Source organism: Neovison vison, chromosome 12 (assembly GCF_020171115.1).
Source record: "Neovison vison isolate M4711 chromosome 12, ASM_NN_V1, whole genome shotgun sequence".
Classification (NCBI taxonomy): domain Eukaryota; kingdom Metazoa; phylum Chordata; class Mammalia; order Carnivora; family Mustelidae; genus Neogale; species Neogale vison.
Window position 1 is genome coordinate 104,506,299 of NC_058102.1, and position 72,089 is coordinate 104,578,387.

General features: G+C 40.3%; 1 protein-coding gene across 5 annotated transcripts; it reads left to right on the top strand.

Annotated features, from left to right (window-relative positions):
* Window positions 1-5,922: 5,922 nt before the first annotated feature.
* Window positions 5,923-51,098, top strand: PARP11 (poly(ADP-ribose) polymerase family member 11). 5 transcript variants are annotated; one of them, XM_044229273.1, is made up of 9 exons: window positions 5,923-6,122; window positions 30,675-30,788; window positions 32,354-32,482; window positions 33,294-33,414; window positions 36,062-36,137; window positions 39,392-39,464; window positions 39,542-39,672; window positions 46,446-46,597; window positions 48,098-51,098. In XM_044229273.1, the coding sequence occupies exons 3-9, from the start codon at window positions 32,357-32,359 to the stop codon at window positions 48,412-48,414; spliced, it is 996 nt and encodes a 331-aa protein (XP_044085208.1). In that variant the 5' UTR covers window positions 5,923-6,122; window positions 30,675-30,788; window positions 32,354-32,356; the 3' UTR covers window positions 48,415-51,098. The 5 variants fall into 5 exon arrangements, with proteins under 5 accessions (XP_044085208.1, XP_044085206.1, XP_044085210.1 ...); XM_044229274.1 differs by lacking the exon at window positions 5,923-6,122 and adding an exon at window positions 9,457-9,475; XM_044229271.1 differs by lacking the exon at window positions 30,675-30,788.
* The last annotated feature ends 20,991 nt before the right edge of the window (window positions 51,099-72,089 follow it).

The following is a 72,089-nucleotide window of genomic DNA, read 5'->3' on the forward strand; positions in this document are numbered from 1 at the left end:
CCTTACATATAAAAAGGGGTAACCTACTTTATAGGTTTGTTGCGAGCATTCTATTTGTTAACATACAAAAAGAGCTTATAACAGTGTCAGACACATACTTTATCCCGTGTAAGTATATTGCTGATTATTATACCAGGCCCTGTTCAATCCGCACATCTTCTCTGCTCCCCACTCACCCACACACACTCCTTAGGAAGCTTGCACCCTGTTCCCTCTGTATGGAATACTCTCTGCCCAGATATCCCTTCTCACACTTATTCCCTTCCCTCTTCCAGACTTGTCCTCAAATGTTACTTTCTCAAGTAGGATCATTCTGATGATGCTCAATATCCCTTACCTTGATCTAGATTCCTTTTTTCTGTGGTTCTCATCACCCTATATCATACCATATAATGTACTTACTAATGACATTACATTGTGGGTTTCGCCAGAGCCCCAGGCTGAGCCCTGCCTGCCCCTATCTCCCCACTCCCCCCGCATGTAAATTCCACGTGGGCAGGGATTTTTCTCTATTTTGCTCCCTGACGTATCTTAAAAGGCTAGAGACAGTGCTGGGATGTGGAGGGAGGTTGGTAAATATTTGTTGAATGAAGAATTGAAGAGCAATTCATATTAGATAATCTGTTGTAATTTCTTGACCTCCCTGCTCATTAGGAACAGGCGTCAGCCCCACATGCCTGGAATGACCTCATGTGGGCAGGACACCCTCCGGCCCGCTCTTTCTACCACCAAAGGCTTTTCCTTGCCTCCCTCTCTCCGGATTTTTAAAAAATTATTTCTTATGGAAGTGTTTTCCTGCTTTCTGCTTTTAACCTCAAAGCTTCTCACACTCGTTTTCTAAGTCATTTCTGTTGCCCCTTTCCGGATAGGTCCTATTAAGTCCTTCTTTACAATGCGATGACCAAACCCTTAATGTGGCATTCCTGGAAGGAAAGCCCCAGCCAGGAATGTCACAGCTCCAGAGCCTTTTCAGACTCTCCATCCTCTAATTAGGATGGCCACACGTCTCAGCTGCTGCTTTTGACTGCTGCTGTGAGCTGCATGTTGATGCCCATCATTGTGCCTTAGATAATTTCCCTGAGCAGCTAAAACTAATAATCAGTGGTATTTTCAATAGAGCCTGGCCATTTAGTGGGTGAGTTCTTTAGCACTTCATTTTTTTTTTTCGGTTGAATTTAATTTCTGGTCATGTTTCCTAATTAGGAAGACTTATAGGATTCATTTTGATTTTTTGAAAAATTCCTTCCCAGGAATGCTTATCTCGGCTTCAGCAAATGTTTCATCTGCTTATTTTACCTCTTAATTCCTGCTGGGGTTGTTAACGCGTCAGACTTCAACAGCAGGGCTGATTCTGGGGCTGCCTCATTGTTGGCTCTTTTTCAGACCGAGGCTGGGTCTTTATATTCAAGGCCGATGGGCACAAATGCAGCTTTTTTCTCCTTCACTCCCTGTACCCTCTTGTGGCCCCTCAGCTCTCCTTTTGCGCCTTCTTCCGGTCTCCAGCTCCTCCTTTCTGTCAAATCCAAGCTTGCCTTCCATATGCATTTCTAGGGCTCCCCTATTTCTGGCCCTAAATGGGGCTTTTAATAATAAAAACAGCTAGAGAAAATGACATTAAAACGACAAGCGATGCCATATCTTGCCTCTCACCACTTGCCCGGTTTTCCGTCCTCTTCCTATTGTCTGTAGGTAAGATTGATCTGGTTTGCACAAATTCGCTTGGCCGCTCAGCTACTGGTTTTCCGATTATTTTCGTGCTTTCCAGTGATAGGTCTCCACTGCTCCTTTTCTACGCCTCCCTCCTTTCCCCTCAGGCATTTCCTCCCTCCTCTCCTGGCATTCAAAGAGCTAATAAACTCAACCAGGTGGAAGGGGGACCTCAATCGCTCAGAATCCTTGGGCTGGGGTTAGCCTGGCTCTAGACAGCTCCACCCAGAACACACAGAGAAAACACAAGAGATAAAGTAAATTGTCTTCCGTTTGTTTGGTCTTCCTGAGAAAACCGGTGACCGTGGTCAGTGTTCATAGTTTTTACTGCCGTGGCTCTGTGCCCAGAGTTGTGATGCAGAAGGGAGCATTCCCGGTGCTGGACTTGGTGTGACAGGGAAAATTTCAGACAGAGAGTCATCTGTTGAAAGACTATGAGAGGCTGAGCCCCCTGTGAGTGATTGAGCCCACCCTTGAGAGAGGTATGGGAGCGTACAGTCCAGTTGTTTTCTGTGAGGATATTTTATAAAGTCCCAGATCCTTTGGGTTTCCCAGCAAAATAAGAAGTGGATTATCAGTACAATTCCAAATACCCAGAGGGTCCCAGGAGGCAATTTAAGGATGAGAGATACTGGCTTGGCCACTGAGGCAACCTGAGAGGCCATTCCTAGTGGGAAGGGGTCAACAAGACTTTGGCCAGTTGTTGGCATAGGTGAAAATGCCGTGACTAAGGGGAGCTGAAGAGCCACAGTATTTCACGTGAAATTTCCCAGTTTTGAAGATGGCAGCCACTTACCGAAACAATTTCAGTACTCTTGTGTGTGCTTGAGATATGAGTTTACGACCCCAGGACTAAATGATCATCAAGGTTCCTTCCCACTCTTGCTCTCTCTGTGGTCATAACTCAGGCATGATAAGGAAAAAATTAATACTAAAATTTGCACAGCTATTTTCAGTTTACTAAATATGTTCCCTTCATATTACCTTGAGATATAGCAGTTTATATTTTAAGAGCTGATGCATATTCAAACCCGTTGTGTTTTCTCCATTCCATTCTCTGACCACCAGCCCAGGCAATCCCAAGACTTCAAGAAAATGATGGATAGTCCCAACGCCCTGAAAATTTGAGGACTTGGTCCTAATCTTTCCGGTTAAACTTGCTTTGTAAAAATCCCCACCTTTGAAGAAGAACTAAATAATTTAACCTACTGCTATTCACTTAACAAAACTTGTTAAATGCATGAAACAAAAAAAACCCCAGTAAACATGGACAAATTTTATTTAATCCTAAATAAAAGATTAACGAATTGAATCTGGCAGTGTATTCAAAGAATAATGAATATATGATAAAGCTGAGTTTATTTCAAGAATGTAAGGATGGATTGGACATTAGGAAATCTACTATAGTTCATTATATTAATAAATCAGAGTAAAAAGTGAATATGGTAATAGAACTTAAGAGACAGTTAATAAAATTTAACCTCCTTTCCTAATTAAAATTGCATGGTAAATTAGTAACAGAAAAGATGACAGTGTATTTTTTTAAGATTTTATTTTTAAGTAATCTATACCCGATGTGGCGCTCAAACACACAACCCTGAGATCAAGAGTCACATGCTCCACCAACTGAGCCAGCCAGGCACCCCAAAATAACAGCGTATTTAAAGGATATCAAGAATCAAGTAGGGGCCAATGCTTGCCTTATACATTATAGACTGAATGCCCATTATCTTGTCCTATATTTTTCAAAAGTTTTCTGAGGTTTTGGCCAATCCAACAGGAAAAGAGAAAACTGCATTATAGGTGAGATGATTGTTGACATAGAAATTCAGAGAGATCAGCTGGCAAATCATTGGAACTAATAAGACATTTTCAGTGTGTTAAGATACAAGATAAATAAATGATAAATAAGAACAAAGTTTTCCTAATTTACAGTAATGAAAAATATCTCATTTGCAATAATAGCAAAAAACCATAAAATCTCTAAGAACAAACTTCACAAAAATTGTGCAAATCTTTGTAAAGAGATTTTTATGTCTTTGAAATAAAAAATACCTAAATACATGAACAGATGTATTCCTGAATGAGCAGACTCATGAATTTGAAAATTTGGAAGAAGAGATTTAGGAGAGAACTTGCTTTATGAAACAGCAAATATATTATGAAGCTACAATGATATAAATGTGACATAGCACAAACCATGAGAGACTATAGACTCCGGGGAAGCAAACTAAGGGTTTCAGAGGGGAGGGGTGTAGGGGACTGGGTAGCCGGGATATGGGTATTAAGGAGGGCACATGTGGTGATGTGCACTGGGTGTGACATACAACTAATGAATCGTTGAACACTACATAAAAAACTAATAATGTTCTATATGATGGCTAACTGAACATAATAAAAAAAATTTTGAAAATAACTGTGACATAGCACAGAAATAAGCAGATAGCTGGTAGAAGAGACCAGAGTGTTCAGAAACAGATATGCACACAATCAATCAGTAAAGTGGGGGGAAAAAAATGAAGAAACCTCTCAATCCATTTACAAGAAAAAATCTGAGATTTCAAATTTACACATTCTTCTTGAGTATATAGTTTGGCAAAATATATTAAAATTTGAGATTTCTATAATCTCCTATTAAGTGATCCTATTTATTTATTTGTTTATTTATTAAGACAGAGAGGGAATGCGAGTATGTGCATGAGCAAGAGGGGGACGTAGGGGGACAAGCCCCAAGTAGGGCTTGATCTCAGGATGCTGAGACGATGACCTGCACTGAAACCAAGAGCCAGAAGTTTACCCAACTGAGCCACCCAGGCGCTTCCAATTCTTAATTGGAATTAGAAGAACTAATTCCAGTGAGGTAAATGGACAAATGCACAGAAACGTCTATACAATAAAGTTTTTTGCTGCACTTTCTAGAGTAGTAAAAAGTTGAAAACCACTTAAATGTCTGCCACAATGGATTATTTCAAGTGTGTGTGCAAGATATACATACAAACCTTGGGCTGTGATGAGTGTACTTCAAAATGATGAAATAGATTCACATATATTGGAGTGAAGGCTATCCACATGATAGTAAGTGAAAGAATCACGTTTTTTTTTTTTATTTTAATTTTAAAAAATATTTTATTTATTTATTTGACAGAGAGAGCGAGAGAGCACAGCAGGGGGAGCAGTAGGAGAGGGAGAAGCAGGCTCCTCCACCAAGCCGGCAGAGAGAGCCTACACAGGGCTCAATCCCACCACCCTGGGATCATGACCCCAGCAAAAGGCTGACACTTAACCATCTGAGCCACCCAGGTGCCCCAAGAATCGTATTTTAAATCTGTAGGTTTTCTTTAACTTTTTTTTTTTTTTTTTTTTTTAATGTGTGGAGCTGTGGAAAAGCCCAGTAGGATATATGACAAAGTGTTTCTTTTTCCTTTTCCCTGGGTAGATTTTTTTTTCTTTTTTTCCCCCCTAGAAGAGTCTCCTCATTTCTTAGAGCTCTTTATCCAGGTATGTTCAACAGTGCACCCTTGAGGTCTTGCTTAGACTCTGCAGGGGGGCGGCGGGAAAGCAGACACCCTAGCCTAGATAACCATGCTCTCACTGAACCCTGTACTTACCTTTGTACCTACAAACCATACTGTACTTCTTTATTTATCAAATTACCGAGTTTTAGTTTTTTGTTTTCCCCCTGGACTCTAAGCTCCGTGAGGGCCCGGACTGCGTAAGGGTCTAGCGTTCCAGAGCCTACTACGGTGTCCGGGAAATAACTGTCGCTTATTGCGCCCCTACTGCATGCCAAATACTGTGGCTGGTATTTTAAATGATCTCACCACACCGTTAGGTGGATGCCATTATTCCCTCCTTTCTGAAGATGAGGAAATTGAAAAATAGTCAAGTTTGTCCCAAAAGCCATTGGCCCCGCTGGAATTAATTCCCTGGCCCGACTCTTGGCCGCTACACTCACTATACAGTGATTAATAAACACCGGACGAAACTCAACCAGCCGCGGCTTGAGGATCAGTTGCCAGGGACGTTGCGGTGGGGACAGAGCACCGGAGGGGTAGAGCGGAGAAGAAGCCCTTTAAACTCCCTTACCATCAAGATACCCACAAGCCCCGCCCATTAGGACCCGCCCCCTCCCCCCAGCCCGGAAGGGAGTGGCTGGGGCGGAACGAGCTTCCGGGGGGCGGGGCGGGGCCAGCGCTGGTTGGCTAGCTTCGGGCGGAAGTCGGGAGGGTCGGTGGTCCGAAGACGCTGGCTTGTGACAGGGCGGGGTAGAAGGAAGGCCTACATAAAGGTTGCCTCTCCATCCCTTCGCTCCCGGGGACCCTCGGAAAAAACCCAACACCCTGACCCCGCGGCTAGCCCCTTCCCCCAGGCTCTCTCCGCTCGATTTCGCCACCGTTATGTGGGAAGCGAATCCGGTGAGTAGCCGGGCGGGACGGGGCGGACCCAATGGGCGGGGTTGAGGAGAGAGGGGCGGGAGGGGGTTCCCGGGAACTGCTCCCCCTCACCCGCTTCGGGCTGGGTGTTGAGTTCCGGGGCCCCGAAGATCCTGGCCCTTGCGGCTTCTGTCGTCTCTGGCTTTTGAGCGGCGGAGATGGCTCGGGGGGTTGTCCAACGCCTTCTCGCTCTGTGTTACAGTTACTGACTTGACGTGCTGTGGTTTCTCCGCCTCGGCCTCCCGCCCGCGTTCACCGTCTTTTTAAAACTCTGTGTTTTGCTTCCTCATCGGAGTTCCGGGGCTGGAGACCGGTTCCTCTGCCGGTGCCCCAGGGGTACCTGCCCAGTCCCAGCCACCTAAAGCGAGGGGTTCGCCCGCCGTGTCTCGAGGGGGCCTAAGAGGAGCCATCCCTGCTGCTTTTCCCTTCACGGGGGGCGGCCGTTTCAAACTTGGGGGTGGGGGGAACCGAGTGTAGGTTCTAAGCCTGTAGAGGGTGAAGTTCTTAGATTTTTTTTTCTCCCCAGTGGACGGCCCGGAGGACCTGGAACTTTCCAACTGCAAGTCTTGTCTCCCTGCTCCTCGTTTGACCCCCGGGTTGGCGGGGCGTCTGCCTGTATTCTCGTCCGCTTTGTTTTTTCTGCGTTCCTTCGGGTGCCGCTCTCGCCAGCGTGGAATCCGTTTGCCCAGAGCATTCCATTCATCTCTTGTTAGGGTTGACATCGCCTAGTAACATGGCCGGGGTGCAGCTCGGGAGCGGCCTGGGGAGGCGGCCGAGTCCCGGTTCGGCCAAACGGTCGGGCCGAGTGTGGGAAGCTGCCGTGTGCCGAGATCACTGCTCAGATGCGCTTGCCTCCCGGTTTTCGTGCTCGCAGTACGCTTTGGCTCTAATCGATACTTGTTTGTTTGTTTCCCATTTCTGGACTCTGTTTCCAGATGAGTTGGAGTGTTGATCAGTTCATTCTGTTACATGTTTTTGAGTTTCTACCCAGCGGGAACTGGTCTCTGGGTCCGCGCTCGTTGCTTGCACACTGTGGTCGCATCCTGGTCCTTCCTGTAACTGTCCTCCTCTAAGATCTTTTTTCTTTTTGGTTCATCCATGGAACCCTGCCATAGTATCAGGCCGCCTCGCAGGAAAGTCATCGCTGGTCCTTTTTTTTTAAATTTTTTTAATTTTAGCAGAAGTAGTGTGGAATTAATGGAAATGGGCTCTCTGCTTTGGTATTTCCTTTGGCTGTCTGTCACCAACAGGCTTCATTTTCTGTCCTTGTACATGTCCGTGTGTGTGCGAGCGCGCGCGCATCTGGCCCGCCTGTCTTGAGTTTTTATGAACACTCCCTTGCGTCTCGGTTTCTCCAGAACAAATTTTTTCCTCGCCTAAGTAGGTCTTGCTCGAAGTCGCATGTTTCAGATTCTTCACTATATTGTAAGCTCCCTGTGGGCAGAGATTTTTGTCCATTTTGTTTATTTTGATACCTTATTTTGGCACTTTGTAGGCACTCAGTAAATATTCGTTGAGTTAGCAAAAGTGACTGGATTAGTGCTAGAGGGAGTCCTTTTCTCCTGCTGTTCATTATCCCTCCTCCTTCACATGGACATTAGCAGTCGCTGTTGGATCATTTGTATGTTGGTAGAATTATAAAGACATTACTGAATGTCTTATAAATTTGGTTTGTTAAATAGCATTATATCATTTCTCTGTGAGGAATGCTGTTTCTTCTGACATCACCCTAATGATTTTGCTGGATTTCACTAGAGCACACTGACCTTTGTTAATAGACGAACCTTCCACATAGAATCCCACATTCTTCTTTCGACCCTATTGTGCCACCCTACTATGTCTTTTTTTTTTTTTTTAAAGATTTTATTTATTTATTTGACAGATAAAGATCACAAGTAGGCAGAGAGACAGGCAGAGAGAGAGAGGGGGAAGCAGGCTCCCGGCAGAGCAGAGAGCCCGATTCCGGGCTTGATCCCAGGACCCTGGGTTCATGACCTGAGCAGAAGGCAGAGGCTTTAACCCACTGAGCCACCCAGGCGCCCCCACCCTGCTATGTCTTAATGTGACTGTGTTTTCTTACTGATACTGGTTTCCTTCCTATGAGCATATTAATTCCGTCAAAAAGGGCAGTTTAGTTTTTAAAAATACAGTCAACATTCTGTGTGTGTTTCTAGTAATCTGTTAGTTTATATTAATAGAAGCGGCATCTGGACAGTTTGTCCAGCTGTGCTCATGGAATGAGAATTAATTTTAATGTTACTGTAAGCCAAACATACTGGGAATGAAAAACAAAACAAAACTACAACATATCCTAAAGATAAATGCAGATGACTTTTGCATTACCCATCAACTGAAATTACTATTTGCCATTTCTTACCATTGAATGAGATACTAATAAATTCTCCTTTGTGAAGCAAGACCACTGTGAGCTGAGTTAATTGAGGACTTCTGCCTATTTCTCCCTGTATATTTTGATAGCGTCTATGGCCTTAATGTACTACCCATGAGCTGCAGATAGACCTCCTCTTGCAAATATACCTTCTGTATGATACTGTATTCTTCTCACAAGTGGCTTTGAGAAAATGTTACACTGATGCTGGCCATGGTAATTCTCAGAATTACCTCTCCATGACATGGTTTGAGTGTGGAAAATGAGCACTGAGCTTCTGGAACATTTCCTTGGGGGAAAAACCTAAAACCGGATAACCAAGGAGTTATAAACTTTGTCTCAGTACAGAATTTTATTTTATCTTTCCACACAGTCATGAGGTCAGTGACATCTACTCAAGCTTTTCACTGACCAGGCAGCTTGAGGTAAATAAAGCATAATGTCCCTGCCAAGGCAGATCTGATTGACAGAAGCAGCAGGCACACTCAGTCCTGATATGAGCTCTTGGCAGTTTGCCATCCACCTGGGGGAGGTAGCCCTTGACTAATGTCCCCCAGCTTAGAAAAGTGGCAAAGTCTGGAGAAAGGAATCAAAGGGGTGTGAAAGTCATCAAAACAGTGATAACTGCTTTGACTGTATGTACCGTGCCTTTATCCTGCCTCTCTCTGCCCTCTTGTGTCATCATCTTATTCTTCTTTGCTGCGATTGGAGTAAATAATAACTATTACGTATGAGGGAGTTTCAGTTTCCTTTTCTCGCACTGATGAAGGAAACTGAAAAAATGACGAACATCTGTAAGATTACAAGCCCATGCATTACAGTGTTCAGACCTTACTTCCCGTGATGAACTCTTCCATACTTCCTTGCCACATGCGAACTCATATTATTAAAAGAATCTGAGGAGTTAGCTGAGGGAGGGGAGAACGATTTTCTCCAGATCACGCAGGTGAGTATGCAGCGTAATTACATGAGTGCCTGTGTCCCGTTTTACTGCCTGCTGTTGCTGGGTGACAGCGGTGATAATGTGTGTGTATTGCTGCAGTGCTTTGCCTGCTGAGCCATCTTTGTCTTTGTGATTTTTATATTCACAGCTGCTTCCAGACTCACTTGGCACTATGATTCTTACCTCTCCTTTTTCTGTCAAGCTTCTTGAAGGAATAGTCTTACACTTTTTGTCATTCTTATTCATACCTCTATGTCCAGCCCCACCTCTGCCCCTAACACCTTTACTTGGTAGGAGGTCAACGAGAACTTTTGAATCAACACATCGGTAGTGACTTTCATGCCTCCAGCCTCTTCTTTCTGCAACATGAATGCACTCGAAGTGTTCCTCAGGACCTTCCCCGCCCCCCCTCCCCGGGACTGTACTGCTTTGGATTTCTTCTTTTTATGATTTATCTTTGAATCATAATCTTAATTGCACTAATTTCTATCCCTGAAATATTCTACTGTTAACCTTTGTTTTTTCTCAGACTTTTTTTTTTTTTTGGTGAGCTCCAAGGCTTCAGGTATTACTGTAGTGAATATGCCTGCCATATGTATCTTTCCAGTCCTGACCCTATTCCTGAGCCCACTGATGGACACCTCTACTGGTTGTCTCTCTGACAGTTCATAGTTGGCATGTCAAAACTGCACTACCAGAGAAACCAGTCACTGATTCATTTTTCCCACTCAACAAGTATTTACTAAGTATCTATCACATACGAAACATTCTAGACACTAGGGAGGGGCATTACAAATATGGATCAAGTCAGAGCCTGCCCCTCAGGGGCCTTGCAGCATAGTTGGGGGAGTGGAAGCGATACCAGAGGATCTTGGGGGACTAAGAAGGTTTTCTAACCTAAGTTACATTTGAGCTAGGTGTCGGAGTTATAGAAACGGTCCTTAGGGAAGGGCAAAGGAGCAAAATGACCACAGACCCCAAAGGTGAAAGAGAATGGCAAGTACAGTTTGGATGAAGGAGTGAAATGGAAAAGGGGCATATCTGATGAATCTCAAATGTCAGTATGGGCATTTTCAGAGAATGAGGATGGAGGGCTTTTTGGTGGTGGTAACTGAGATCTGTGTAATATCTCTTCTGAGTCAGGCAGCATCCCGCAGGCTTGGGGGAGAGTGGAGGTAGAATTTGTTCCTGGAAATGAAAGTTCTACAGCAGGCACAGTGTCTATGAATCTGTGTTCTTAGATCCACATATAGTCATGGGTTCACATCCTGATACCTGTGTCTTGACGTTTTTTCTAATCGTCCCAGTAGTGGATTGAGTTCAGCTTGTGAGTAGTGTGCTGTGCCACTGTTTGGTGGCTGAGGCGGCGCTCAACAAAGCATGCCCACACTGAGGTTATCCGATACCTGTGTAAGGTAGGAATTAACAAATTATTATCCTCCCTTTTTCAAGGAGGATGCTAAGTAAAAGTTTGGTGACCTTTCCGAATAAGGAGAGAACCGGGTTTTAAATCTAGAACTTTCGGGCTCCAGAGCACATACTCTCTCCAGTCTGACTTAGGATATGAGGACTTAAGTGGTAGGAAAGGGCCTGTGGGGAAAGACACAGGGAGTCAGAGGAAAAGAAGGATGCTTGAGCGGCAGAAAACTAAGACTTTTTGTGACACCAGCTCCCATGTTTTTAGGACTTTTTTTCTAGTGGTGCAGTGTACAAGTAGCATTAGGGAAATGATGTGGCGTCCCCGGGATGGGCAGGGTAGATGCAGCCCAAGGCCAAGGCAACGAGTCTAATGGTTTCTGGAGTTTCAGAGGTTGTGATACAGGCCAGAGGCAGACTTTCATAACAGGTTTGAAGGTTGGAGTGAGTGAAATGCTGAGTATGACCCACCTAGTCTAAAATATGCAGAGTATTGAGGTCTGTGGCTTATACAACTCACCTTCTAAGAGTGGATTTGCTTTTGAGATCCCTATAGCACCAGTCTGTTTATTGAGCACTTACCATAAGCGGGTCAGTTCTAAGCCTCAGCATTTACAGTGGTGAATGAAACAGACCAGCTCCCAGCCCTTAGGGGCTGCACTCTAGTGCAGGGGGGCAGACATTAAGCCAGTAATTACACAAATAATATTTTACTGCACTTGCAGCAAAACCTCTGAAAGAAAAAGAGAACAATGACAATGTATAATAGGGGGAGTTAATATTAGACGGGGATATCAGGTGTGTCCGCTCTCTGAATTCAAGCCACTTTTACAGCGATCTGAAGAATTGAGCAAGAGTTAGCCAGATAAAGGTTGGACGGGAATTGAGGAGGGCTATTTAGACAGCAGAAACAGCATGAGCAGAGACCCTGAGGCAGAAAGGAGCTTGGTGTTTGAGGCAGAGAGAAGCCACGTGTGGCTGGAACCCAGGGAACCAGGAGAGGAGGCCAGGAGGTAGGCAGGAACTAGCTGAGCATGGCTCTGTCACACATGTTTAGGATTTTGAACTTCATCCTCAGAAGTGTGGGAAGCCATTGGAAGATTTTATATAGGAAGGGGAAGGAACATATCTGTGTTTTTTAAAAAAGACCATTCTGGCTGCTGCACAGAAAATGAGTTATGTATTAGGAAGTGTGGAATAATGGCCTCCCAAAGATACCCACATTGTAAGCCCCAGAAACTGACTATGTTAGGTTACATAGCAAAGGAGGATTAAGATCACAATCAGCTGATGTTGTGATTGGGAGATTGATTACTTTGGATTTTCTAGGTGGGTCCAGTGTAATCACAAGTATTTTTAAAAGCGGAAGAAGGGGACAAAAGAAGTGAGTCAGAGAAAGATGTTGTTATGGAAGAATAGTCAGCAGTGCTGGCTTTGGAGATTAAGTGAGAGGGCCACAAGGCAAGAAATGTTGGTAGCTTTTAAAACCTGGAAAGGCCAACAAAACACTCCCCCTTACAGCATCCAGAAGGGAATCAAGGCCGTGGTGATTTTAGCCTAGTGAGTTCCATGTCAGATTCCAACAGAGGGGTAAGATAATACATTTGTGGTGTTTTAAGCCTCTAAGGTTGGCAGCGATGGAAAACTAAAACAGAGGGCCATCGGAAAGGCTGTTGTAAGACCACTTAAGGAGCTGCAGTGTGGTCCCTGGTGAAGGTGAAGGTGATCTGGACTAAATCAGTGTTGGCAGGGAGAGAGACTCCGAGGTGGATGAATTCAGGCAGCACTTTGGATGAAGGGTGCTAGGTTTCTAGCATGGGCTACTGGGAGGAATGAAATATTTTCACTGAGATGGGGAGATTGGGAAAGGGGCAGATATGGCCGAGATCATGATTTGGCTTTGGGCCTGCTATAGGTTTAATGTGCCTATGAAGCATTCAAGCAATAAAGTCAATGAAGCAATTGGGTATGTGGGTCTGGAGACTGGGCTAGAAGTGGCAGTTTTGGCCTTAGTCTGTGAGGATGGCTTTTAAAATCATGAAGTAAATGACACCCCTAGGATGGTGTTTCTCAAACTTTTCAGCACCCATGCAGATCACCAATCTTAAACAAGAGAATAGTATTTAAAAAATTAATGTTTTCATTATTGAAAAAGATATTTTTGCAGCCTCATACAAAGTATGTATTTAACTTGTTGACAGATAGCTTGAGCTGTAGTTGGATCCAGAGACTAATTTTTTTTTTAAAGGTTACATATTTATTTATTTAACACACAGAGAGACGAGAACAAGCGTGTACATGCATAAGCAGGGGGAGCGGCAGGCAGAAGAAGAGGGAGAAGCAAGCTCCCCCCTAAGCAAGGAGCCTGATGTGGGGCTCAGTCCCAAGACCCTGGGATCATGACCTGAGCTGAAGGCAGATGCTTAACCCACTGAACCACCCAGGCATCCCTGATTTTTTTTTCCCCTGTATTTCTACTAAATTAGGAAATTCCATGCTTTAATTATAGATTGTCAAGATTTGCAACTGGTGTTTGCTGGCTCTGTCAGATGTTTTAGAATGCCAAGATCAAACACATATTGAGAAAGTATGAGAAGATTTCTCCCTGAAGACTATTCCTAGTGTTCAATCAGTTGCCAAATTGACACACTTAAAAGATTAAGTAACTGTAGGAGCAAATGTTTCAACCAGCCTGAACATTTGGAAGATAGGAGCAAATGTATTCTTAGTCATTCTTTGATTACTTCAGTCTCTGGAAAGTATCTGTTCATGTTTTGTTGTAACATTTGGATGGGTTCTTTATATATCGACAATAATAAAATAAGTCTCACTGTCTGATGAGTGAAGAAAGCCATCAGATTCTGGGAAGGAATCACACCCTAGCAATCGAACCGTTTGTAGCATAGTTTCGTGACTGGAAAATCTGGTTATTTCATTCTCCTCCTCATTAAAAATTGGGAGTTTTGGCCTTGAAATAGTAGATTTAGGTTATTTCAGATCCTGAGTATATTTTAGCTATATACTTAAGCAGGCCTCTGGAAATGAAGAATGGCTATTAGTGTTATCAGCATCATAAAGAAATATTTTTATCCGATCTGTCCTTTTGGAAACTTGTCAGCACTTTCTTTCCTTGACACTCAAGTAGACGACGGGTGATTTTGCAAACACTGCCATTTCTTTCCACACATTTGAGAGCACATACTGAGTTGTTGAGATTTGCTGATACTTAATTTTCATTATTTTCTTCAATACTCAGTTACAATCAGGAGAGATACTGTTTACTTGTAATTGTTCCAGGTGTTTAAAACACCTTTTGGTGATGCAGCAACACCTTTTCTTGCTGTTTGTGTAGCTTGTGGTCTGTCAGTTTTGAGTGGGTTGCCCCCTTTCCAGCCCATGTCACAGCTCACAGAAGCATCATCATCTAAATGAAAACTGGCTTCCCTTGTGGTGTGAGTTTTCACTTATATGCAGAACAAAAATTTGTTGAGGACTTCTGCCTCCTTACAGAATATATATGCTATAAAAACTGATCTATGTTTCTCCACAAGTAGTTTGTTAACTTTTAAAACAAAGTAAATGCTGAAACACTCATGTGGTAATTTTCTCATAACATGCCATCGATAGTATGTGACTTCCAATTGAGTCATTTAATAAAGAAATTTTGTCAATAGCTTGTTTTTTTTTCCCCCACAATTAAGTTGGGCATTAAATTTGGACTGACAGTTTCTCAGAGATATCAAGATCTTTACCTGTTTTAGCTGAGGAGTGCCTCTTTAGTTAATAATCAACAAAGTGAATTGATTTGAGGCTTTGTTTGAAAATGATGTGAAAGTTTTCTTGGTTTTACACTGCCATATTTGCTGAACACTAGCTGATATGAACTGATCAACACAGACTGAACATAATGACATAGTGAGCTGGTAACTTTAAAGAAATTAAAGTTTTCATAAAAATCATTATTTCTCTTACATTTCAACTTTACAAGATAGATCTGAACAAATTTCATTAATTTCCCCTCGAAAATGCCTGTGAACTCTACATCATAATTCTTGAGGACCATGTTTTGAAGAATCTGAAAAAGACAAGAAAAGGGGCCAGGAAGGAGCCCACAGAACTGAAAAGTTACAGTCTGCATAGACATTACGGTACAAAGGAGATCAAGAACTTGTGGCCAAAAATCCAAGACAATCTAGGGAGTATCATTTCATGGAAATCAAGAAAAGAGTAATATAGGACAAAGGGTAAACTGTGGAATGTTACTGAGCAGTCAAGTAAGATGAGGACTGATAAAAGAGCATAGGATTTAGCAACATGGAAGCTCATTGGAAGTCCTAGCAAGTGCTGTTTCTTGTTTGTTTGCTTGTTTGTGATGGTGTTGGAAGATATTGGGTCAGAAGCTAGGAAAAGTAAATTAGGGTGGGTTTTAGAGTGAATGGGAAGTAAGGCAAGGAAAATTGTGTATATAGACAGAGTTATAGTTAATCCACTAACAGAGATAAAATGAAATCCTAAACGTATTTGATCTAAAAGAAGATTGAAAAGGGTAGCAAAGAACAGATGGAACAAAACAAATAAGAGATGATAAATTTAAACCTAACCATATCAATAATCATACCAAAGTAAATGCTGCAGACATGTCAGTTGGAACACAGATTGCCAGATTAGAGTAAAAAGTAAGACCTGATTCTAAGTTGTCTATAAGAAACACACTTTGAATATAAAGACACAAATAGGATAAAACTAAATGGAAGGGGAGCTATGGCACTGACACCAGAAGAGAAAGCTTGAGTGGTATATTAGATTTCAGAAATAATGATATTATCAGGGATAAAGAATGTCATTTCCTATGATAAAGAGTTCGGTTAATCATAAACATTTATATACATATTTATAATAGAGCTTCAAAATACATGAAGCAAAACTAATGGAACTGTAAGGGGAAATAGACAAATCCCATTATGGTTGGAGATTTTAATACTCCTTTCTAAATAATTGTTAGAATAAGTAGGTACACATGAGCAAGGATACAGAGGACTCAAACAATATTATCAACCAACTTGACCTAATTCACATTTATAGAACATTACACTTAACAACAGGTGAATACACTTTTTTCCCCCAACTACATGGGGGACATTTTACATGATAGACCATATTCTAGACTGTAAAACAAGTCTTAGTACATTTAAAAGAATTCAAGTCACGTACAGTATGTTATCTGATCAAAATGGAATTAAATTAGAATTCAGTAAAAGAAAGACCTGTAAAAACTGCAAGCATTCGGTAAGCAAGTACCACTTTAACCCATTAGTCGAAGAGATAGAAAATGTGAAGACAATGTATCAAATTTGGGGTATGCAGCTATAACAGTACTCAGAGGGAAATTTAGGGCTACTTTGATCCCTATGTTAGAAATGAAATGTCACAAATTAGTGATTATAGCTTCCTCCTTAAGAAACTAGAAAAAGAGGAGCAAATTAAATTCAAGCAGGGGCAAGGAAATAAAATTTAAAGTGGAAATCACTGAAATGAAAACCAAGAAACTGATGAAAGCAGAAACTGTTTTTCTTTTCCTTTATTTCCTGTTTTTTTTAACATCCATAAACCTCTAACCAGACAACTCAGTAGAAAAAAAAATACAAATAATCAATATTGACAATGAGAGAAGTAATATCACTACAGATATTAAAGGGTGATAAGAGAATGTTATAAACAATTTAATGTCAGTCAGTACCACCACTTAGATGAAATGGGTATATTCTAAGATGCAGACTACCAAAATTCCCTCAAGAAGAAATGACATGAATAATCCCAACTCTATTGAAGAGTTTTCATATATGGAAAAGGGTTACCCACAAAGAAGACTCCAGGTGTAGATGATTTCCCTGTAAATTCTATCAAATATTTAAGGAAGAAACAATACTAGTTCTACACAAGCTTTCAGAAAATTGAAGAGTTTTTACTTCACAAATCATACTATGAAGCCATCATTACCCTGATACCAAAACCAGTCAAAAGACATTACAAGAAACAATAGACCAGTATTTCTTTCCTAATGAACATAGATATACACATTTTTTAAAAGATTTTATTCATTTATTTGACAGAGATCACAAGTAGGCAGAGAGGCAGGCAGGGAGAGAGGAGGAAGCATGCTCCCCACTGAACAGAGAGCCCAATGCAGGGCCCTGAGATCATGACCTGATCTGAAGGCAGAAGCTTAACCCACTGAACCACTGGGGCACATAGATACATACATTTTAAGCAAAATTTTAGCAAATTGAGTCTAACATATAAGAAGGTTAATTCATAATTACCAGATGATGTTTATCCTAAAAATGCAAGGTTGGTTTAATATTTGAAGAGCAATCAATGTAATTCACCATATAAACAAACTAAAATGAAAAACCCTATGATCATTTCAATGTATGCAGGAAAGCATTTGACAAAATTCAGTATCCCTGATAAAAACTCTCAGCAAACTACGAATAGAAGGAAACTTGCTCAGCCTGATAAAGGGTATGCAGAAAATAGCAAACTCAGTAGACCTAGGGTACTCAAATCATGTACCTTCTCAAAAAAGGCCCTTTTCAATAACTGTCCTTTCCCTAGCTCCAGAGAACCAAGCTCTTAGAATAGTTTGTCTAATGAATGTATCTGCATGCCTGAGATCTTGAGCTATGCTATACCAGTTTCCCCAGATAATTTACACTAGCAGTGTGATTTATGGTTAACACCTGCTTTCTCTCTGGAGGTCTGGAATGTCAGCAGCTGAGGTCAGTCATGTAGGGTGACTGTCATATACTTAAATGACTAACTCCTAGTGAAAACCCTGGACACCTAGGCTCAGGTGAGCATCCCTGCTTGGCAACATTTTGAAGTGGTCACATATGGTTGCTAGGAGTATTGTTTCCTGTGTGACTCCATTGGGAGGGAATGCTTGGAAGCTTATACATGGTTTCCTCTGGATGTCACTCTATGCGCTTTTTCCCCCTTTGCTTATTTCATTGTGTATATTTTTACTATAATAAACTGTAACCGTGAGTAGAACAATTTCTGAGTCCTGTGAGTCTTTCTCCTATGAGCCTGAGGTTGTGTGGACCCCTGACAGAAGGGGCATCTACAAAATACCTATATCTAATATCAAACTTGAGAATGAAAGAGTGAATACTTTCTCACTAAGATCAGGAACAAATGATGCCCATTCTTTTTTTATTTTATTTTTTTTTTCAATTTATTTATTTTCAGAAAAACAGTATTCATTATTTTTTCACCACACCCAGTGCTCCATGCAATCCATGCCCTCTATAATACCCACCACCTGGTACCCCAACCTCCCACACCCCCGCCACTTCAAACCCCTCAGATTGTTTTTCAGAGTCCATAGTCTCTCGTGATTCACCTCCCCTTCCAATTTACCCCGACTCCCTTCTCCTCTCTAACACTCCTTGTCCTCCATGATATAAGTGAAATAAGTGAAACCATATGATAATTGACTCTCTCTGCTTGACTTATTTCACTCAGCATAATCTCTTCCAGTCCCGTCCATGTTGGTACAAAAGTTGGGTATTCATCCTTTCTGTTGGAGGCATAATACTCCATAGTGTATATGGACCACTTCTTCCTTATCCATTCATCCGTTGAAGGGCATCTTGGCTCTTTCCATAGTTTGGCGACTGTGGCCATTGCTGCTATAAACATTGGGGTACAGATGGCCCTTCTTTTCACGACATCTGTATCTTTGGGGTAAATATCCAGGAGTGCAATTGCAGGGTCATAGGGAAGTTCTATTTTTAATTTCTTGAGGAATCTCCACACTGTTCTCCAAAGAGGCTGCACCAACTTGCATTTCCACCAACAGTGGAAGAGGGTTCCCCTTTCTGCACATCCTCTCCAACACATGTTGTTTCCTGTCTTGCCAATTTCGGCCATTCTAACTGGTGTAAGGTGATATCTCAATGTGGTTTTAATTTGAATCTCCCTAATGGCTGGTGATGATGAACATTTTTTCATGTGTCTGATAGCCATTTGTATGTCTTGATTGGAGAAGTGTCTGTTCATACCTTCTGCCCATTTTTTGATATGTTTGCCTGTTTCATGTGTGTTGAGTTTGAGGAGTTCATTATAGATCCTGGATATCAACCTTTTGTCTGTACTGTCATTTGCAAATATCTTCTCCCATTCCGTGGGTTGCCTCTTTGTTTTTTTTTTTTACTGTTTCCTTTGCTGTGCAGAAGCTTTTGATTTTGATGAAGTCCCAAAAGTTCATTTTCGCTTTTGTTTCCTTTGCCTTTGGAGACGTATCTTGAAAGAAGTTGCTGTGGCTGATATCGAAGAGATTACTGCCTATGATCTCCTCTAGGATTCTGATGGATTCCTGTCTCACATTGAGGTCTTTTATCCATTTTGAGTTTATCTTTATGTACGGTATAAGAGAATGGCCGAGTTTCATTCTTCTACATATAGCTGTCCAGTTTTCCCAGCACCATTTATTGAAGAGACTGTCTTTTTTCCACTGTATATTTTTTCCTGTTTTGTCGAAGATTAATTGACCTTAGAGTTGAGGGTCCATATCTGGGCTCTCTACTCTGTTCCACTGGTCTATGTGTCTGTTTTTATGCCAGTACCATGCTGTCTTGGTGATCACAGCTTTGTAATAAAGCTTGAAATCAGGTAACGTGATGCCCCCAGCTTTATTTTTGTTTTTCAACATTTCCTTAGCGATTCGGGTCTCTTCTGATTCCATACAAATTTTAGGATTATTTTGATGCCCATTCTTTATTTGACATTATACTTGAGATGGTAATCAGTGCAATAAGGCAAGAAAAAGAAGGCATGGAAAAGAATAACAGGCATCTATATGCTATAAGTGAGTCTATATTTATCTATATATAAAATGCCTACTTAGGAAATCTGGAGTGTCCAAAAATCTAGAACATACAAGAGAGTTTAGTAAGGTTGCCAAATACAGGATACGTGTACAAAAAATAATGTATCTCTAAATACAAGCAACATTCAATCAGAAATTAAAATTTAAATGCAGTTCTATTTACAGTATTATAAAAAAATATGGACTACTTGGGCATGAATCTTACATAAATGACGTGCAAGATCTATACATTGAAAACTATAAAACATTACTGAAAAATGTTAAGACCTAAATAAGTCAGGAGATATACCTCATTCATGGGTTGGAATACTCAGTATTGTTGAGATGGCAATGATCTAGATCACCATGCCATCCCATTTAAAACTGAAAGGATCAAATAGCCAAGCAGTTTTGAAAAAGAACAAATTTGGAGCACTAACACTACCTGATTTAAAGATTCAGTGTGAAACACAGTCATCAAAACAGTGTAGGATTGGCAGCAAGATGGAGAAAATGATTATCAGAACAGAACAGGGACCAGGAATAGACCCACAAACATATAGGCAACTGATTTTTTTTTTTAAATGAAAGTAAGGTTTAGTGGAGAAAGGACAGTTACCCAATGGGTTCAGAGATTGTTTCAACCCTTTTTGCCAGTGAGGCTACCATCCTGTGATGATCCATCCATGTGCAGTTTAGGAAATGTTGCTAAGTCTGTCCCATGACCTGCTCTGATCATTCCTTTGTGGATACAACCTGGTGCTTGTACACAGCCTTCCTGACTTTCATGGTTCATTGTAATTCCAGGAGGGCTTTTCTTGGTTATTCCTGGTTCTCTGTATTAAATTTCTGTATTCTGTACCATTTGGCTTATATTAGGGCTTTGGGCTTCTTAGTTGTTTTTCCTTGAGATTTCCATTTTTTTTTTTCCCCAATAGTGTTCTTAGGTATGAGGTTCTCTACTTTCTATTCCAAATAAAGTCAGTCCCTTCAGACAGAGATGTGGAGCTCTTTGTCCTTATGGTAAGCCTTTTCCCTCAGTAGAATTCTTGTACTGCTACACCTGAGTTTGGGGGTGGGAGCTGACTTTTCCCAAAGTGATACCTGGATTTTGGATAGAAGGGTTATTGGCATCCCTGGTCTTCTTGAATTCCTCCTGTTGGCATGGAACTTCTATCTTATGAGCAAACTAGGTTGATAGTAATCAGGACTCAGAATTCTTAACCTACTGGGCCTGGAGTAGAATTTGTACCAAATGAACTGGGACTGGGTGGAGGAGCCAAGAGGTCAGTCTCCCCTGTTGCCTGCTCAGAATAGACCTATACCTCTAGGCTGAACAAGATGACAAACACTAGCAACCTGCCCCTTCAAGGATGAAACTAGCCCAGGACTAGGAGGTGGAGGGAAAGGGAGCCCCTGTCTACACATGATTGAGATAGATCTTCTGTAACATAACTTTGGTGGAATGGGGGTAATGGACTATATCTTAGTCAAATGCCACAGACTCTTGCCTGTTCTGAGATTTAGTAGATTTTCTTGATTAAATGTTTGTCCATTTGCTGTATGCCCTTAGGACAATTTCTAGAGACTATATATATATATATATATATATATTTAATGATGATTGATGATGATTTTGATAATGTTTTTTAAAAATAATGTTTTCACCAATTAGAATGTGGTTTGGTGGGGAGAAGGTCCATTGAGCTCCTTACTCTGTCATTCCAAAAGTTCCTCCCTGTTTTTAATATTTTAATAGCAGGCTTTAGATCTTCTTTCTATAGAGAAAAGGAAGTTTTCATTACCAAATGTGATTTTTCTCAAGATATTAGTTTATGCTAACGTATTTTGTTAACTACAATAAACTTATGAGAAAGCTTTTAACCATTATGGAAGATGACATTATTTTTCTTGTATACCCTGGGATTTTGACTTTAAACTCATTTTCCACATAGGCTTTCTATTTGATGATCCAGGTTGACCGTTCCCAGGCCCCATAAATACTGTCTTTGGAATAGGCAACATTATAGATGGATTCCACCAGCATACCCACTGCACTTGAAAATTTAAAAAATGCTTTTTCACTTTATCCTACCTTTTTTCTTCATAACCTGGTGTGCAGGAAGTATCAGTTCTGCCAATTAAAAACTGAAAATTGGCATGGTGGCTACATTAATTCAGCTACCATGTATTAATTATCTATTCTATGATAGACAACTTGCACACATTCCTTTTATTGCCTATGAATGTGTTCTAATCTAGATCCATTGCATTTTAAAGTTACTAATTTAAACTTGACTTACTCTTTGAGCCTTATTATACAGAATTACCCTTCCTTTGGAGGGGAAGCTTAGTATAGAAAACCATAAGACTTAGTCTTACGAACTAAGTCTTTGGAAAGAGCCATAGTATATATGAAGCAAAACAACCAAAGTAAACTTTGGCAACAGGAGAGAAGGTGCAACTGTCTGTATATGAAAATGAGGCCATGGGGGTTGGGCAGCTTAATGAAGAAGTGACACTCAAGAATCCTTGGGTGTTTCTTTAATCTTCTTTGTACTGCTAACTCTATGATTATGTTTTTTGTTTTGTTTTATTTCAAGTTTTTATTTGAATTATAGTTAGTTAACATCTAGTGTAATATTAATTTCAGGAGTAAAATTTAGTGATTCATCACTTACATATAATGCCCAGTGCTCATCGCAACAAGTGCCCTCCTTAATACCCATCATCCATTTAGTCCATCTCCCTATCCACCTCCCCTCCAGCAACCCTCAGTTTGTTTTCTATAGTTAAGAGTCTGTTCTGTGATTTGCCCCTCTCTCTCTTTTTTCGCCTGTGTTCATCTGTTTTGTTTCTTAAATTCCACATCTGAGTGAAATTACATGGTATTTGTCTTTCTCTGACTGAAATATTTTGCTTAGCATAGTTCACTCTACCTCCATCCTCATCATTGCAGATGACAAGATTTCATTCTTTTTATGGCTGAATAATATTACATTGTGCATATCATATGTGTGTGTGTGTGTGTGTGTGTGTTATTTTTAATTTTTTAAGGAACCTCCATACTGTTCTTCAGAATGGCTGTACCTGTTTGCATTCCCACCAACAGTGTGAGAGGTTTCCCCTTTCTTCACATCCTCATCAATGTCTGTGTTTCCTGTGTTGTTAATTTTAGCCATTCTGACATTCATGGTTTTGATTTGTATTTCCCTGATGATGATTGATGTTGAGCATCTTTTCATGTTATCTGTTAGCCATCTGACTGTCTTTGGAAAAATGTCTATTCCTGTCTTCTGCCATTTCTTAACTCGATTATTTGTTTTTTGGGGTGTTGAGTTTGATAACTTCTTTATAGATTTTGGATACTAACCCTTTATCAGGTATTATCTTTTCCCATTCCATAGGTTGCCTTTTAGTTTTGTTGATTGTTTCTTTTGCTGTGCAGAAGATGTTTACCTTGATGAAGTCCCAATGGTTCATTTTTTCTTTTGTTTCCCTTGCCTCTAAGAACATGTCTAGTTGAATTTATTTGTGTATAAGGTGTAAGAAAGTGGTCCACTTTCATTCTTCTGCATGTGGCTGTCAAGTTTTCCAAAATCATTTGTTGAAGAGACTTTGTATTTTTTTCTGTTAGATATTCTTTCTTGCTTTGTCAAAGATTAGTTGACCATAGAGCTGAAGGTCTATTTCTGGGTTTTCTATTCTGTTCCATTGATCTATGTTTTTGTGCCAGTACCATACTATCTTTGATGACTACAGTTTTGTAATATAACTTGAAGTCCAGAATTGTAATGCCTCCAGCTTTGCTTTTTCTTTCTCAAGATAGCTATGGCTATTCGGAGTCTTTGTGGTTCCATGCAAGTTGTTTGTTCTGGCTCTGTGAAAACTACTGGTGGTATTTTGATACGGATTGCATTAAATGTGTAGATTGCTTTGAGTAGTATAAATATTTTAGCAGTGTATTTGTTCTTCCCGTCCGTGAGTATGGAATGTTCTTCCATTTCTTTGTGTTATCTTCAATGCCTTTTATAAGCATTCTATAGTTTTCACAGTACAGATCTTTCATCCCTTTGGTTTGATTTATTCCTAGGTATCTTATGGTATTTGGTTCAGTAAATGGGATTAATTCCTTGATTCCTTTTTCTGCTGCTTCATTATTGATGTATAAAAATATAACAGATTTCTATACATTGATTTTGTGTCCTGAAACTTTACCAAATTTGTGCATTAGTTCTAGCAACTTTTTGTTGGGGTCTTTTGGGTTTTCTACATAGAGTATTATGTCATCTGTGAATAGTGAAAATTTGACTTCTTCCTTGCTGATTTGGATGCCTTTTATTTCTTTTTGTTGTCTGATTGCTGAGGCTAGGACTTCTAGTACCATGTTAAGCTAACAGTGTTGAGAGTGAACATCCCTGTCTTATTTCTGACCATAGAGAAAAAGTTCTGAGTTTTTTCCCATTGATGATATTAGCTGTGGGTCCTTCATGTATGGCCTTTATGGTATCGAAGTATGTTCCCTCTATCCTTGCTTTGTTGAGGGTTTTTATTGGGAACGGATGCTGTACTTTGTCAGATGCTTTATCTGCATCTATTGAAAGGATCATAATGTTCCTAACGTTTATTTTATTAATGTGGTGTATCACATTGACTTATTTGTGGATATTGAACCATACTTGTGGCCCAGGAATAAATCCTACTTGATTATGGTGAATAATTCTTTTAATATACTGTTGGATTTGATTTGCTAGTATTGTATTGAGAAATTTATATCCATGGTCATCCAGGACACTGGCCTGTAATTCTCTTTTTTTAGTTCCATTCCAAAATCCTATGTCTTCATCTGGTTTTGGAATCAAGGTAATGCTGGCTTCATAGACTGAGTTTGGAAGTTTCCCTTCCATTTCTGTTTTTTGGAACAGTTTGAGAAGAATAGGTATTAACTCAAGTGTTTGGTAGAATTCCCCTGAGAGCCATCTGGCCCTAGACTTTTCTTTCTTGGGAACTTTTTGATTAGTGATTCAATATCTTTGCTAGTTATTGGTCTGTTCAAATTTTCTATTTCTTTCTGTTTCAGTTTTGGTAGTTTGTAAATTTCTAGGAATTTATCCATTTCTTCCAGATTGCCAAGTGTGTTTTTTTCATAATATTCTCTTATTATCATTTACATTTCTGTGGTGTTGGTTGTGATCTCTCTTCTCATTCATGATTTTATTTACTTGGGTCCTTTCTCTTTTCCTTTTGATAAGTCTGGCTAGGAGTATATCAATTTCATTGATTCTTTCAAAGAACAAGTTCCTCGTCTCATTGATCTATACAGCTGTTTTTTTGTTTGTTTCTATATTGTTTATTTCTGCTCTAATCTTTATTATTTCCCTTCTTCTGGCTTTAAGCTTTATATGCTGTTCCTTTTCTAGCTCCTTTGAATGTAAGGTTATGTTGTGTATTTGAGACTTTTCCTGCTTCTTGAGAAAGGCCTGTATTCCTATGTACTTTACCCTTATGACCACTTTTGCCACATCCCAAAGGTTTTGGACTGTTGCGTTCTCATTTTCAATTGTTTCCAGGTATTTTTAAATTACTTCTTTAATTTCCTGGTTGACCCACTCATTCTTTAGTAGCATGTTGTTCCATGTAGCATGTATTTCCATGTATTTGTGGTCTTTCCAAATTTTTTCTTGCGGTTGATTTCAAGTTTTATAGCATTGTGGTCAGAAAATAATCATGGTATGATCTCAGTCTTTTTGGGGGGGGGATTGTATTTATGTGACAGAGAGAAAGAGATCACAAGTAGGCAGAGAGGCAGGCAGAGAGAGCGGGGGGAAGCAGGCTCCCTGCTGAGCAGAAAGCCCGTGCGGGGCTCAATCCCAGGACCCTGAGATCATGACCTGAGGTGAAGGCAGAGGCTTAACCCACTGAGCCACCCAGGTGCCCCTGATCTCAATCTTTTTGTACTTGTTAAGACCTGATTTGTGACCCGTATGTGATCTGTTCTGGAGAATATCCCATGTGCACTTGAAAAGAATGTATATGCTGCTGCTTTAGGATGGAATGAAGTCCATCTGGTGCAGTGTGTCATTCAAAGCCATTGTTTCCTTATTGATTTTCTGCTTAGATGATCTGTCCACTGCTGTAAGTGGGGTGTTAAAGTCCCCTGTTATTATTGTATTATTACTAATGAGTTCCTTTATGTTTGTTATTGTTTTATGTATTGGGGGGTGGTTCCCAAGTTGGGGACATAAATGTTTATAATTGTTAGATTTTCTTGTTGGATGAACCCTTTTGTTATGATACAGTGCCCTTCTTCATCTCTTGTTACAGTCTTTGCTTTAAAATCTAGTTTGTCTTATATAAGAATGGCTACTCTGGCTTTCTTTTGATGTGCATTAGCATGATAAATGGTTCTCCATCCCCTCACTTTCAATCTACAGGTGTCTTTAGGTCTAAAATGAGTCTCTTGTAGGCAGCATATAGATTGGTCTTGTTTTTTTATCCATTCCAAGCCCTGTGTCTTTTTTTTTTTAAGATTTTAAAATTTTTTATATTTTTTTAAGATCTTAAGATTTTTTTAAGATTATATTGGGGTTAAAGCCTCTGCCTTTAGCTCAGGTCATGATCCCAGGGTCCTGGGATCAAGCCCCTCTCTGCTTAGCAGGGAACCTGCATCCCCCGTCTCTCTCTGCCTGCCTCTTTGCCTACTTGTGACCTCTATCTGTCAAATAAATGAATAAATAAATATTTAAAATTTTTTTAAAATTTATTTGACACAGAGAGAGAGATGGTGAGAGAGGGAACACAAGCAGAGGGAGTGGGAGACGGAGAAACAGGCCTCCTGCTGAGCTGGGAGCCCCATGTGGGGCTCAATCCCAGAACCCTGGAATCTTGACTTGAGCCGAAGGCAGATACTTAATGACGGAGCTACCCAGGTGCCCCACCCTATGTCTTTTTTTTTTTTTTTTGAGATTTTATTTATTTATTTGACAGAAAGAAATCACAAATAGGCAGAGAAGCAGGCAGAGAGAGAGAGAGGAGGAAGCAGGCTCCCTGCTGAGCAGAGAGCCCGATGCAGGGCTCGATCCCAGGACCCCAAGATCATGACCTGAGCTGAAGGCAGAGGCTTAACCCACTGAGCCACCCAGGCGTCCCCACCCTATGTTTTTTTATTGGAGCAGTCCATTTACTTTCAGAGTGATTATTGAAAGTTAGGAATTTAATTTTTTTTTTTTTTTTAAGATTTTAATTTAGTACCATTGTGTTACCTGCAAAGTTGTTGTTTCTGGTGATGTTCTCTGTTTCTTTCTAGTCTGTTGCTTTTGGTCCCCACCCTCCCCCCTACCTCAAAAAGTGCCCTTTAATATTTCTTGCAGGGCTGGTTTAGTGGTCACAGATTCCTTTAATTTATGTTTGTCTGAGAAACTCTATCTCTCCTTCTTTTCTGAATGACAGCCTTGCTGGATAGAGTATTCTTAGCTGCATATTTTTCCCACTGAGAACGTTGAATATGTCATGCCACTCTTTTATGTCCTGCCAAGTGTAGAGAGGTCTGTAGCTAACTTCATTTGTTTACCCTTGCAAGTTAGAGATTTCTTTTCTCTTGATGGTTTTAGGTTTTTTTTCCTTATTTCTATATTTTGCAAGTATTACGGTATGCGTTGGTGTTGGCCTGTTTTTGTTGATTTTGATGGGAATTCTCTGTGCCTCCTGGATTTATATGTCCATTTTCTTCCCCAGATTAGGGAAGTTTTTGGCTATAATTTGCTCAAATAAAACTTCTGCCCCCTTTTCTCTCTCTTCTTTTATGAGTCCTGTGATACAAATGTTACTATGCTTTATAGAATTATTGAGTTCCCTAAGTCTACATTTACGATCCAATATTTATCTTTCCCTCTTCTTTTCAGCTTCATTATTTTCCATAATTTTATCTTCTATATCACTTATTCATTCCTCTGCTTCTTCCATCCTTGTGGTCATTACATCCAGTCAGTTTCTCATCTCATTTGTAGCATTTTTATTTATTTATTTTTTAATTTTGGCCTAACTAGTTTTTAGGTCTTTTATTTCTGCAGTAAGGGACTCCCTGGTGTCTTCTGTGCTTTTCTCAAGGCTAGCTAGTATCCTTATGATTGTTGTTTTAAATTTTGGATCAGGCATGTTACTTATATCTGTTTTTTTTTTTTAAAGATTTTATTTATTTATTTGACAGAGAGAGATCACAAGTAGGCAGAGAGACAGGCAGAGAGAGAGAGAGAAGGAAGCAGGCTCCCCGCTGAGCAGAGAGCCCGATGCGGGACTCGATCCCAGGACCCTGAAATCATGACCTGAGCCGAAGGCAGCGGCTTAACCCACTGAGCCACCCAGGCGCCCCACTTATATCTGTTTTAATTAGATCACTGACCAGGACTGGCCATGTTCTTTCTTTTGAGATGAATTCCTCCATCTTGGCATTTTGTCTAGGTCTCTGTCTTCTTCTGTGTGTCCGGAAAGCCTGTTATGTTTCCTGTTCCTGAGAGTAATAGCTTTATGGAGAAGAAATCGTATAGTGTCCAGGGCCTAGTGCTTCAGGGAGTGTGTGGTGTGTGCTGCATGCACTTTGCTGCTGTATTTTGGCTGTTCTATCCTTCAGGCCAGTTGTCTGCAGAGGCTCTCCTTGCCTGCAGTGGGCAGTGTTTGGACCTTGTCAGAGTGTGGCAAGTTTTAACTAGGCACGCTCTGGTCTGCTCGTTAAAAGAAGCCAGATCCTATTCCTTCCAGAGCTGGAGCTTTTTAGTGCTCAGTGGTCAGGAGGCTTGGTAGCTGTGGGAATTTCTCCTAGTCTTCCTGGGGACTAGCCCACTGTTCTGGCTCGCAAGCACACTTGCCTTAGTAAAGAAGCACCTGCAGAGTGCGGGGGAGCAGGGCTTGGTGTAGGCAGTTTAGACTGTCACTGTTGGTGCTGTGCTGCTTACCAAGGTTAGTTTATGAGTAGGGGTGGGAAAGGGAAATTGTGCCAGTCCTCTCCCTTGCTCTGGGAGAGGGGAATTTGCACCTACAGCTGTCTGGAAAGCCCTCCCAGAAGAGCCTACAGTCTCTCCTCCTGTGTCCCAGGTGTCCCTCACATACCTGCCTTCACCCTGTTGTGTCCAGTCCATCTGCCCACATGGCTGCACAGGGCACCTGTCTGTATCTCAGGGATGCCAACTGAGTTTTAAAACTCCAAACTTTAAGGATCCGGTGTGACACAGACCTATGTTGGTCCTCTGGGGGAGGGTCTTGCCACACTGTCGCTGGTGCTGGTTTGTCCCAGAAGGGCAGTTGCATGAATGCTCAGGAGCTTGGAGTTTAGAGTAAAGTGCAGCAAAAAGCCAGGGTCCAGATTAGCTGCCCTCAGCAGGTGTCTGTGCCCCTATGCTAATGAACAGGACAGTGTAACGGTGCCTGCCAGCTCTTTTGTCCCCAGCAGGGCAATGTCACCTCTCCCAGATTCACTCCAAGAAGGAGAACCATCTCTTCCAGTGAATCCTAGGGGATCCTCAGATCATGTTTGCTCTCAGGCCTCTACCCTCCTCCACAGGAGTACCACAGTACCTGCTGGGTTCCATGCTGTCCATGGCGAGGACTTCTAAACCTCCAGTCTTTGGGCCCTGCTAGTTATAAAAACTCAAAATAATCAGCTCTCTCATTTTCCCAGTCGGTGGTTTTGGGGAAGTGTTTTCCTTGTGCAGTTCCCTGTGTGCTGTCTGTCTCTCACCTCTCTCTGTGACTAGGGCTCTCTCCCCACTACAGCACCCATGATCTGTTTCTCCCCCAGACTATGTCTCCACACTTCTTACTCTCCACAGTGTGTCCTCTTTTTTTTTTTTTTTTAAAGATTTTATTCATTCATTTGACAGAGAGAGAGATCACAAGTAGGCAGAGAGGCAGGCAGAGAAAGGGGGCAGCAGGCTCCCTGCTGAGCAGAGAGCCCAATGTGGGGCTCGATCCCAGGACCCTGAGATCATGACCTGAGCCGAAGGCAGAGGCTTTAACCCACTGAGCCACCCAGGCGCCCCCATAGTGTGTCCTCTTCCCTCCCTGTAGTATGCAGTTTGTTCTGTCAGTTCTCAGACTGATTTCTTCGGTGTTCAGAATGATTTGATATTTATCTAGATGTGTTCAAGGGAGGAGATAAACCTGGGGTCCTTCTACTACTCTGCCATTTTAACTCACTGGCTGACTCTATGATTGTAGATGAAATAATTGCATTTTTTCTGCTTTGTTTTCCCCCTAACTTTAATTGGAGGATAGTGACTTCTCCTGCACATTGGGCTATGGAAGACAGAAAGTTTTATAGAATTTGAAATGTTTTAGAAATGTTCTATATGGGGCAGTTTTCTGTAGTACTACCTTCTCCAAAATAGTGATAAATATGAGTCTATCCTAGGTCCAACCCAAAGCTATTTATGACAGGAAGTTCTGGAAGGACTTTGGTAAAATACTTATACTTGTAACCTGGCTTAAATTGTGATCTGAGGGACAGTGTGACATAGCAAAGCACACATGATATGTGCATACTGTATAAAGGGTGTTTTCTGTTTCCTATTTCTTGTTTTCATTTCCCTTTTCTGGTAGAGAAAGATAGAACTTATAAGCCAAATGTTTATCTTAACTATTACCTTTAAACTCAACCTTCCACATTTGGGGAGCTATTTTCAGAATTAAAAATAAACTAAGGTTTTTCTTGCTTTCTTTCTTTCTCACAGTAAAATGGCCCAACAGTGTGCACAATATGAACAATAATAGAAGGAAGAGCTGGAGTTGTGAACAGTTAACCTGGACAACTGATCTTAAATTTCAAATTACTGCCTTTATTTTTTGATTAAAAAGTATAAGGCAAATAGTGGGTCCTATACCTGAAGCTCTTGATACTAGAGTGTTCTATTTTTCATTTCTTAGCCGCCAATCAACTTTAAAACATGAAGGAAAAATCCAGAAAATAATCATAAAGCATTCCTTGGAGAAGTTTCCAAACATGAATAAAATATAACAAGCCCCCTTCATTGAGCTCAGGTACTGTACTTAGCACTTTACTGCATTATCTCACTCGTTTCTAACAATGGCCCAGTGAGGAAGGAGTCTTTAATCTCTATCTTGTGAAGAGGAAACTGTGTCCTAGATACGGTAATTAGGAACTTGTGCTAGGTTACACAGCTTCTGGATGTGGAAGAAGGATGGACCTTCTGGAGGATGGACCATTTTAAGTAATGAAATTTAAAGCAATTATTTTCTAAATCACCTAAATAGTGTACATTCTTTGTAAAAGGAAAGAAGATGTAAGAAATAAATTTTTTAAAAAATCACCAATAACTGTGTGTGTGTGTGTGTGTGTGTGTAGATAAAGAATAAGTGATAGTGTTGGTTAACCCTGGAGAAGGAAAGTGAGAAGATACTAGAAAGGAAGGGATGGTCAAAAACGTGGTTACATTTATCTAGAATGTTTTGACCTTTTTGCACAGGGACTGTTTCCATGTATGAGTTGTGCAAATTTAATTTATTTAAAAGCCCTGAAGGAATAAGGAGGACACATTCCAGATAAAGTTAATCATCTTTGACTAACCTCATCACTCCTTTTCTGGTGACCCTCTCTTCATCAAAATCTCTACTCAGGAATGTTTATTTTCAAAGATAGTGTGGACATGAGTTACGTGATATAGGGTAGATTGTAGGATTGTTGATAATGAAGCATAAGGCAGTATACTGTGGCAGTGACATGCACAGACTCAATCCAGACTGCCTGTATTTGGGTCCTGGCTTCCATATTGTATGATCTCTCTGTGCTCCAGTTTCCTCATTTATAAATTTGGGATAATAATACCTATCTAACTGGGTTGTCTTGAGTCCTAAATGAGTTATTATCTGTACAGCACTTAGTGCCTGGCACATTGTAAGAGGAAGGTACGTGTTCCTACAATCATTATTGTTATCCTGACACTCAGAAAAAGCTATCATAAATTGTTGTATATCCATCCAGACTATCTGTAGGTGTGTACATATACACATATAGACATGTACATACACATGCATTCATGTATGCGGGAATTTTTTATGAAAATTGGATCATACCATTTCTATTTATTGTAACCTTTTTTTGTATTCAACACTATAGATTCAACACTTTTTTTGTATTCAACACTAAGATTCAACATCTTTCCATGCCATGGAATAATGAAAGTTTAAAACAAATCTAAGATGTATTTGGTCTTAACGAGCTGTGACAGCATGGATTCTTTTGATCAAATGTGTGGACATATGATAAGACAGAAATTTCTTGGCACTATATTGGAAATCTGGAGTGCTTATAGATATTGACACAGCTTATTTAAATGGTTGAATGGGCATCGATATCTCTTACCTGAGAGTATTATTATTTGTCTTATTTGTTAAGCAGTGATATTATATTCAGCCTTCATAAATGTTTATCTTCAGAGTCAATCTGCCAGAGAGAATGGTATTTTCAAAGGGTCACTGTGGGAAGGACACTTGGAATATAGTACTTTGTAGGAAGAAAAATGATGTCTAAATAATACATTGGTTATTAAGAAAAGTATTTCTTCTGCTTCTTTCTGGCTTTTCAGGAGATGTTTCACAAAGCGGAAGAATTCTTACCCAAACGGACGGATAGTGAGATGGATGAGATGGACACGTCGGACACCCAGTGGGGCTGGTTTTACCTGGCGGAGTGTGGGAAGTGGCACATGTTTCAGGTACCTCCTTTCTAGAACCTACCAGAAGGGTTTCCGGTCCACTTAGCGCCACCTTGCTGCCGCACAGTGTGCCAGTGCAGACCCTGAAGGACATCCAGCCTTAAGGACATCAGATAGCTTGACTGAAAGAAAAATGAGAAATCCTTTTCCTTTTCGTTTCCCCAGGTTTTTGTCAGTCACGTATTTAGAAGAAGCAGTGCACGATCACTGCAGGTGCAGAGGGCCAGTGTGACTGAGTTGGGTAGTGTCATTACAGCCCAGCAACTCCAAGTTCCATTTGGTGGGCAAGAAGGGGAAGAGAGCAAGCCCATGTTAAGCACCTTGTGTCTGCCGGGTATTATGTTAGACGCCACAGGTACCTTTTCTCCTTTAGCCTCCCAGCAGCTCCAAAGCTCACAGTCAAAGAGACTGAAACTCAGAAAAGGTCACAGAATCCATCCCGAGTCACATGCAGCTAGTGAATCTGAACCCAAACTCAAAAGCTTGTGGTCCTCTTTTACTTCCAAGCCTACTTAAAGATTTCATTTGAGCCATTGAGGAAGTTGTAATTGTTATAATAATTTGCAAAAGTTGTATCAACTTGGAAAGAGGAATTCGAAGCAGTTGCTAGAGTGTCTTTGCTGGAAATCCTGACACTGTTTTGCACACGCTGGCTTAGCTGTGATTCTCTCTATGTGTGGGGACTAGAGCAGGTGATCAGTCACTTCCCCTTGTTGCTCCATTCTCTGTCTCTGTGACCACAGAACCGCCTCTGTGGCCAAGCCATTGATGTGAACAGCTGGTAAATGAAACTTTCTGGTTTGTCTTAAAGCCGGATACCAACATTCAGTGTTCAGTTAGCAGTGAAGATATCGAAAAAAGCTTCAAAACAAACCCTTGTGGCTCCATTTCTTTTACTACTTCCAAATTCAGCTACAAGATAGACTTTGCAGGTATGTTTTTTTCCCTAATAGTTGTGTGTTTTTAGTATATGGATACAGTAAAATCTACAGTTCTGAAGATGAGAATTAGTTGATACATTTGTAAGCAGTGAAGTAAATCCTTTTTGTCATACACAGAAATCTCCCTATAAAAATTCAAGATTTAAAATCTTGAGCAACATGACCTTTTATAAAGGAGTATTTGAGTGCTTATCGATACTAATGTATGTGGAGATTGTCGTATATTTTGAATTTATGTAACACTTCTAAGGAACACGAAACACTTTTTAGCTGTTTTTTTCACCATTAGCCTTTTGAAATAGCTGGGAATCTTTTTATTTTAAGGATCTATCTGAGAGGTTAGTAACACTAGCTGGTGATGGTTTGAAGGCAAAAGTTCAGCTGAAGGACAGAAAACTGTTTCTTTAATGGACATTGCCTTCTACCATTTTCTGATTTCCTTGTCTCTTTCACAGAATAGCCAGCTAATCTGGAAATCAGCCCCACTTTGGATTTCATCCATGATATATGGGCATGGTTTTAGGTATCCCATGAAAAACCTGTAGAATTCGACTCTTTCAGTTTCAAGCTGGTAGTTTCAGCTGTTGGTTGCATAGAGACATAGAACACCTGGATGGGGAGGATTTTTTTTTTTTTAAGATTTTATTTTTAAAGTAATCTCTACACCCAATGTTGGGCTCGAACTCCAAGGTCAAGGGGTCATATGCTCTACTGACTGACTGAACCAGCCAGGCACCCCAGGGAGGCTTTCTTAATAAAGCATATTTTGGCTGCTGCATGGCTCAGTCCTCTAGCTATTACATCCCAGCTTCTATGAGCAGTATTGTTATTGTTATGACACAGTTAGTAGTGTGTTGTGGTGCAGTAGGGTCGTGAAGCCTTCAGAAATCTCCTTGGAGGAGCTAAGACTCAGAAATGGTGAAAGGGTTTTGTCCAGTAAGAGGTTGATGCAACCAAATCGCTGATGATTATTGTCTCCCCCAAAGCTTGTTTGATTAGCAAGAGTTTTATTTTAATATATTCTTACTCCTGACTAGCCATCACTTTTTTATGACATTAGGCAAATAGATTGCCTTTAAGGGACCCTGATAGTTGTCTTTTGGCCTCAGTTGAGACAGAAGGCGTCTGTTAGACCTTTTAGACATCCTGTGTACAAGTTCCTGTTGGAAGCAATATGGAGACACCATGATATGCACACACCAGGCTGCATGACAAGGATAAAGTTTATCAAAGCATTCGGTAGATAATTCAACAAGCCACATCTTTCTGAAAGAGTAGTTTTTAGTAAATGAGATGGTAGGGAGAGCTTTCTCCCAAACAATGCTGTTTATTAAAAAAAAGTCTTTATCAAAGAATGAGTCACATATAATCATTCAATTTCACCAACCCTCATATAATGATACTACATCAAAGTTACAGGTATCAGCATTTCACGTGTACTGTTTGTAAAATTAGCCCCAGCCATTCTGCCACAGGCCAACTCAGGTGCTCTAGATAAAAATGGTAAAACAGAAACTCAAAGTGAGCTGCTTTAAGATGACACCACAGGCTTTGCTCCCTGTGCTGAGATGATCTTGCTTTTTCCTGCACAGTGGTGATGCCATTGTGGGCAGAACCTAAGAGAATCTAGAAAGGGAAGAACACACTTCATACCTTATAGCCTTTGCCTGGATGGGCAAGCCTCTTTATTTTGGAATGAAATAATGCTAGTTAGATAAGACAGAGGGACTAGCATCTCACATTAAGCCTCAATTCTTAGCTTTGTGGGAACAAGGAAATGGACCTGGTGCTGGTGCCATAGCTAAGGCACAGAAGAAAGAGGGAAATGATACCTTCAGTTAGTTAATTAGACTTTTATCACTAGAATCTCTTTAACAAGTATATATTGCATCTAGTGGGTTTTCTGGTTTTTTTTGGTTTGGGTATACAATTTAGAGAGAAGGCAAGAAATGTACCAGTTTTTGGAATTCTGTGAATTGCATAAGTTCTCTGGTGGTAACATATCTTTTTACCGTTCCCCAAATTTTTGGAGAAATCAAAGTACACTTTCCCCTAATAAACCAACCAAAAGATTTGTTTCTATAATTTCATTCTCTTCCGAGGACTCTTCATTCCAAAGTTTGGAATTCTGGCACTGTAGCGTCTGCTTATGGGCAGTGGGATACAGAAAGGAGTGGGCCCTGCCTACTGTGGTGCAGAAGCCCAATATCCTGTGTGTGAGCGCAGATCATGCCATGAAGCCCCACTCCTTGAGTAGCACTTTTTTTAAAAAGAGATTTTATTTATTCATCTGACAGAGAGAGGGAGCACAGGCAGGGGTTGGGGCAGAGGGAGAGGAAGAAGCAGACTCCCCATTGAGCAGGGAGCCTGATGTGGGGCTCGATCCCAGGACCCTGGGACCATGACCTGAGCCGAAGGTAGACGCTTAACTGACTGAGCCACCAGGGCACCTCCTGAATAGCACTTTTATGTCGTGGTAAATTGATACGGTGAGATATCTTTGATAGACTGTGTCTGTCAGCTCCTCCCGAAGCCCCAAGGTTCCCCATTGCCAGGTGGTGTGGCTACACATCTTCGTGACTGTTTACAGCACAATATGTTCCTACCACTTACCTAGTATCTTTGTCTTTGTATACAGAAATGAAGCAAATGAATCTCATCACTGGAAAACAGCGCTTAATAAAAAGAGCCCCCTTTTCTATCAGTGCTTTCAGGTATTGTAAAGAGAATAGGGGTAGAAAGAGTGGGCTTTTCTCCTCTTTCTTAGTATTTGACAGAGGAACAAATAGTCTGAAAATGTCTGGGTAGGTTATTTCATGATCTTGATACTGCTCTTTCTGTTACTGAAATTCACAATCGTTGATGAACTAACAATATGATTATTTTCTGTCCTTTTTTCCTTCCCTGTTGTCCTCTTCATTTCCCTGTATATTTTGACATGTTTTCGTTTCTTTAGGACAGTTACATAATGCCACATGGTCTCCACTACAAGTCCTTGAAATAGCTTGCTGAAGTAGGCTTGAATTAACTTGCAGATACTCTGACAGAACCATCCAGTTATGCGGGCCGTAAATCTTAGGCAGTTGCCCATTTTGTTTCTACCTCCACTTATCCCCACCGGGGGACTCCTGGGAGTGATTTCCAATCTGTCCTGACCAAAGGAGGCCTACAGGAGGGGCCAGAGCAGCAGGCCAAAAACACGGCTCTCTGCTCCCGGGGCTGGTTGCACATTTTCCTTTTTGCTCTCACTGGCTGCACACAGCCTGAAAAGAGAGGCAGAGATGCCCAAGAGAGTATGTGTTTGTTACTCATGTGAATGAAAGTGAAGGGGAAAATCTTACAACATACCTCCTATTTTCTGCCCAAGTGAATATTGATATCCCTGCTGTTGAAAGAATATAGAATCAATCAGAAAAAAAAAATGCTAGCATGTGAATTAGAGTGGATACATACTCCTTTGCTTTTCCCAGGGAGGTATTCTGAAAGCATTAGAGAAAGGAAAGAAATGCTTTAAGTTTTTATCCGTTTGTTTCTTAAGACCTTTGGCTTATATTTTAGCATCATGATTTAAATGTTATTTAGGTACTTATAGAATGAATGCCCTAGTACTTCTATGGAATATGGAGAATATATTATTTTCTTACCAGCCACATCATATCTTTATTCTTGAGTACGAGGAATATAATAAAGAAATTACTTAGCTTCTGACAGTATGTAATCTGGGTGAAAAATGAGATATAATCATGGAAAATGTTAGTGAAATTGTATGTTATTATTTCTAGTGTACTTTGGTGGGGAGAAGCAGCACACTATGGGGTCGAGCACTTTGTTCTGTCTCAGACTATAGAAGCCAGGGGAGGGAGAGAATAACCAGAATGGAAGACAATAAGCAAGGTAATGATAGAGGGAGAACAGTTAGGTAGGCGACAGTAGAGGAAGGAGTAAAGCAAGTGGCCATTGATACAGATATATTCATTTGTGGCAGGAATATATCAAGCATGTGTTACATGCAAGGGGAGTGGTTTACATTTTCTACTGGCAAGGAAATTACAATTAATTAAGGCTATGGGGTACATAAAAAATTAGGAAAAAAAAAACTTTTCCAAGGCTAGAAGATATTTCAAGGAAAGTTAAAAACAAAACAAAACAAAAACTCCTGAAAAACAACAAGAAGAACAAAACAAAAACAAAACACAAACACTGGGAAAAGTACTGACGCTCTTACCTCAAGGGCTCATCTCTGTAATATCTGAATCTCTGAGTAGAAGACCTATAACCCATTAGAAACCTATGACCTCACTCATAATAAGAGAACTACAAATTATACCAGACTATTTTTTTAAATTTTATTTTTAAAGATTTTATTTTATTAGAGAGCGAGAAAGAGCACAAGAGGGGAGAAGGTCAGAGGGAGAAGCAGACTCCCCATGGAGCTGGGAGCCCAATGTGGGAGCTGATCCCAGGACTCCAGGATCATGGCCTGAGCCAAAGGCAGTTGCTTAACCAACTGAGCCACCCAGGCGCCCTGATACCAGAGTATTTTTTTTTTTTTTTTTACTATCAAACTGTCAGAAATTCAAAAGTGTGATAACACCCCTTTTTGGAGAGGTTGTTGGGAAATAGGAATTATCTCCATTTTTGGTGGTGATATTAATGAATCCAATGTTCAAAGAGGACATTTGGGCAGTATCTGTCAGAATCCTAAATAAATATGTTCTCTGACCCAGGAATCCCATTTCAAAGATGTTATCCTACAGATGCATTAGTGGGTGTGTAAAATGGCAAACAGATAACCTTGTTTTTTGCAGCATTCTTAACAGTAGCAAAAAGTCAAAGACAAGCTGAATACCATCAACAAGGGACCTTTTATAGAAATGATGGTTTATCTGTACCATAGAATTCTGTGCACCTGCAAAATCAATTGCCCTCATTCATTTAACCACCCTGTATGGAGTGTTTACCCTGGGCCAGGTTTTGTGGTAGGGATGGGGCATGAGGATACTCTCTTCCTGCTGATACAGAAGGATCTTTAAGAACATAGTAAGTGGGGGAAAAATGGCTGCAGAGAACATGTTTTTGCTATCATTTGTGTAAAAATTTGGTTCGTGATAACCTAAAGAAGTCTGAAAGAAACAGTCTAAAAAAACCTGATTACTTATAGTTGGGGCAAGAGGTGACAATTGGAGAGAGAGGAAACTGTTCACTGTCTGCTTCTTCATACATACTCATTTTTAAAACGTATGATTATAGGATCTTTTAAAAATTATGGTCAGCTTTAAAAAGGAAGCTAAAGAAAAACTTGAAATTTATGACTTTCTTCTAGTAACCTCCAGTCCCCAGGAGATCAGTATATTCTTTTCAGCCTTTTGCTATGAAGCTCTCCAACTTACCATCTTTTTCTTTGTTCCCATCCGGGGGCTTCAGCGTGGTGGGCAGGTTTTCAAAGTTCACTGGCCACACTAGGTGAATTACCACAGGCTGTGTGTGGGGAATAGAGGGCAGTCAATAGAGAAAAGTTTAGGTTTCAGTTAGAGCTTGAAGGACATTGAACATATGGTTGAAGAGTTTGGACTTTATTTGATAGGCAATATCAATCTGTTAAAGAGGAGGTATTTTTAATCAAAGGTTTGGTTTTCTTTTTGGAAATGCCTTTATTTAAAATATTCCTTATATTTTAAAGAATTTCTGGCAATTTTAGAAAAACATGACAATTAAACAACCATTTTTGAAATTTTGATGTTATTCAAGATTGGCTGTTTTCCATCAAAGTTGTCAGTTCAGCACCCAAAATGCAGCACATAGGAGACATTGAGTAAATATTTGAAAATAAAGAACCAAGGGCTTTAGTTAATTGCATTTGTTACAATAACCCAAACATGAAAATTAAGCTTTGGAGAAAAGGTGGAATTGAATCAACCATCATTATCACCAGCGTCTAATACTGTGTTGTGTCTTTTGCCATTTAAAGTTACATCTGTGAAAATGAGGCCATCCCCATGCCCCCACACTGGGAGAATGTGAACACCGACGTGCCCTATCAGGTAAGAGTGGGGCTGGCCAGCAGCCCTGTGCGGGAGCAGAAGGGGCCCCTGTAAAACTATGCAAACTTTTTTTTCAGCTGGTTCCTTTGCACAGTCAAACACACGAGTATAACGAGGTTGCCAGTCTCTTTGGGAAAACAATGGACCGCGGCAGAATTAAAAGAATCCAGAGAATTCAAAACCTGGACTTGTGGGAGTTCTTCTGCAGGTGAGGTGGCATTTGGCCCCGGCTCTCTCTTTGGCCTCTGAGGCTTCTGGAGTTTTAGAGAAGGCGAAGCACCAGTGTTGACCTGTGTTGTCTTTTGGTGGTTGTTGTGCGAACTGTGTGTGTGTCTCAGCGTTCCACGTCAGCACGCTCCATGGGGGACAGGGTGAAGGCTGGTGACAGAGAGCCACCCTGGAGGTCAAGGCCAGGCTCACTTGCAGCACTGTGGCTTTCGAGGGGCAGAGCTCTGCGTCAGGCTGCAGTCAGAAACAGGAGGGAGTTGAGGAAACTGTTCACGCTTGTTGGTGTGGCTTTGGTTGGCACAGCCCTGTATGTGGACTTAGAAGTCTCTGGAAACATTGTTGAATTTTCAGAAAAAGCGATTCCACCATCTTGACTGTAGTCATTTGCTTACTTTGTTTTGGAGGATATTGTGAAATACACTTTCAAATGTCCTGCTAGACCCAGTATATGCAGTAGATTTAAAATCTTAGTTGACTACTTAATTAAGATTGGAACCACCTGTCAGATTGCTCAGTATGCGTTTACCCTAAAAATAAAGCCCATTAGAGAAAACTTAAAGATGTTGTCCAAATTAACCTGCTGTGCTATATTTTTTAATAACAAATACTATTAAAACAATGGCTTCCCAAAATATTTTTATTAGATTTATGATACATAATTTATAATTTTTAAAAATATAGCAGACCTTTTTAAAAAATGTATTTATCTTAGAGACAGAAATCATGTGCCCACACATGCCTACAATTATGGGGGAGGGGAAGAGAGACAGAATCTTCAAGTAGACTCCCAGCTGAATGCAGAGCCACACGTGGGGCTCTGTCTCAGGATCCATGAGATCATGACCTGAGCCTAAATCACGAGTAGGTCACTAAGCTGACTGAGCTACCCAGGCGCCCCTAAATATGAGCAGACTTTTTTAATATTTACTCAAGAAAATTTCTAATAATAGAGTCTAATATAATGAATGTAATACATAATATAATATATCCATCATCCTGACTTAATCTGTTAGGATTTACTGCACATAATCTTTCTCCTTCATTTCTATTATTGTTGTTGCTAAACTGTTTCAGAGCAAATCGCAGACCTTAACTCATTTCATTCCCACATACTTGAAAATTAGGCCTAACTTCTGTTCGGTAACGATTCGTGGAATTCTTTCATGCTTCTGGTAAGTAGTAATACGGCCTGAGTATATTCCAGTTTTATTGCCATAACAGTTTATGGTACTACAAGGAGTTTTCAGTGTGTATTCTTTTTAGTCTTGAGTCTTTGAACCAAGACAACTTTCATTTCTGACAATAATGAGTTTAGCTGAGTGTAGAAGGTTTTATTGGGTTCCTGTTGGATGATCCTTTTGTCAAGAAAGATGGAGGCTTCTCTCCCCCTTTAATTCTATTCTCTCATTGAATAAAGTGAGATTTTTCTAAAATGGTCTGATGAAAACTTAATTCATTGTTCTTAATCAGGCCTCTGAAATAGAGTTCAATAATAATTGAACTCATAATTTGAGTTGTCTCAATTTAATCCTGGTGGTACCAATGAATACCCTTGTTTAAACATTGTATACTTGGGGATTTTACTGGAAATGGTTTCACTCCATCAACGCCCTTCATGATTTTATGTAAAGTTGGCCTGCAGGAATCTGTGATGGTAAATGAACCTGTTACCTACTCTGACAGTAGAAAATACTGGGTCTCATTGTAAGAACAGCCTGTTATTTTGACATCTCCACGAAGAACTAAAATCCTACTCATTCTCATCATCGTGTAACCTCTGACTCACTATACAGGTGGTGAGGCCCACGTGAGTCCCTCAGGCATCTGTTTCCATGTTGTCCAGGCCTTTTTTACTTCTCTCCCCTCTTCCAACAAATATGTTGTAGCACCTAGTTTGTGTCAGATGGTATTCGAGGCACACTTGCGACATAATAGGGTACAGGACCGTAATTTGGACAAGGAGCCAGGCAATTGAAATGAAATAAATTGAAATGAAAATGAAATTGAATACCAGTGAAAATAAATTGAAATGAAATGAAAATAAAAATTAAGGGTGCCTGGGTGGCTCAGTGGGTTAAGCCTCTGCCTTCGGCTCAGGTCATGATCCCCGGGTCCTGGGATAGAGCCCCGAATTGGGCTCTTTGCTCAGCAGGGAGCCTGCTTCCCCCCCCCTTCCCTGCCTACTTGTGATCACTCTGTCTCTCTGTCAAATAAATAAATAATTTAAAAAATCTTAAAAAAAAAATAAAAATTAAGATGAATGATTAGAGAAGAAGGTAGAAAGGTGGCCAAGAGGCTGGGCATACAGGAGTTTGTAGTAGAGCCATCGGGATGGTTGTGTGATTTTCTTCAGTAGCCTTACTTGAGTTGGATTGATCCGGAATTGAGGTCAGAGAGTTAGCAGGAGCAGACCGTGCAGGGCCTTATAAATCAAACTGAGGGGTTTGGATTTTTTTCCTGGACAATGGAAATCCATTATAGAACATGAAGGAAAAGAATGATCAATCTAATTTGCATTTTAGAAAAAAAATATATCAGGCTGTACTGTGGAGAAGGGGTTTAAAGCAGTGGTTCTCAATAAGAAGTTATTTTCCCCACCAGGGGATGTTTGGCAATGACTGGAGATGATTTTTAATTGTCATGTGGTTGGATGGGGAATTAAGACTGGCATCAGTTAGTTAGTTAGCCCAAAGTGGCACTAGTGTGGAGGTTGAGAAATGTTGATTTGAAGGAGTCACAGGTAGAACCAGGGAGACCAATTTAGGAAATTGTTCAGTAATTAAACCAAGACCCATTGTGTGGCCTGAACCAAAGTGGCATCTGCTGTGTTGGAGTGAAGAGGATGGATTTGAGATACTAAGGATGTAGAATGATGATTTAATGTGTTCAGTGGTGTGAGTAAAGAAACAGAAAAGATAACTCCAGAGTTTCTGACTCACTTTGGTTGACTAAAGGAATATGGGCAGGAATAGATTTTGGTCTTTGTCTTTAGGGAGGAATGGGCAGAAGTAGTAATTGATATATGTGTGATGACTCAGGAGAGTCGTGTAAACTAGAAGTAAAGGTTTTGGAATTATTAGAAAATGTGAGGTAGTAGAAGCCACAGAATTGATACGATGACAGGAAGTATATGTAGATTTAAGAAAAGAAGAGGACCAGGGGGTGGACAGAGGAAAACTCAAGGCAGAAACTGAGAAGTAACAACCACAGAAGGCAGAAGAAAACCAATAGAAGGTGGAGTTAGAAATCAAAGGAAGAAAGTGATTTAAGCAAGTAGGTGTCATCCTCAGGATCACATACAAAAGAGATGCCAAGTAAGATGATTCTGAATATGTCCTTCAGATCTTGCGACATCGTCACTGGTACCCTGGATGAGAGCCATGTTGGTGGAGGCCATGTTAATATTCAGCAAATGTACGCAGCTCTTCCAAGAAGCTTGGCAGTAAAGAAGAAGAGGGATGCGAGAAGTTGGATACTGTGGATTTGGGGAAGGATCTGAACACATGCAAATTACAGTAGGAAAAAACCCAGAGAGGGAGAGTTTAAAGGATAAGAGAAAGGGAAAGGTAATTGATGCATTAAGGCTCCTAAAGGGGTATGATAGGGTGGAATTCAGACAATATACTAGAATATACAGAAGGAGCTAGACGAGGGTGGCCCAGTCATGTTTATAGATAAGTAGAGGTAGGGGATGAGGAGGGGGTACGTTATGGGGTTCCTTCCTGAAACTTTCAGTGTCTTTGGTGTGAGCCTACAGCGAATGAAGTGTTAGGGAGGTGTAGATAAGAGGGGGAGAAGGGGGAAAGAGGAGATTTGGAATGGCCAGTGTGGAAAATGAGGGAGAAAGAACTAACCTGGGAACCATAGGATTTCCATCAGTGTTGATAGCTTTGTTGGTGTTGGAATATGTGGATTTGGAGTGGAAACCTAGGTATGTTCTATGATTTATTTCAGCAGTCCATATTTAGAGCAGAGAGGGAAAGCAGTTGGATTGATCCAAGGTTGGGAAGGATGGGGCAGCAAGGAATTAAGAGCAGTGAAAGCTGCAATCTCATGAAGAATGTGGATTCAGATGAGAGGTTCTCAGCCCTTGCCACCTAGCAGACTCACCTGCAGAGCTCTTTAACACAAGGTGATGTCTGTTGCCCATCCTGGGTCTACTGAATCAGAACCTCTGTGTTCTGACACCTGTGTCTTTAACAAGTTCTGCAAGTGATTCTAATGCTCAGCCAGCATGGAGAAACACTGGTCTAAACCTAGGCGAACGTACCTCGGTCTGGAGCTCGAAGTTATTCCTGTTGCAATTTAGTGCACGTGGCAACTTAGTCCTTTTGGCTAGTCCCTGAGAGGGTGGGTAATTTTAAGATATCGTTGAGAAGTGGGTGCTGCCGTATTTTCCAGAAGTTCAGAAATGGCTGTCGTGTTGGACCAAGGTGGGAAGGGTCATGAAGAACTTGGTGTGGTTTGAATCCTGTGATATTCCTCAAAGGTTTTAGCTAGAGCCCAAGAGGTCCCGGAGCTCAAAGTTAGCCTTTCCAGAACCCCAAGATCACAGTATGTCACGAATCTCCACATTTAATAGGTGCCTTAGTAGTTGGTACTAGAATTAACTATGCTGTGGGGATGCAAAGCTTTGCCTACCCTAGTCCACTCTGCCTTCTACAGGGATATGATATATGCCACGTCCAGTCCAGTGACTGAGCAGATTTTCAGCGCTCACACTATGAGAGACTCGGGTGAATTTTCAAACCAGAAATTATTCTAATCTGTGCCTGAGAAGTACAATAGTGAATATCCTGATTTTAGAGTGGTTTCTAGTCATTACAGTTGGTGAAGCTTGACCTTAGGAAGATGTATACTAAAATATTTACTTAGAAAAAAACAGTATAGATTCACCAATGCCCAGCTAAATAAGAGAATTACTATAGTGGTAGATGACCAAGGCCCTAGACGGTATAACTGGGTTTTTTCTACAAAGTGGTTGACAGACGTTCTTTTACTGGATGCAAGATAGAGAAATGTATGCTGGGTGATGGTTCAAAGGGAAAAATTAATACCCAGTTGAAAGTCTTGGGCTGAGAGTAACTTGAGTGGCATGCTTGCTTTCTTCTTGAGCCCTTCAATATTTTTATCAGTAATTTGGATGAAAATGTAGAGGACTTGCTTATCACACTTGCGAAAGATTTAACATGAGACGGGGTAGCCTATTTGTTGTGTGAATGAGTCACGAGTCAGAAAGACCTTGGAAGATTGAAACAGTCAAAAAGATTTGATTATCTTTTTTTTTTTTCTTACAATATTTTCCTTGCTTGGAACAGCAACCTGTGTGCATCATTTAAAAAAAAAATGTGGTACCTACAGGTCTAAAAAAGAAAGTCAGCAAATTTGTTCTCAGTGAAAACATGCTGGGTTTTTCTGAAGGACATAATTTGTTTACTGCACACTCTTCTAACCTCGTGCTTAATGGTCTGAAAGACTGTCACCAGTAGACCAAACCACATACATTTAAGTTTTGATACATGTTGCCAAATGACTCTTGAGAAAAACAATTTCCACTTCTCTCATTTAAATGCAACTGTCATTCCCCCACAAAGTCACTAAGTTGCATGTTGTTTATAAATTATGCATCTTTAAAAAATTGCTTTTCAAGATAAAGTTTAATTGAAATCAATCTACTACATTAGGTCTATAAGTCAGCTTTACAAATATAGCCAGCCAAAAAGAGGTCTGGTTTGAGAATTGGAGGTTTGGAGTAACTACAAAGTGATGCCACTGGTAAGCCAGGAGAGCTGGTGCTGGCTGATGATATCTGGACTCTGCTTCTATTTCTTACTGACATTTGTAAATTAGAAGATATCCAGCAGATTCTTGTCAACTAAAGGCTGTCCAGGAAAGAAGCTATGCTATATGAGGCTGTTTTTAATTTGTTCGTTTTTTACTGTTACAGTCAGTCCTGCATTGAATATCTTTTTATGTGTAAGAAGAGGTTTGTCCATTGGGAAGTGGTTTGAAATGGATGGCTTCATGTTCCTCCCAGCTCTAAGATACAAAATTCTTTTCAACCTAACCAATGTTTTCTAGTCTCTGGAGATAAAAAGATTAGGGCATGGTCCCTGCTGAAGGAGTTCAGTATTTAAAATGGAATGGGGAGAAATCAGAGAGGAGATAAATCACAAGACTCTTGACTCCGGGAAACAAACTGAGGGTTGCAGAAAGGGAGGTAGGTGGGGGTATGGGTTAACTGGGTAATGGGTATTGAAGAGGGCACATGATATGCTGAGCACTGGGTGTTACACTCAACTAAGGAATCATTGAACATTATATCAAAAACTAATAATGTACTGTACTTTGGCTAATTGAATTTAAAAAAAGAAAAGAATAAATAAAGACCATGAACTTTATATTATAATTGTTTGTAGTGTCATTTTTAGGCATCTGTAAAGATTGGCTGGTTTAGGCAATCAGTTAAATCTTCACTATGATGGGGCATCATCTGGGATATCTATAGTTTTTAGTATAATTTTCAGTCTTAGGTATCAGTTTTAACTAATAATTTTTGGTAAGATGATAATGTATTCAAGAACATTCGAGATTATTTCTCTTCCAGAAGTGCTTTGTCCACTTATGGATTACATTAAGGAAGTATTTTCTGTTTTACCCTTTGTGTTGAACTTGGCTCTTCTGAAAACTTGTAATTGTCACTTATGGCCTGTTTCTCTGTGTGTTTTGTGCCTGTGTGTATTGTGTTTTTAGGAAAAAGGCTCAACTCAAGAAAAAAAGAGGCGTGCCTCAGATTAATGAACAAATGCTCTTTCATGGTACCAGCAGTGAATTTGTGGAAGCAATTTGCATTCATAACTTCGATTGGAGAATAAATGGTATCCATGGTGCTCTCTTTGGGAAAGGTAATTATCAGAATTCAGGTCTCATTGGAGTCCTCTGAGAGATTCTTCTCTCTTTAGAGATTGTTTTGTAAGTCAGGAGTTTGATAGTCATTAAGTTAAAAGTTACTCTACTAGGTTCCTCGCACACCCTCAGAATTTCTGAGCCACAGAAAAGCCACTTCCTCCATGTACAGGGTAGAAGTAAGACTTTGACACCTCTTTCAGATTAAATACTCACCCAGTCCCAGTCATTCAGGTGGGACAATCATGTCCCAATTAGCTGGTTTTTGCATTAAATTTAATTTCTATGTATAAATCCTTTCCATGGGTAAGTCTCTGTAATAAACTGTTTTATATCAAATATATAGAGAACTATAAAATGCATTCATTGTATTGTGGACAGGTCTAGGTACTAGTACTTTTTGTTTTGATTTTTCAAAAATGGTAAGTAGCCATATTAACGAGCAATGAGGAATAATGGGGAATTCCTCACCTTTTTCTAATGTTGTGAAAGTCCAAGCTCTCCATTTTATGCCCATGACTCAAGGAAATTATGGTGAGAGATGAGGAAAAAAGATAGGGATGGGCATGTATTTTTTTGGTCCTTGCTTTGTACCTTATGTCCCCAAGAGAGCTGGCTACTACTTAGGATGGAGACATGCTACATTTTCCTAAAGTAGATTAATTTTTAAAAATAATTACCGAAAAGGCCATTCTATTGATTTAACGGTACAGGGATGGGAAAAGTGTTGCTGTTAATCCTGTCAGTACGGCATAATCTGAGACTTGGCGATTCATTTCCCAAATTTTTTAGAGTAAATACTGCCTTCATGATGTCAGTCTCCTACGCCTCCCCTTTTGGAAGAGTTGATGCTTTATTGAGTTTTCAGATTTCGGTGACAAACCTGTGTGAAGTTGTTCTTCTGAAGTGCTCAGATAGGAACAGCACTACACTCTTCAGAAGCCCTTTTCATGGTTATTGGGTTCTATTATCTCCAGAAATATTCTTGACTTGTCACCCTGTAACATAATGTGGTTTCTTGGGTTTTGAAGTAATCTCTGCAGACCAGTCACTCTCACTATGCTCAGCAGAGTGCCGGTGGATGCTGGACCAGGGCCGCGGGCTGAGGAAGGCAGTGGAGGCAAATAGAAATGAATGGGAGACCCAAGCAGCTCAAACTCAGGTCTCACCACACGCTTACTCACAGGAACAGTTTGTCTGTGTCTTACATACTGGATTTCTTTGTAAGCTTTCTTTCCAAAACAGAAGTCTGGTCACTTCATTTTGGTGGGAGTAGGGGAGGGTGTTGATGGCATGGAATGGTATAAAAATTTATAAAAAAATTTATCCATGGATTTCTGTTCTCTCTCAGAGATCTGTAGACGAGGAAATTCCACATCTATTTTCCTTAGATGATTCCATGTGTCTATTCCCCTAACAATTAGAGTGTTTTTGCTTGTGTTTCATACGTTCTTCAGAGTAATCCTGGCTTTTTTTTTTCTTGGTCCTTTTTGTTTAAGGAACCTATTTTGCTAGAGATGCTATTTACTCCAGTCGCTTCTGCAAAGACGACATAAAACATGGAAACACATTCCAAATTCATGGCGTAAGCTTGCAACAGCGGCATCTGTTTAGAACGTATAAATCTATGTTTCTCGCTCGAGTGCTAATTGGAGATTACATAAACGGAGACTCCAAATACATGCGACCTCCTTCCAAAGACGGGAGCTATGTGAATTTATATGACAGCTGTGTGGATGATACCTGGGACCCAAAGATCTTTGTGGTGTTTGATGCCAACCAGATCTATCCTGAGTACTTAATAGACTTTTACTGATTTCACTTCCAAATCTCAGTGGTCAAGGAAGTTCTGTGCTTTTTTTGCAGGAAGATTTGCTCTCCTGTCATCTAGCCACTAAATGTTCACTATCTGATACTTTTGAAACAGATATGAAAAAAAAAAAAAGTGGCCTCCATATAAAAAGACATACTGACTTTAAGGTTGGTTTTTTGTTGTTTTGTTTTTGTCCGTTGCTCGTAGTCTTGTTTGTTAAAGATTGATACGATACCGTTGCCATTTGAACACAGGCGAAAGGTAGCACTCAAAACTGAATCAGCTGAGTCTCAATTACCGTGATCATTCAGAGTCTGTAAAGTTTACGTGTGTGTTATATTTATTCATATATATATGTCCAAAAAATAAAAAAAAAACAGACATAACTGTGTCGTCCCTTCAGAGGAATTGATCCTTTGTAAATTGAATCCTGACATTATTATCCACCAATCAATACATTGCCTTGTTGGTCTTCCAAAGCGGGGATTTAAAATCTCAAAGCAGGCTAAGTACCCTGGGAAAATTCAGAAATAAAAATGTTATTTACCAAGCTGCCGGACCAACCAAAAGGAGAAAGTCAAGGTGGAGTGTCCAGCTTCTGATTGCCCAGGGGAGCAGAGTGCAGTCTGAGACTGCTCATGTCATTCTCTTATCTCCTACGTCAGAACTGACAAGTGCTGCAGACTGTAATTAGTCCACAGTTCACCCACCCGGGCTCTTGAATTCTCATACCATGACTTGCTCCACACAGTGTTACTGCCTCTTCAACATGAAACACTTATTGCTTTGCCAAAACATGTATTTTTCCCTTTGCTTTGGGGTCCCTACAATAATTACTTGTAAGATCTCTTATCTGCTGCCCACCACACACAGCTATTCAACAGCGATTCCTAATACTCACATTTTTAAGTGGGATCTTCCCATTTTGAATCATTGCAGAAGGCAGGGGGTTCTGGAACAAATCTGGTTTAGCCTTTTGAGTAGTAAATTGACAATCTGCTAACACTTAAGAAGTTAGATCCAGTTCATAATCATGTGTAATGGAAGTTTGTTTACCTGTTCCATCTGTTTTGCTATTATTCTGTTCTAAAGAAGAATAAGTAATGTTGGAACAGCTTCCTGCCCCTAGAGGTGTTCTGGCAGAGGCTAGACAGTGACTTCGCAGAAATGTCATACAAGAGTTCAGATGTCAGTTGGAAGAATTGGCCATATGATGGTTGAGTGTTTCCCCACCTTGATTTTCCATGATTCTACCTGAAAAAAAAAAAAAAAAAGAGAAAAAGAAAAAGACACCTGTATCAAGCCTTGCCAGAAAACCTTTTCTTAACTCAGTCTAATACTGAATTCTCTCTCCATTATCCTCATTCAGTTTTGAGTGAGAAATTGTGAACACAGGTTAACTTTTCAGGGAAAAGCCAGTCAATGTTCCATGCCTATGTTGTTCGTTTTAGTCATTTGCATTGGGAGAACATCTAGAAATCATAAAAAGGAAGCATATAGACCAATGTTAGGCATGGTAATTCTTCAACTGCCATATATCCCCAGATTTTTGTTGTAGCTCAGAATACAGGAAACTGTACAGTTTAAAGTAGTACACAGGAAACTGTTATGTACAATACTTTGAAACCAAGCAGCAACAAAGATTTCCTGACTTAAATGTGCACATTAAGAGCCAGTTTACATGAAAGGCTGTGAATATTTATGAGGAGCCCATTTTAGAAACATGCAGAGATGATCATGGAAATAATTGGAATAAAAGTCACCAGACTACCTTGTGAGAGATAGCAAACTATTGCTCTAGATTCATTCACAAAAGAACAATGTTAGAGACATTAGGAATTCAGATTTTGAAAATCTTTTTATTCGATTTATTTGTTACTTACACACCAAAAAAAAAAAAAAAAAGTTACAGTAATCCCTTCAATATGGCTGTCCTTTTTTTCAGTTTAACACCATTTCACTTCCCGTCACTGGAACAGAGTAACTGTTGTAGCATTTGGGAGTTATTTTTGTAGATGTGCAGATCTTATCTCAAGGTGTGACTAAAAGTCCAGAGTTGAGGTTTGCAAGGCAGTCTGTATGAACTCTGAACTTAACTAGTTGGCTCAGATGTAGTAAATAGAATGGATTGCAATAGACATTGTAAGAAAGAATTCTGTTTTTCTTGTCTGACAATGTACTGCCAATTCTTTTATAATGAAGAACTAATTTTGATAAACTTTTCAGTGTGATAGTGTGGCATTAATTGATATTAAAATTCTGTTCATTTTGATCAATAGATTGAGTTGAGAACTTCTAATTAGTATATAATAGACTGGACACAACCATCTGTTCCCTTTTCCTCTTGTCCTCATGTAGTATGCGTGGCGAGAGTAAAGAGAACCTATTCCAGACTAATGAATAAATGATTTTTAAAATTATACATTGAACAAATTCCAGCTGATAGTGATTTTTCTTTTACACTTTGATGTCAGCCTCAGGGTAAAAAAAAAAATGTGTTTATAAGAAACAGTTTCATAAATCTTGTGGTTATGAACAGGAAGGTTTTTATATTAGTGCAACTTTCATTTCTAGACTGTTATGGTGATGCTAAAGCATTTGGAGCCATTTTTGATATGTGAATATATTGTTTTTACATGTGGTGATTAAAGCTTTCCGTAGCAGGGCTTGGTTGTCCGTGTATGCCATATATTTGTTTCTGTGATTTCTGCGTCTCATCTCCATCTTGCATTACTTAAGCCTACATTTGCAGCTCGAACCTAATGGGCCCTTGAGAAGTCTGTTCCCTCTAACTCTTATATAACCCACTTACAGATGGGGGGAAGTCTCTTGTTCTTGGTATAAGTCATTGTGAGCAACAGCTAATCAAATGATCAGTGAGAAAATAATTTACTCTGCTATTGAAAATTCCAAAACAGTTCAAGGCCAAGCGCCTACAGACAGTGTCCTTTACTCTCGGTGTGCTCCCCCAGCTCAGAGGAGCAATTCTGGGGGGTGTGTCTACATGCATCTGAGGAGCATGCTTCCTGCAGTTCATCCAGCCTCCAGCCACTCCTGCTATGTCCACAGTAAGTTTTGAAGCAAGTTAGACATTTCATTTGATCTTTAATCTTTAGTTGGCAAAAAAAAAAAAGGGGGAGCTATCCAAAGATGTCTTAATTTTACAGGTGAGAGACATGAGAGACGGGAGGATCAAGGCTTACCTTTGGAGGAGAGACAAGATGGCAGAAGAGTAGGGGGCTCATTTCATCTGGTCCCTGAAATTTTAGCTACATATCTATCAAATCATTCTGAACACCTATGAATTCAACCCGAGATGTAAGAAAAAGAACTGCTGGAATTCTACAAATAGAAAAGTGACCACTTTTGCAAGGTAGGAGGTGCAAAGAAGTGAATCTGAGAGGATATATTGGAAGATAAATGGTGGTGGGTGGGGGAGTCTCTGTAAGCCAGCTACCAGAGAGTCATAGAGCCCCAGGGTCCTAAACCCGAACCTTTAGAAATCTGCTCCAGTGAAAGATGTCCCTGCCTGAAAGGTGCTCAGGTGGTGAAATGGGGCAGAATGCTAGGTAGGAGAGTGTGATCTCAGGATCCCCAGGGTCACAGAAAGAATGAGGGTGCCCGAGCCAGCAGAGTTCCCACGCATTGAGAGAGGGGAAACCAGCTATGGTCAATGAGCCCAGGAGGGGGCTCTCACTCAGTTTGCTGTAAACCCAGAACCATGGCCTGATGGGGCAGCCACTCTCCCTGTGGGGGCCCTGCAAAGGTCAGAACCATGGCAACCCTCCTCCTTCCCCCAGGAGGATTGGCATGAGTGTGAACTGCAGTAGCCTGCAGAGTTTGGTGTACACAAAAGTGTTTACTGAAGGTTTACTGAAGAGAAGGGCCATGATCTTTCACCTTCAGGGCTGGAGAGTGGGGCATTGCCATTTTTATTTTCATCCTCTAAAGGCCTGAAAGCCTTTAGGGAACAAAAACCACATAGAGCAACCCCGAACAGCCTACACAGAGCCCGGCCCCCTTGCAAGGGGCATTGCAGCTCCACCCAGGTGAAGATACCTGAGAATCAGCACAGCAGCCCCTCCCCCAAAGACTAGTCAGAACATCAGGCAAATACCAAGTTTACAAGCGCACAGAATTGAAAAACTCCAGCACCAGGGGAAAATAATATATCAAATTCAAAGATTTTTTTCCTCATGATTCTTTTATTTTTCAGTTTAAATTTTTCCTTTTCTTTTTCCTTTTTGTTCTTTTCAACCTGTTTCTTATTTCATCAACTCTTTGTTCTTAAGTCCTTTATTAACTTTTATTGTTACATTTACATTTTATAGATATATTCAATTTTTGGCTTCCTTTCACTGTATATATACTATATATATACTATATATATACACACACACGTACATACATATTGCTTTCTTTAAAATTGGGGAGTTGGTGTCTTTTAAAAGACCAAAATACACCCAGGACCAAGTGGATCACCCTATTTTGTCCACCTGGGAGATTATTACACCCCCTGCCACCATTTATGTGCTTTTGTTTTTTGGTTTCTTATCTCTTCAGATTTATCTAGTGGGTATTTTGTTTGGGTCATGGTTGATATTTTTTATTGTTCTTTCATTCATCCATTCTTCTCTGAGCAAAATGACTAGAAGGAGGAATTCATAACAGAAGAACCAGAGGTAATACACTCCACCACAGATATAATCAATATGGATATAAGTAAAATGTCAGAGCTGGAATTCAGGATAATGATTATAAAGTTATTAGCTGGACCTGAAAAAAGCATAACAGACATTAGAAAATCTCTTAGTGCAGAAAAAATCTAGTTAGGCTGAAATTAAAAATGCTTTATCTGAGATGCAGTCTTAAATGGATGTTCTAACGGCTAGAATAAATGAGGCAGAAAGGAGAGTTAGTGACATAGAAGCCAAGATGACAGAAAGGAAGGAAGCTGAGGAAAAGAGGGCAAAACAACTAATGGACCATGAGGGGAGGAATAAAGAAATCAACAATACCATAAAGTGAAACAATATTAGAATTATTGGGGTCCCAGAGGAAGAAGAGAGAGAGGGGCAGAAGGTATATTTGAGCAAATCGTAGCTGAGAACTTCCCTAGTCTGAGGAAGGAAACGGGCATTCAAGTCCAACAGGTAGAACCCCCCCAGATCAATAAAAATAAATCAACACCCTGACATAATAGTGAAGCTTCCAAATTTCAGAGAAAAAAAGAGAAAATTCTGAAAGCAGCTCAAGATAAGAGATCCTTAACTCTCAATGGTAAAAACATTAGACTGGCAGAAGACCTATCCACAAAGACCTGGTAGGACAGAAAGGGCTGGGATGATATATTCAGGGTACTAAATGAGAAAAACATGCAGCCAAGAATACTTCACCCAGCAAGGGTGTTTTTGAGAATGGAAAGAGAGATAAAGAGCTCCCAGGACAAACAGAAACTAAGAGAATTTGTGATCACTAAACCAGTCCTGCAAGAAATACTAAAGGGCATCTTGTAAGCAAAGAGAGAGCCCAAAAGTAACATAGACCAGAAAGAAACAATCTACAGAAATGAGGACTTTACAGGTAATACAATGGTACTAAAATCATATCTTTCAGTAGTTACTGTGAATGTAAATGGGCTAAATGCGCCTATCGAAAGATACAGGGTATCTTTTTGATTAAAAAAAAAAAAAAAGCAAGACCCATCCATATGCTGTCTACTACCAGAGATTCATTTTATTTTATTATTTTTTTTAAGATTTTATTCATTTCTTTGACAGACAGAGATCACAAGTAGAGAGACAGGCAGAGAGAGAGAGAGGAGGAAGCAGGCTCCCTGCTGAGCAGAGAGCCCGATGCGAGGCTCGATCCCAGGACCCTGGGATCATGACCCAAGCCGAAGGCAGAGGCTTTAACCCACTGAGCTACCGGGGCACCCAAGAGATTCATTTTAGACTTAGAGACACGTCCAAATTGAAAGTGAGGGTGTGGAGAACAACTTATCATGCTAATGGACATCAAAATCAACCCGAGGTAGCAATCCTAATATCAGACAAATTAGATTTTAAACCAAAGACTATAGGAAGGAATGACGAGCGACACTATATTGTACTTCAAGGGTCTAGCCAGCAAGATCTAACAATTATAAATATTAATGTTCCTAACTTGGGAGCAGCCAATTATGCAAACCAATTAATAACAAAATTAAAGAAATAGATTGATAATACAATAATAATAGGGGACTTTGACACCCCACTCACAGCAATGGACAGATCTAAGCAGAAGATCTACAAAGAAACAAGGGCTTTGAATGAACACTGAACCAGGTGGACTTCACAGATTAAATACAGAGCATTCCATCCTAAATCAACAGAATACACATTCTTCTTGAGTGCACATGGAACATTCTCCAGAATAGATCACATTCTGTGTCACAAATCAGGTCTCGATTGGTATCAAAAGATTGGGATTATTCCCTGCATATTCTCAGACCACAATGCTTTGAAACTTGAAACTCAATCACAAGAGGAAATTTGCAAGGAACTCAAACACTTGTAGGCTAAAGAGCATTCTACTAAAGAATGAATGGGTCAACCAGGAAATTAAAGAATTTTAAAAATTTGTGAAAATTGAAACACAAGTGTTCAAAATCTTTGGGATACAGCAAAGGTGGTCCTAAGAGGAAAGCACATAGCAATACAAGCCTTTCTCAAAAAATTAGAAAAGTCTCAAACACACAAGCTAACCTTACACCTAAAGGAGCTGGAGAAAGAACAGCAAATAAAGCCTAAACCAAGCAGGAAAAGAGAAATAATAAAGATTAGAGAGAAATCAATGAACTAGAAACCAAAGAACAGTAGAACAGATCAATGAAACTAGGAGCTGGTCCTTTGAAAGATTAATAAGATCAATAAACCCCTAGCTATCCTTATCGAAAAGAAAAGAGAAAGGACCCAAATTAATAAAATCATAAGTGAAAGAGGAGAGATCACAACCAAAACCAAGGAAATAAAATTTTAAGAACATACTATGAGCAACTATATGCCAACAAAATAGGCAATCTGGAAGAAATGGATGCATTCCTGGAAACCTATAAACTACCAAAACTGAAACAGGAAAGAATAGAAAACCTGAACAGACCCATAACCAGCAACGAAATTGACAGTAATCAAAAAAAAAAAAAAATCTCAAAACAAACAAGAGTCCAGGGCCAGACAGCTTCCCAGGGGAATTGTACCAAACATTTAAAGAAGAATAATACCTATTCCTTTGAAGCTGTTTCAAAAAATAGAAGTGGAAGCAAAACTTCCAAACTCATTCTATGAAGCCAGCGTTACCTTGATCCCAAAACTAGACAAAGACCCCGTCAGAAAGGAGAATTAAAGAGCAGTATCCCTGATGAACATGGATGCCAAAATTTTCACTGAGATATTAGACATTAGGATTCAACAGAATATTAAAAGGCTTATTCACCACAACCAAGTGGGATTTATTCCTGGGCTGCAAGGGTGGTTCAACATTTGCAAATCAATCAATGTGATACATTTCATTAATAAAAGAAAGGACAAAAAAAAAAAAAAGAAAGGACAAGAACCATATGAATCTCTCAAATGATGCAGAAGAAGCATTTGACAAAATATAGCATTCTTTCTTGATTAAAACTCTCCACAGTGTAGGGATAGAGGGACCATACCTCAATATCATAAAAGCCATATATGAAAATCCCATAGCTAATATCATTCTTAGTGGGGAAAACCTGAGAGCTTTTTCCCAAGGTCAGGAACACAACAGCGATGCCCACTCTCACCACTGTTGTTCCACATAGTACTAGAATTCCTACCCTCAGCAATCAAACAACAAAAAGAAATAAAAGGCATTCAAATTGGCAAAGATGAAGTCAAACCCTCACTCTTCACACATGACATGATACTTTCTATAGAAAAACCGAAAGACTTCCCCCAAATTGCTAGAATTCATACAGGAATTCAGCAATATGGCAGGATATAAAATCAATGCACAGAAATCAGTTGCATTTCTATACATTTACAGTAAGACAGAAGAAAGAAACTAAGGACTCGATCCCATTTATAATTGCACCCAAATCCATAAGATATCTAGGAATAAACCAAAGAGGTAAAGGATCTGTACTCTAAAATCTACAGAATACTTAAGAAAGAAATTGAAGAGGACACATAGAAATGGAAGAACCTCCACCCTCATGGATTGGAAGAACAAATATTGTTAAAATGTCTTGCTACCCAGAGCAAGCTACACATTCAATGCAGTTCCCATCAAAATACCATCAAATTTTTGACAGCTGGAACAAATAATCCTAAAGTTTGTATAGAACTAGAAAAGAACTTGAAGAGCCAGAGGAATATTGAAAAAGAAAACCAAAGCTGGGGGCATCACAATGCCACACTTCAAGCTCTATTAAAAAGCTGTGATAATCAAGATGGTATGGTACTGGCTCAAAAGCAGACACATAGATCAAGGAAACAGAATAAAGAACCCAGAAATGGACCCTCAACTCTACGGTCAACTTATCTTTGACAAAGCAGGAAAAAATACTCGATGGATAAAGGTTAGTATTTCAATAAATGATGCTGGGAAAACTGGACCATTTTCTTAAACCACGCACAAAAATAAACTGGTTGAAAGACCTAAATAGACAGGAATCCATCAAAATCCTAGAGGAGAGGTCCTCTTCGACCTCAGCCTCGGCAGCTTCTTGCTAGACACGTCTCCAAAGGTAAGGGAAACAAAGCAAAGATTCACTATTGGGACTTCATCCAGATAAAAAGCTTCTGCACAGCAAAGGAAAGAGTCAACAAAACTGAAAGGCAATCTATAGAATGGTAGAAGATATTTGCAAATGACATGTCAGATAAAGGGCTAGTATCCAAGATCTATAAAGAACTTACCATCTCAACACCCCCCAAACCAAATAATCCAGTTAAGAAATGGGCAAAAGACATGAACAGATGTTTCTACAAAGAAGACATACAAAGGGCCAACAAACACATGAAAAAATATCCCACATCACTCAGCATCAGGGAAATACAAATCAAAATCCCAATGAGATATCACTTCACACCAGTCTGACTAAAATTAACAAGTCAGGAAACAACAAGTGTTCACAAGGATGTGGAGAAAGGGGAACCCTCTTAAGCTGTTGGTGGAAATGCAAGCTGGTGTAGCAATTTGGAAAACAGTATGGAGCTTCCTCAATATGTTAAAAATAGAACTACCCTACAACCCAGCAATTGCACTACTAGGTATTTATCCTAAAGATACAAAAGTAGTGATCCAAAGGGGCACCTGCATTCCAGTGTTTATAGCAGCAATGTCCACAATAGCCAGACTGTGGAAAAAAACTAAGCTGTCCATTGACAGATGAATGGATAAAGAAGATGTGGTTCATATATACAATGGAATATTAATCAGCCATCAGAAAAGATGAATACTTACTATTTACATCCATACTTACTAGTTTCATCAATACTTACTAGTTTACATCAATACTTACTAGTTCCATCATGTGGATGGAACTGGAGGATATTATGCTAAGTGAAATAAGTGAGACAGAGAAAGACAATTATCATGGTTTCACTTGTAAGTGGAATTAGAGGAAACAGTGCAGAGGATCATAGGGGAAGGGAGGGAAACCTAAGTGGGAAGTTGTCAGGGAGAAAAACCATCAGAGACTCTTAATTATAGGAAACAAACTGAGGGTTGTTGGAGGGGTGGTGGGTGGGGGAATGGGGTAACTGGGTGATGGGCATTAAGGATGGCATATGATGGGATGAGCACTGGCTGTTATAAGCAACTGATACATTAATGAACACTACATCTGAAACTATGTACTATATGTTAGCTAATTGAATCTAATTTTTTTTTAAGGCTTACCTTTGGAAACAAATCAGGTTTTTTATTCAGTAAATCATGTCCCAGTCTGTATAAATGTTGGCCTGTTGGTAAGGCCCAGTGTGTTGAAATGCAGCTCTGATGGTATAGAAATGTGACATCTTTACAAGTTCTGTCCCTAGGCCATCCCAGTTTTGAGGCTGCTCGCCAGGTCGCCAAGGAATAGCAGTGGAAACAGTCTAACAGCAGACCTAGTTATGCTGTAGCCCCACATTGTCCATTCTCCTTGGGGAAGGATGTTCTGTTTGTTTTAAATAAACATTGTATTTTGTTTAAAATGAAGTCTATTTCTAGATGAAATTACACATTCTGTACTTGTAAAAAAAAAGAAAAAGAAAAATAAAAGATAATGGAAAATAACAAGGAAAGGAAAAACAAACAAAGCCTTGTCAAATATTGGTTTTTATTAGAAACTTTAGCACAAGGAGTTGACTTATTTTTACCCCTTTGCACTATATGCAGGAAAGGGTTTGGTGAAAACAAGCTGCCCTGCCTCATTTCCTATGAATAATTTTGTCATCTCATTTGAGGCAACACTGATGGAAGAAAGGAACATTTCAAAGAAATGGGAAATACACAATTATCAGGGGCTGCCTGGTTTTTGTGAGTAATATATACAGGAGACGTGAGCCCTACATATCCAGGAAAGATGTTCTAAATTCATCCATGAAAGCTTCACTTTTTTGCAGAGGTGGTTCACTTCTCACGTTCCAGAGACTGCAGGCTGGAAGGAGGTGGAGAACTTCTGCGGTCTCTCTCTTTCCCCTGCCCCCTTCCTGTACTGAGCTACGCCTGACCCATCACAGGTAAAAAGATGTCTTGGTTATTCTTAACACCAAGACAGTAAATTCCTTGCTATTGCTGAGTTAAGTTGCTGGCTGTAAGATTATGTAATCATTTTCTCAGCTCTAATTGCTTGGCTTTCATTCTTCAACACTGCAGGCTGAGAACTTGGCTTTCATTTGAACTTTCTCACTGTGTGGCGATGTCGCTAAGAATTTAACATTGGTTTTATTCATTTTTAAGTGGCTTCTCATGAGTTTGGAACACAGGGTAATGCCAAGGACATTTGTTTTCCTGCAGCTTTTTAGCTTTGCTGTACCCTCGACCAAGAGGTTATACAGTAAGCTGATTCTGACTCAGGCTTATGCTAACCTCGCTATGATAAACCAGTTTAGGATAATCACAATCCAGGATTTAACCCAAATCATTTTTTGCAATATTAATTGTAAATCCAGATTGCACTTCTTGGATTTTCTTGTTCCTTAAAAAAAAAAAAAATCCCTCTTCCTGAAGGACTCATTATGCTTTAATGTTTTCTGGCTAACATGTGGAAGCCACAGGCATTATAAGCTCACATTTGATTAACATTCTTAGAGAATTCAGTGTTCAAGCCCAGTTCCTCTTCTTTATTCCTTTAAGAAGGAGATCAAGCACCATCTTGGGAATTGCTGATCTGAGTTATATTTCTAGCTTTGATGTCTGACTCAGCGTAACCTTGGATAAATCAGCAGAGGAGAAGGTTCACTTTTTCAGAAGGTGAGGTTTATGAAAGACTCCTGTGAAAATTAAAAGACCTGACAAAGCATGGTTGGATTTCTCTAGGCAACATCTGACCTGACTGAGGATGGTTTTGAGTTGGGGTCAAGAAAGTACAGTAGCAGGGATCGTGATGCATTAGGAAGCAAGAGTTTGGAATAGGAAAGGTAGGGAATTGCCCTGCTTCTCCCTGAACCTCTCCTGCCATTCTATCCCCTGACCTTTCAAGTTCAGCACTTGGAGGTCCTGGGGCATGCCAGGAAGTGAACAAGTCAAGCCTGGCCTCTGCTCTCATGAAAATCCAAGTCTAGCAGGGAGGAAGGAAGGACGTGTCTGAACTGTAACAAGAACAAGATGCTTTCCCAAAGGGGGAGTTCAGGCCACTGTGATAGCCTGTGACAATGGGACCTAAGCTATCCTAAGCCTCCCCACAAAATGAAAGGTAAGTGGGTGTTTATTAGGTGAAGGACTGATTTTAGACCCCCGGCCACACCCAACGGTGTCACATCAGGCTTTCAGAAGATGAGAGGAACAAGGGGGTGGGGAGGAGGCAGATTGTAGCATTTTTATCATTAAAATTAAGGTGAAAGAATCCAAGCTTCTTTAAGAACCAGAATGTGTTGCCTTCAACCCTGCGTCTGGCCCTGGGAGTCAGCTTTAAGGAAACTAGAACCAGTGCTAAGGGGTACATGGAGAGAGGAGCAGAGATTGTGGAGGTCTTTATGCAACTTACAAGGAGAATCAAGATGCTTGTTAGGTAAACTTGTGTATTCTTGCCCCCGTGCCTTTGCTCATGCCTTGCTCCTTCCCCCAGAACACATACTTGCCTACCTCTCTTCTTCCTTCAAAGTCCTATCTATCTGAAGCATGGGCCCTGGAGTCAGGTGACGAAGTTGAACCTGGCTCCACCACGCACCAGCTAGCCGGCCTTGGAGAGGTTTCTCAGCCTCTTTGTGATTCAGTTTCCTCATCCATAAGTGGGGATAATAATGCCTACTTCATGCAATGAAATCACTCCTGTAGAATGCATGGATAATGCCTGGCATATAGTAAGCTTCAGTCAGTGTTAGTGGGTATTGATCTATAAGATCCTTCCTGTTTTCAGAAGTGTTCTGTAGCTAACTCAACCCTCATGGATCTGGGATTTTTATGGGATTCACGTTGCACTTGGAGTCGGGGCATACTTCTTTTTTTTTTTCCCCTTAGCATTTACTTGGCCAGTGGCCTTCAGCCAAAGACCAGAAGCAGTCCTGTAGTTAAGAAGTTGAGGGAGAACACAGACCATAGGGAACCGTGGAGTGTCCCCGTAAGAGAGTCTTAGAGCTTATCATAGGATTTGGGCTTTGGGTGATTTGGTATAGCATCTAAGGAAGTAGCATTTTGCCCTTGAATGGATGCTTTCAGGCATCAAGGTGAGTCTTTGATTGGGTATCTCAGTAAATCTTATCTGTCTGGCTGGGAAGACGAGGTAGGGGTTGAGCTGTAATTTGTAAAGCATTTTGTGCTTTACAAATGATGAGTTGTAAAACATCTCATTTTGGCTGAAAGGTGACAATGTTTGGTATTCTGCAGGTGGACAGTGACCTTATTTTTGTGTGTGCTTAGACAAAATTATGAAGTGGCCTTGCTTTGTCTCATTCTATCATAGTGTCTAATAACCTTGTCTGAGGTTCAAATTCTGTGAGATAGTTTAGGTTCTACAGGAGAATAACATGACATAGCCTGAGTGCCAGGCCAGTTTCTGAATGTCAGGGGCTGATCTTCTTGTCCTTCTCAACTTGTTAAATAACTCTTTTATCTGGGCCAGTTTCCTTTCTTTGGGGAAATTCTAAGTGAATATATTCATTCATTCATCAACACACTCACTGAGCATCTATCCTTGCTACTCAGCAGGCCCCACGCTTAGCAAAAGGCACAATGGTCAAAGCCCTACTTTCAAGGAGCACCAAGTCTAGCATGAGAGGAGATTTAAAGACTGTCTGCTTTAGTCAGTCATTTTTAAAAAAGACTTTATTTATTTATATGACAGAGAGATAGAGAGAATACAAGCAGGCAGAGAGCAGGCTCCTTGCTGAGCAGAGAGTGGGATGTGGGGCTCGATCCCAGGACCCTGAGATCATGACCTGAGCCAAAGGCAGAGGCTTAACCCACTGAGCCACCCAGCGCCCCTAGTCAGTCATTTTGATGGTTTTGATGGCATAAATGCCTTTTTCACCTTTCCCATAAAGCCGTACTCCAGGCTGTGTCTGGATACACTCAGTCACACTAAGCACCCGCTCCCGTTGAGACAATGTTAGTTTAATGCCAAAAGTTAGAAAATCTTCCCCACATCTGTAACCCCCTCCCACTTGGAAGGTAACCTTCCATCACTTGGACCCACGTCAAACTAATATTGAAGTCATACACAACAGGTTTTCTGTGTGTAACCTGTAGCCCCCCATGTAGTCACCACATGAGAAGTGCAAGTGAAAGCTGGATTCTTACATCTCAGTGCTGTACTAGTGACTCATAGTTTTCTCAAAAGAATAGTCTCTGTCAACAAATAATTTAATGTGATTGTGTTTTCTGAACGGCTTTGCTGTTTAGGTCTGTGTGGCTGGGGTACAGAGACTGCGTCACTGGGGCTTCCTAGGCAGGTGGGCGCCAATGAGGGTGAGAGCAGCAAACACTAGGTGGCAGCACCTGCCTTCAGAACTGGCAGCGCCATCTGGATGTTCAGTACCCATCTCTGCACTTTGGAGAGCAGGATAAAGGGACTCTCCAGAAACCATCTATCTCCTTTCTCCCTCTGCCACTAGGTGGGACAGCCCCCACTCAAGGCCACCGGGGCATGCGTTTGTCCCGTAGGTAATAACTGCTGAGGAAATGGGGGGCCCTCTCCCAATAGTGACCTTTTCCAATGTTTTAGTGTCTTGACTGTTTGAAAGTTCTTCTGTAAAACCATTCATTCGTGTGATACCATTTCATCTTATTTTCTCTCCTTTTCTCTTCTGAACAGTTATTTAGTCAAGCAAATAATTATTGGGTACTTTCTGAGTCCATAAACACAAAGACAGTTACTCTTCAAAACTTACCTCTTCAGACATAAAATTAAAATAATATAATATAATATAATATAATCTCCAGTTCTCTAACTTCTCTCTCGCCTCACCCTGCAGCTTTTCATACACCTGTGGTACCATCTCCAGGTGTGCTGTATATCATTCACAAGTTATAGAGCTTCAAAGTCTCACCAACCTCTTTGACAGAGACAAGAGACTCAGTTTCTTACAATTGTGAAGTTAATACCTCAGAAAACAATATGTGTCTTCTTGCTTTTTATAAAATGTGTGCCAGAAAAGAGAGGCCATAAACTTGGCTTAAAATTGGAATCCATGACATACCAACACACGTTTTTGAATACTTGCTCTCAAACTCTGAAGAGCTGAACTTGGTACGCTACCATTTCTTTAAAGATATAATTTCATACCATTCCTAAGAACCTGGGTGGGGGGTTCAGATAATTTACCGCTGTGGTAGGCAAAACGAACGGACTCCCTGAGGTCAGGTTTCAGCACCAGAACCGGCTTAGATCCCAGTCACAGGCACTGTGATTACCAGCCCAGTGATCCTTTGGCATAACTTTGGTGTGGTGTGGCTATATTTGCCCGATCTTAGCACTGATAGCCTTCATTTAAAAAGTAGGTGTCTTTTCAAATGAACATTTTGAAAATATATGTGTCATGTGTTTAGCATATTGTGTTTGAAAAACAACGTGCTATCGTGAAAAGCAGGTTTTACAGTCAGACTGTTCTATGTTAGAGACCCACCTCTGTCACTTCAAGCCATGTGGCATTGGAGAGTTGCAGGACTCCTCTGAACTGCTGTTTCCTCATCTTTTAATGGTGTTGTAAGAATTAGCTTGAGACCGTGTGAGTATAAAAGGCACTTAGCACTGACACAGGCTAGTTGCTTAACACTGAGATATCATTTTATTACCTGTTGAGTAGTTCCAAGAGGAGGATTTCTCTAAGGCAATGGTGGAAGGGGCCAGAAGGTCTGAGAGAAGTTAAGCCACAGCGCTGTAGTGCTATAGAACTCAACCTAGTCCTTTACTTCTTGGAAAGCATAAGAAACATGGAATGCTGGGAAGAAAAACCAAGGCAACATAATAAGGAACATAAATAAGAATATACCTATGATTTATTTTTTAATATTTATCTATGAGAAAGAGTATGCCAGCAGGGTGAGAGGCAGAAGGAGAAGGAGAAAGAGAGAATCTCAAGCAGACTCCACATTGAGTACAGAGCCTGATGCGGGGCCCAGCATGGCATCCCTGAGATCACGACCTGAGCCAAAACGAAGAGTCAGACACTTAACCAACTGAGTCACCCAGGTGCCCCAGCATATATCTATGATTTAGATTCCTTATTGTCCATCCATCCCTTGGCTTCCAGACAGATTCATATCTTGTACATTCTAGACAGCCCTAGTGGACTGGGAACAAAGCAGAGCTGGGGTAAGGATAGGTGGATTTGGGGTGTCCCTTCCAGCCTGAGACCCTCTTGTTGAGAATCCTGTCTACATTTTCCCAGTCAGTAATAGCAACAATCACTTCTGACACTTTGGCTTCACCCAGATTATCACAGACTGCAGTTAAGTCACCTGCCATCATTGACTGTCAGGTGCCCAGGCCAGGTTGTAATTCATCGTCTTTTCTTCCAGCAGCACCTGCATCCATACCTTGAATGTCCGCATGTATATTTGTTGGCTTTATGATTAGTTGCATTAACCTGAATCCAGTCTTGGCTCTTCCACCAACTTGGCAAGTCACTTCCTCCTCTGAGGCCTCAGTCCCCCATCTGTAAAATGAGGAGGTGGTCTGAAGCCCCCTCCTAGCTCTCGTCTTCTGCAATACACTGCTCTGACTGTCAAAGCTGCCAACAATATAAGTAAGATCAGTTCTTGAATTTATGTTCACAGTTCTCCAGCTTAGAGTCAGAATTGGACCATAAAATGGAGGGTAGACAGAAAACCAAATAATAAGCAAAATATACTAAAATAAAGGGTAAAGTAGCAAAGATTGAGGGCACTTTTAGTATAGCCAGAGGTGTTTTATGGAAAGTTGACCTCTTGCCAAGATGACCTTGGAGAGTCCAGGTTATTCTAGTAAGAGGAATGATACCACAGGGGGCCATGAGATCTAGCTTGTTACTTCTCAGGTATTCCCCATGCTGCCACACAGCTTAGATGACATCCGCAGGCAGGAAACAGGCTCATAGGTAATCTGGATTTTGAGGGATGCCCTCGGGTGTCTGGGGCAATGCAGCATAAGTTGTAACTGACACAGCTCTAGGTGGTAAATCGTCACTAACAGCAGAGAATGTGATGGGTTTATAGGAGGCAGCTAGCTGTACTTCATGCCCTTACCACCCATGTGGGAAAGCAAATTGCAGAGGGATAGGATGAGAATGATCTTGACTAAACTCTGAGGACCTAGACAAAATCATATCACTCAAAAATAAAGGCTCTGTTTTAGTAATGCAATTCACTTGTTACAAACCTCACAACCGTTTGGGATCTTTGCTGTCGAAATCTGTTCATCTAAGGGAAAACTCATGACTAACCAACAGGTATGTGAATTGTTAAGCATGTAGCCACCTCCACAGGTACAATATTCATTCACCTGCCAGTGGTACAGTGGACCTTCCGGAACCCAGGGAAGAGAAAATTCATTTGCAGTTTGGACTAACAGAACAGTGAAAAACCTTCAAAAATGTGATGTACACTAGTGTGTGACTGGGTGGTGGGCATTACAATAGCATTTGGCAAATTTGAATGAAGTATTTTGGGTGGAGATAATGAAACCAAATGAACCCAATCATTATCTTTTAATTACCTTTATTTCCCAAAGAAATACATAACTCTTAGTTTTGGTAATACGTGGTTTCAGTCATTAAAACTACCAAATGAATTCTGTAAGTTAGAAAATGTTAATTGTTGCTTTAGTCATTATACATTTATTGACCATCTGCTATGTACCAGATGATAGTCATTCACATACCAGGCCCTTTGCTAGGACTGACTTCAAAGACGAACAATGTATAGTCCCTTGCCTTCCAAGAGTTCTTGGCCTGGTGAGGAGACAAATACATAATCAAAGAAATGATAATTCCATGTAATAAGTGCTTATCAGAAATACGAATTACTGTGTCATGGGAAATACAAGATGTGCCTGGAGGGTAGAAAAAGGCAAGGTGATGTTATATGTAAATCCTGAAGATGACAAAAATGAGAAAGTACAAAAAAATACAGGCAAAGAGATGAGTGTGGACAGACAAACAGAGCTGGGATGGTGTCTTTGGCCTGAGGAAGAGTAAGGAAGTGTGGCAGCACGGTAGGGTTGTGTTGGGAAAACAGAGAGGAAGTGGAACAGAATTAAAGGAGATAAGGCTGAAAAGTTAGGTCAGAGTCAGACTGGGAAGGAATTTGCATTCCAAGCTAAGGAGTGTAGATTTTGTTTGAGGAATTGACCAAAGTTTTTAAGAAGTTGAGGCACAGGTTGCAAGACTGGAGGAGTAGAGATGTCATTGACAGGGATAAAGAATATGGGAGATAGAGCATTGCTGGAGAGTTCAGTGATCATTAATGTTTTATCTACCCTACACTGTGCCCATTTCCTGAGAATAGCAGACATACCTATTCTCTCATGCCCCATGTGAATTCATGAACCTAAATGAGAGCTGCCTTTTCTCTCCTTTTTTCTTTTCTTTTCTTTTTTTTTTAATGACCCCATTTCCTTAGATATAATGATTGTTTTGGGGGTGCATGCCAGATACAAGCTGGTCCAATTATACTGTCCTCTTCTCTTCTCCCTATCTCAGTGTTTGGTCAACATGGGGATATGACCCAGAGACCTTTCTTGGTAATTCTGAATTTTGAATTGGCACGAAGGAAAAGAAATTTCTTTTCTGATGATGGATCTGTGAAGTTGCAAATCTAGAGATTCCAGTGGTCATGTCTCTTATATGGAAGAATTAGTCCTTAGTAGAGAAAAATGGAAATTAACACATGGGGAGAAGTAGGTATGAGGGACAGAAGGAAAGTGAGTTCTGGCGGCCTCTCAGTCCCTGATTCTAGGCATTCCTGAAGCTAATTTAATTTCTCCCTGTCTGACAGGCAGTTTGGCTAACATAACCCAAATAAATTACCCATTTTGCCCAAGATAGTTACCTTTGAGTTTCTGACACTTGTAACCAAGCATCCTGACTAAGGAAGACAGGAAGATACATCTTGATCTTGATTCATAACAATTTAAAAGACTCTTCTCCAGATAGTAAGAGAGCTCAAGACAAAGGGAAGGGCTGGAGATGTAGACCAGAGAGTTGTGTTTGGATAAGTGGGTGTTAAAGCCTTGGAGACAGATGAGGTTGCCTAAGGTAAGTATGAGAGGCAAGGGCCAAACCTTGGAGAATGCCAACATCACAGAGTGTACAGAGGAGGACCTGGCTGTTTGATACCTGGGCCCTCTCTAATTTTATCCTGCTCTTCCAACCTCATGGTCCTCAGCAAGGGGAGTGGGGAAGCAATCTGGCAATCCATAGGGTGTCACTAGGTTTCCTTTTATTTATTTATTTTTTTAAAGTGCTCTAGGCCATATCTTCTGAAATCTTCCTCCTATAGCTTTCAGGTATGGAAGTAACTCTAAATTCTTTTTTTCTAGAATGTTCTTTCCTGTATTTGCAATCTGTGATCTCATAACCTTAGATCTGATCTCTTCCTCAGGGAAACCCTCTCACTTCTTTCAGCCATTACTCCTCTGGTAATACCAGATTTTACTGATCTCCTCTAAATGTTGGTCCACATTGTTTATGAAGGGTGGTATCTGGAACAGACATAGTATTTCAACTCTAACATACCTAGCACAGAGTACAGTGGGACAAAATCCTCCCCAGTCTGAATAGGATGCCAGTGTTTGCCACACTGAACAACATACTGGTTACTCTGTTAGGAAATATTGTACTTGTGAGCAACCAAAACTTCCTAGATCTTCCCCCCCTCCATTTAGAAATTGCCAGGAAACCAGACAAATCTAGAGACTATGATTTTGTGATTGCCTTTGAGCCTAAATAAATGACTTGACATTTGTCCCCGTTAAATTATTTTTAATATGAAAGGGTGATCATTGTAACATTATCTATAAGATTAAATAATTGGAAACAACATACCTAGGCAAAAATGGGAGAATGTTAAATATATTACAGCATATATATAAGATAGAACATCATGTCTATGAAAACGATCTTTCTGAAGTGCATTTAATTACATAGGAAAGTGTGTGTGTGTGTGTGTGTGTGTGTATGTGTGTGTGTTTTGCCATATATTAAGGGCAATGCTGGGCTTAAACCCTATGTAATAAATTCTTAAAAGTCCTTCCACTGGGAAAGGGACTGGCACTCTGGAGGATGGGAGGGAGTGTCCCTGCTCAATTTAATCTTATTGGTATTGATCTACCTTTTCAACTTTAAGAAATATTTTTGATCCTACTTGTATTGCCCAACAATTCTTCTCACTTAAAGCTTGATCTGTCAGGCTTGTTGGGCAAGAATAGAGAGCTACAGTCAACATCCAGGAATGCACTGAAGTTTTGAATCCTAGGAACCCAGACCTACTGGGATATATGACTTAACCCCTATATTAATCTCTAACAGTGCATTAGTAGAAAATATATCCAGGCTGGAAGGCTTATTAAAAGATCATTTCATCCATATATTCCCCTCTAGCCAAATTTGGTGTTATACCTTTTAGGAAGAACCTTATAACCCAGGGTTCCCATCAATGGCCTGCAAGTTGGAAAGTCCTGAGTTCACTTTGTGCCTCAGTGGAGGATTTTGACCAAAACACAACCAAGACTCTTCTTTCCCATGTCAGCAGAATGGGATTTGATTTATATGAAGGTCCTCATGTTATTCTAATGCCAGGAAAAGATGTAGTTCCAACAAGGTACTGTTGCGTTCAGCTGCAGCAGAAGGAAGGTAAATTAGAATAAAGGCATTTTCATTTCAAAGAACTTCAGATGGGAATTGAGGAGCCCTGAAAGCACAATATGGAAATTAAGAGAGAAAAGCAAGAAAGAAAAAGAAGATTCTGACAAGGAAATCAAGATGCATGTTCATGGATATTTTCCTTTTGATGATAACAAAAGAATGATACATTTACATATCATGTAAATGCTACATGTACTTAACAAAAGTCCATTTTCCTTTCATAGAGTTCTTGAAGGACAGGAGAGATCCATCTCTCTAAACAGCAATAGGTGGGGAAATGATTAATGCTCTAGCTTCTGAATACCTCTTCAAATCTGATATCTATGAAATAGTTGACTACTGGGAAGGAAGTTGAACAGAACACAAAGAAGCTTCATGTAGGACAGGAAAAACAGTTCTCCCTCCACCTTCTGAATTCTTGGCTGAGACCCCCTGTAATGAAAGACTGACTAACAAGAGGAAACAAACAGAAGCTTATTAACAGGTGTACCTCATGTATAAAGGGGAGATACTCAGGGAAAAATGAATAACTCCCGGAGATGGCTTAAAATTCAGGCTAACATACCATCTTAATAAGGAAAGAGGATTGGATGTAGGTCTCTTAGGGGAGAATAAATGAGTTTTAGGAGAGATAGATGGACCGTCAGAAGAACAGATGGGAAGTATAATAGTGTGTGACACAGTTTCTCTGGGTGTGGTGCTGACTTCTAGTCTCCTCTCCTGCAAGAGAGTCAGTCTTCCATGCCTGATGAGACTCCCTGGGGAGGGGATTTATGACAATTGAGTTCCTTTTAGAAGATCTGTCTTTGGGCAGATAGGGTTGTTCAGAAAATCCTCTCCTTGTATTTGCTATTTTTCAGAGTGCCTTTAGTTCAAAGTAATCAACATAGCTCAGCAGCATATTTTAAAGTGGCATATTCTGTTATCCTTCATTAATATTTGCAAAAAGAAAAGTATTTCTTGGATTGGAAGTTGTTACCTCAACAATGAGGTAATAAATAGATGTCTTTTTATTTTTTTCATTTTTTAAAAGATTTATTTATTTTTATTGTGTTGTTAGTCACCATAAAATAATCATTAGTTTTTGATGCAGTGTTCCAAGATTCATTGTTTATTTACAACACCCAGTGCTGCCTGCAATATGTGCCCTCCTTAATACCCACCACCAGGCTCACCCATCCCTCCACCCCCTCCCCTCTAAAACCTTCAGTTTGTTTCTCAGAGTCCACAGTCTCTCATGGTTTGTTTCCCCCTCCGATTTCCCCCAATTCACTTTTCCTTTCTTCTCCTAATGTCCTCCATGTTATTCCTTATGTTCCACAAATGAAACCATATGATAATTGACTTCCTTTACTTGACTTATTTCACTCAGCATAATGTTGTCCAGTCCCATCCATGTTGATGCAAAAGTTGGGTATTTACCCTTTCTGATGGCTGAGTAATATTCCATTGTATATATGGACCACATCTTCTTTATCCATTTGTCTGTTGAAGGGCATCTCGGCTCTTTCCATAGTTTGGCTACTGTGGATATTGCTGCTATGAACATTGGGGTACATATGGCCCTTCTTTTCACTACATCTGTGTCTTTGGGGTAAATACCCAGTAACGCAATTGCAGGGTTATAGAGTAGCTCTATTTTTAATTTTTTGAGAAATCGCCACACTGTTTTCCAAAGTGGCTGCACCAACTTGCATTCCCACCAACAGTGTAAGAGGATTCCCCTTTTTCCACATCCTCTCCAACATTTGTTGTTTCCTGCCTTGTTGGTCTTTGGAGTTCTAACTGGTATAAGGGGGTATCTCATTGTGGTTTTGATTTGAATTTCCCTGATGGCTAATGATGATGAACATTTTTCCATGTGTCTGCTAACCATTTGTATGTCTTCATTGGAGAAGTGACTTTTCATGTCTTCTGCCCAGTTTTTACATGATTATCTGTTTTGGGGGAATAAGATTTGTTTATTTTAGAGGAAGAGAGAGTGCATACATGAGCAGGGAGAGGGACAGAGGGAATGGAAGAAGGAAGGAAGCAGACTTGTTGCTGATCTTGGAGCCCAATACAGGATCTGATCTCATGACCCTGAGATCATGACCTGAGTTAAAATCAAGAGTCAGATGCTTAACCAACTGAGCCACCCAGGCACCCCTAAATGGATGCCTTTTTTTTCTTTTTTCTTTTCTTTTTTTTAAATTTATTTTTTATTTCTTTTCAGCATAACAGTATTCATTATTTTTTTCACCACACCCAGTGCTCCAATAGATGCCCTTTTAAAAACAACTGTTAGTGTGACATCAATTTAGTTAAGATCAAATTAAAACATAATAATGATTTCTCTCTGCTCATTTTACCACCTGCTTCTCCCTAAGAAGGTGACTAACTCTGACTGGGGAGCAAACTTCCCTTGTCTTCTAAAACTGAGGCTTTAGAATGAACTTCTCTAGGTTCTAATAGTGATGAAGTGTTTCCCATGATACACTGTAGTCTGTTTACTGCCCTTGGGAGAAAAATCACTGGCCATCTCATAGCTGCCTACCCCAACATCTTGTCTGTGGACAAAGGTGACTGCACTGACCTCAGGAACACTAAATTACCACAGAAACTCATTTGCCATGAAAATGAAGCACAATGTTTGCATCCTGTTTCCTCAGTCTACCCATGATGGGTAATCATATCTAGAGCCCAAAGGGACTCAATAACACTCTCCAAACCCCTAAATGGTTATTATGTGGAGAATGATGGCCAACTGGTCTCCATCTTCTCTGAGAACAGACCAGAGGGACCAGATTTAAACTACAGCACAAGATGTTTTAGGTAGGTATCAAGAAGAATTGCCTGTTACTGTTTTAAGACACAGAATTGATGACCAAGGGCAGCTGTGAGATTACTTGCATTGAGGATCTTTAACAGGAAAGACAGGCAGATGGACTAGGCAACGTGCCAGGGCAGGTGTACATGGGGGCCACCCTTCATGGGATCTCCCTCTAGGGAGATGTGCATGTGTCCTTAGAAGTACTCTCATGAGACTGTTCCCAGGTGGGTCCATTCCTTATCTCCTCTAGTAGATGCTAACAATGTTTAAGGCAATGAGAATATCTGGCCTGTCATTTTGACCATAGTAGATACTCAAGACAGATTTTTGGAATGACTAAATGAATTCAGATGAAATTTTTCTTTGCAATTCCT

Bases quoted from the DNA above. Each gene is read 5' to 3' on its own strand.
- PARP11 (XM_044229271.1), top strand. The intron at 39,673-46,445 runs GTGAGGTGGCAT...TTGTGTTTTTAG, and splicing joins TTGTGGGAGTTCTTCTGCAG to GAAAAAGGCTCAACTCAAGA. The intron at 46,598-48,097 runs GTAATTATCAGA...TTTTTGTTTAAG, and splicing joins TGGTGCTCTCTTTGGGAAAG to GAACCTATTTTGCTAGAGAT.